At 45.2% G+C, this 72,089-nt stretch overlaps 1 protein-coding gene across 1 annotated transcript; it reads left to right on the forward strand.

The window, feature by feature from the left end:
- The first annotated feature begins 17,997 nt into the window (after window positions 1-17,997).
- On the forward strand, window positions 17,998-46,865 carry LOC109753348 (uncharacterized). Its single transcript, XM_073498731.1, has 12 exons — window positions 17,998-18,046; window positions 18,148-18,219; window positions 18,703-18,873; window positions 18,959-19,102; window positions 43,730-43,869; window positions 44,442-44,525; window positions 44,678-44,803; window positions 45,136-45,288; window positions 45,755-45,856; window positions 46,350-46,520; window positions 46,636-46,715; window positions 46,844-46,865. The coding sequence occupies exons 1-12, from the start codon at window positions 17,998-18,000 to the stop codon at window positions 46,863-46,865; spliced, it is 1,314 nt and encodes a 437-aa protein (XP_073354832.1).
- Window positions 46,866-72,089: the final 25,224 nt, after the last annotated feature.

The following is a 72,089-nucleotide window of genomic DNA, read 5'->3' on the forward strand; positions in this document are numbered from 1 at the left end:
ACTCTGTTTATTTGAATAATACCTTCAATGGTCTTGCACCTAAAATGAATGGTTTATTGAATCTCGATCATAGTGATACACATGTTCATGCCAAAAGATATAAAATAGTAATGATAGTACCACATACTTGTGGCACTGCCATTTGAGTCATATTGGTATAAAACGCATGAAGAAGCTCCATGTTGATGGATCTTTGGACTCACTCGTTTTTGAAAAGATTGAGACATGCGAACCATGTCTATTGGTAGATATGCATGAAGAAACTCCATACAGATGGATCGTTTGGACTCACTTGATTTTGAATCACTTGAGACATGCAAATCATAACACATGGGCAAGATGACTGAAAGGCCTCGTTTTCAGTAAGATGGAACAAGAAAGCAACTTGTTGGAAGTAATATATTTTGATGTGCGCAGTCCAATGAGTGCTGAGACATGTAGTGGATATCGTTATGTTCTTACTTCACAGATGATTTGAGTAGATGCTGAGTGTATTTACTTGATGAAACACAAGTCTGAATTATTGAAAGGTTCAAGTAATTTCAGAGTGAAGTTGAAGATCGTCGTGACAAGAGGATAAAATGTCTGTGATATGATCATAGAGATGAATATCTGAGTTACGAGTTTGGCACACAATTAAGACATCATGGAAATTGTTTCACAACTAATACCGCCTGGAACACCATAGTGTGATGGTGTGTCCGAACATCATAACTGCACCCCATTGGATATGGTGCATACCATGATGTCTCTTATCAAATTACCACTATCATTTATGGGCTAGGCATTAGAGACAACCGCATTCACTTTAAATAGGGCACCACGCAATTCCGTTGAGACGACACCGTATGAACTATGGTTTAGAGAAACCTAAGCTGTCGTTTCTTAAAAGTTTGAGGATGCGACGCTTATGTGAAAAAGTTTCAGGCTGATAAGCTCGAACCCAAAGTGGATAAATGCATCTTCATAGAATACCCAAAACAGTTGGGTATACCTCCTATTTCAGACCCAGAAGCAAAGTGATTGTTTCTAGAAACAGGTCCTTTCTCGAGGAAAAGTTTCTCTTGAAAGAATTGAGTGGGAGGATGGTGGAGACTTGATGAGGTTATTGAACCATCACTTCAACTAGTGTGTAGCAGGGCACAGGAAGTTGTTCATGTGGCACCTACACCAATTGAAGTGGAAGCTTATGATAGTGATCATGAAACTTCGGATCAAGTCACTACCAAACCTCGTAGGTCGACAAGGATGTGTACTACTTCAGAGTTGTACGTAATCCTGTCTTGGAAGTCATGTTGCTAGACAACAATGAACGTACGAGCTATGGAGAAGCGATGGTAGGCCCAGATTCCGACGAATGGCTCGAGGCCATAAAATCCGAGAGAGGATCCATGTATAAAAACAAAGTATAGACTTTGGAAGAACTACTTGATGGTCGTAAGGCTGTTGGGTGCAGATGGATTTTAAAAGGAAGACGGACAATGATGGTAAGTGTCACCATTAAGAAAGCTCGACTTGTCGTTAAGAAGTTTTCCGACAAGTTCAAGGAGTTGACTCCGATGAGACTTTCTCACTCGTAGCGATGCTAAGAGTATGTTGGAATTATATTAGCAGTTACTGCATTATTTATGAAATCTTGCAGATAGGATGTCAAAACGTTGTTTCCTCGACGATTTTCTTGAGGAAAGGTTGTATGTGATACAACCAGAATGTTTTGTCAATCCTGAAAGATGCTAACAAGTATGCAAAGCTCCAGCAATCCTTCTAAGGACTGGAGTAAGCATCTCGGAGTTGGAATTTACGCTTTGATGAGATGATCAAAGATTTTGGGTTTTTACAAAGTTTATGAGAAACTTGTATTTCCAAAGAAGTGAGTGGGAGCACTATAGAATTTTTGATGAGTATATGTTGTTGACATATTGTTGATCAGAAATGATGTAGAATTTCTGAAAAGCATACAGGGTTATTTGAAAAGTGTTTTTCAATGGAAAACCTGGATTAAGCTACTTGAACATTGAGCATCAAGATCTATAAGGATAGATGAAAAACGCTTAATAATACTTTCAAATGAATACATACCGTGACAAGATTTTGAAGGAGTTCAAAATAGATCAGCAAAGAAGGACTTCTTGGCTGTGTTACAAGGTGTGAGTATTGAGTAAGACTCAAGACCTGACCACGGCAGAAGAGATAGAAAGGACGAAGGTTGTCCCCTATGCTTTAGACGTAGGCTCTATAGTATGCTATGCTGTGTACCGCACCTGAAGTGTGCCTTGCCATGAGTTAGTCAAGGGGTACAAGAGTGATCCAGGAATGGATCACATGACAGCGGTCGAACTTATCCTTAGTAACTAGTGGACTAAGGAATTTTCTCGATTATGGAGGTGGTAAAAGAGTTCGTCGTAAAGGGTTACGTCGATACAAACTTTTACACTAATCCGGATGACTCTGAGTAGTAAACCGGATTTGTATAGTAGAGCAGTTATTTGGAATAGCTCCAGTAGCGCGTGGTAGCTGCATCTACAAGATGACATAGAGATTTGTAAAGCACACATGGATCTGAAAGGTTCAGACCCATTGACTAATAACCTCTCTCACAAGCGAGATATGAACAAACCCCATGGGTGTTGGATTCATTACGATCACATAGTGATGTGAACTAGATTATTGACTCTAGTGCAAGTGGGAGACTGTTGGAGCTTTGCCCTAGAGGCAATAATAAAATGGTTATTATTGTATTTCCTTGTTCATGATAATTGTCTATTGTTCATGCTATAATTGTATTAACTGGAAACCGTAATACATGTGTGAATACATAGACCACAACATGTCCCTAGTAAGCCTCTAGTTGACTAGCTCGTTGATCAATAGATGGTTATGGTTTCCTAACCATGGACATTGGATGTCATTGATAACGGGATCACATCATTAGGAGAATGATGTGATGGACAAGACCCAATCCTAAGCATAGCACAAGATCGTGTAGTTCGTTTGCTAAGAGCTTTTCTAATGTCAAGTATTGTTTCCTTAGACCATGAGATTGTGCAACTCCCGGATACTGTATGAATGCTTTGGGTGTACCAAACATCACAACGTAACTGGGTGGCTATAAAGGTGCATTACAGGTATCTCCGAAAGTGTCTGTTGGGTTGGCACGAATCGAGACTGGGATTTGTCACTCCGTATGACGGAGAGGTATCTCTGGGCCCACTCGGTAATGCATCATCATAATGAGCTCAATGTGACTATGGAGTTAGCCACGGGATCATGCGTTACGGAACGAGTAAAGAGACTTGCCAGTAACGAGATTGAATAAGGTATAGGGATACCGACGATCGAATCTCAGGCAAGTAACATACCGATAGACAAAGGGAATTGTATACGGGATTGATTGAATCCCCGGCATCGTGGTTCATCCGATGAGATCATCGTGGAACATGTGGGAGCCAACATGGGTATCCAGATCCCGCTGTTGGTTATTGGCCGGAGAACGTCTCGGTCATGTCTGCATGGTTCCCGAACCCGTAGGGTCTACACACTTAAGGTTCGGTCACGCTAGAGTTGTTATGGGAAATAGTATGTGGTTACTGAAGGTTGTTCGGAGTCCAGGATGAGATCCCGGACATGACGAGGAGCTCTGGAATGGTCCGGAGGTGAAGATCGGTATATTGCACAAAGGGTATTGGAGTCCGGAATTGTTCCGGGGGTACCAGGCTATGGCCAGCATGTCCGAAAGGGGTTTCGGAGGCCCCGGCAAGCGTTGGGGGGCCTTATGGGCCAAGGGGAAGGGGAAAACCAGCCCACTAAGGGGCTGTGCGCCCCTCCCAACCCCTCTCACGTAACTAGGAGAGGTAGGGGCGCCACCCCTAGGGTAGCCGCCCCTCCCGGCTTGGGGGGCAAGTTTCCTAGGGGGTGGGGGCGCCCAAACCCATCGAGGGTTTCCCCTGGCCGCCGCCTCCTTCTCTAGATCCATCTAGAGGGGCCGGCCCCCTTTCCCCTTTCCCCTATATATAGTGAGGGGGTGGGAGGGCAGCCACACCCTTCCCTTGGCGCAGCCCCCTTCCTCCTCATACATCTCATCCTCCTCCGTAGTGCTTGGCGAAGCCCTGCCGGAGAACCACGAGCTCCATTGCCACCATGCCGTCGTGCTGCTGGATTCTCCCTCAACCTCTCCTCTCCCCTTGCTGGATCAAGAAGGAGGAGACGTCCCCGGGCTGTACGTGTGTTGAACGCGGAGGCGCCGTCCGTTCGGAGCTAGATCGGATCTTCCGCGATTTGAATCGCCGCGAGTACGACTCCATCAACCGCGTTCTTGTAACGCTTCCGCTTAGCGATCTTCAAGGGTATGAAGATGCACTCCCTCTCTCTCGTTGCTTGCATCTCCTAGATTGATCTTGGTGACACGTAGGAAAATTTTGAATTATTGCTACGTTACCCAACACTCTCAAGGTCCACCACCTCAAACCAGACTGGCTCTCGGCGGAAGTGATCCTTGTCTCCAAAGAGGACGTCTATCTGGGTCTTGCTGATTGGTGAGCAGAAAAGGCCAGGAAATATGCCATGGAATACAGTCCGACTGGGCTGAAGCTGCCTCTGTTTGATTCCCAACTTCTCCATAGTGTCTCGGTACAGGATGTTGATGCTGCTGCCGCCATCTATCAGAACTCGGGAGAAGCGAGCAGCCCGCCTCTCCGTGGTGAAGGTGGCATCCAAGACCAGAGCATAAGAACCGGGAGACGGCATCACCTCCGGGTGGTCAGCTCTGCTCCAGCTGATGGGCCTCTCAGACCTATGCATGAACTCGAGGGTCTCTGATGCTACTGCATTTACTTCTTGTTGCTGCTGCCGTCTGCTGTGCCTATCGTCGGCCACGCTGGTGAACACGATGTAAGCTCCGTGTTCTTCAGGATAGTCATCTTGTATTGTGCCGACTGGCTGGACCGTCGGCTGCGGGGGAGGAGGAGGCGGTGGGCCAGCAGGCGGGGGAGGCTGGAGTCCATCGCCCTTGGCGATTCTGGTGAGCCAATGGCACTTCCGAGTGGTGTGATTGGACGGCTTTACTCTGCTGTGAAACTTGCAGGGTCCATCGAGAGTCTGCTCGTATGAGAAGGCGGGCAACCAGTTGGGCTTGCCACCCTTCTGACGCTTGGGAGGAGGCTGCCCCTTCGGCTACTGGTCTTCGACTGTCGCCACCTGCCGGCTTGTAGAGGCCGACAGTGGTGCCTTGCGCTTGTTGTCGTTGTGCTGCTGCCGCCGACTGGTGTCACCAGCCGGGGTCCGTGGACCTTGGGGAGCCACTTTGCCGTGGCGTATTTGTCCGCTATGATCAGCAACTCGTCGAGGGTGGCCGGCTCGTCGCAGAGAAGTTTGTGCTTGAGCAGAGTGCCCTCTCTGCACCCGGCTGTGAAGTACTCAATGGACTGCACCTCGTGCACGCCCTCGCAGGAGTTGCACAGCTCGGCCCAGCGCGTGAGGTAGTCGCGAGTCGACTCGTTGGGGCCTTGGACGCACAAGGAGAGTTGGCGAAGCTTGGGTAGCCGCTTGTACGTGCTGGTGAAGTTGCGGATGAAGGCTTCGGTGAAATCAACCCAGCTGTTGATGCTGCGGGGCTTCAGGCTATTCAGCCATGTCCGGGCGGTGCCTTGGAGCATGAGCGGAACATACTTCACGGCAACGCGCTTGTTGCCGTTTGCGATGCTGACGGCTGTGGAGTAGTCGATCAGCCAGTCCTGCGGCTTCACGGAGCCGGTGTACTTGGGCGTATCTCTTGGGAGCGTGAACCCTTTGGGGAAAGGCTCATCACGGATGCGGGGGCCGAAATAGGGTGGGCCCAACGCGTCTTCTTCATCTATCGCCAGGGATCGGTTAAGGCGATCGATCCGTTGGCGGGCGTCATTTTCTCCAACTCCTTCTCGGGGGCCAAGGCGGTCGCCGAGTGTCGGGTGATCGACAGGCGGCGGAGATACGCGCCTGTCTCTGCGCTGGGGAGGCGGGTAGTCGCCTGGCCGTTCCACCGCTCGGGGGCGGCCGTCTCGGTCGCGCTCGATGGCGAGGTACGTCCGGCTGCGGCTGTTGGGGAACGTAGTAATTTCAAAAAAATTCCTACGCACACGCAAGATCATGGTGATGCATAGCAACGAGAGGGGAGAGTGTTGTCCACGTACCCTCGTAGACCGACAGCGGAAGCGTTATCACAACGCGGTTGATGTAGTCGTACGTCTTCACGATCCGACCGATCAAGTACCGAACGCACGGCACCTCCGAAGTTCTACACACGTTCAGCTCGATGACGTTCCTCAAACTCCGATCCAGCCGAGTGTTGAGGGAGAGTTTCGTCAGCACGACGGTGTGGTGATGATGATGATGTTCCACCGACGCAGGGCTTCGCCTAAGCTCCGCGACGGTATTATCGAGGTGTAATCTGGTGGAGGGGGGCACCGCACACGGCTAAAATATCGTATATCAAAGTGTGTCCATGGGGTGCCCCCTGCCCCCGTATATAAAGGAGCAAGGGAGGAGGAGGCCGGCCCTAGGAGGGGGCGCACCAAGTGTGGAGTCCTACTAGGACTCCCTAGTCCTAGTAGGATTCCACCTCCCATATGGAATAGGAAAAGAGGAAGAGAAAAAGAGAAGGAAGGAAGGGGGCGCCCCCCTTCCCTAGTCCAATTCGGACCAGACCAAGGGGAGGGGTGCGGCCACCCTTGAGGCCCTTTTCCTTCTTTCCCGTATGGCCCAATAAGGCCCAATACGTATTCGCGTAACTCTACGGTACTCCAAAAAATACCCGAATCACTCGGAACCTTTCCGAAGTCCGAATATAGTCGTCCAATATATCGAACTTTACGTCTCGACCATTTCGAGACTCCTCGTCATGTCCCCGATCTCATCCGGGACTCCGAACTCCTTCGGTACATCAACATACATAAACTCATAATAAAACTGTCATCGTAACTTTAAGCGTGCGGACCCTACGGGTTCGAGAACTATGTAGACATGACCGAGACACGTCTCCGGTCAATAACCAATAGCGGGACCTGGATGCCCATATTGGCTCCCACATATTCTACGAAGATCTTTATCGGTCAGACCGCATAATAACATACGTTGTTCCATTTGCCATCGGTATGTTACTTGCCCGAGATTCGATCGTCGGTATCTCGATACCTAGTTCAATCTCGTTACCGGCAAGTCTCTTTACTCGTTCCATAATACATCATCCCGCAACTAACTCATTAGTCACAATGCTTGCAAGGCTTATAGTGATGTGCATTACCGAGTGGGCCAGAGATACCTCTCCGACAATTGGAGTGACAAATCCTAATCTCGAAATACGCCAACCCAACAAGTACCTTTGGAGACACCTGTAGAGCACCTTTATAATCACCCATTTACGTTGTGACGTTTGGTAGCACACAAAGTGTTCCTCCGGTAAACGGGAGTTGCATAATCTCATAGTCATAGGAACATGTATAAGTCATGAAGAAAGCAATAGCAACATACTAAACGATCGAGTGCTAAGCTAACGGAATGGGTCAAGTCAATCACGTCATTCTCCTAATGAGGTGATCTCGTTAATCAAATGACAACTTATGTTTATGGCTAGGAAACATAACCATCTTTGATTAACGAGCTAGTCAAGTAGAGGCATACTAGTGACACACTGTTTGTCTATGTATTCACACATGTATTATGTTTCCGGTTAATACAATTCTAGCATGAATAATAAACATTTATCATGATATAAGGCAATATATAATACTTTATTATTGCCTCTAGGGCATATTTCCTTCAGTCTCCCACTTGGACTAGAGTCAATAATCTTGTTCACGTCGCCATGTGATTTAACATCAATAATTCACATCACCATGTGATTAACACCCATAGTTCACATCTCTATGTGACCAACACCCAAAGGGTTTACTAGAGTCAATAATCTAGTTCACATCGCTATGTGATTAACACCCAAAGAGTACTAAGTGTGATCATGTTTTGATTGTGAGATAATTTTAGTCAACGGGTCTGTCACATTCAGATCCGTAAGTATTTTGCAAATTTCTATGTCTACAATGCTCTGCACGGAGCTACTCTAGATAATTGCTCCCACTTTCAATATGTATCTAGACCGAGACTTAGAGTCATCTAGTTTTAGTGTCAAAACTTGTATCGACGTAACCCTTTACGACGAACCTTTTGTCACTTCCATAATCGAGAAACATATCCTTATTCCACTAAGGATAATTTTGACCGCTGTCCAGTGATCTACTCCTAGATCACTATTGCACTCCCTTGCCAAAATCAGTGTAGGGTATACAATAGATCTGGTACACAGCATGGCATACTTTATATAACCTATGGCCAAGGCATAGGGAATGACTTTTATTCTTTTTCTATCTTCTGCCGTGGTCGGGCTTTGAGTCTTACTCAATTTCACACCTTGTAACACAGGCAAGGACTCTTTCTTTGACTGTTCTATTTTGAACTACTTCAAAATCTTGTTAAGGTATGTACTCATTGAAAAAACTTATCAAGCGTCTTGATCTATCTCTATAGATCTTGATGCTCAATATGTAAGCAGCTTCACCGAGGTCTTTCTTTGAAAAACTCATTTCAAAACACTCCTTTATGCTTTACAGAATAATTCTACATTATTTCCGATCAACAATATGTCATTCACATATACTTATCAGAAATGCTGTAGTGCTCCCACTCACTTTCTTGTAAATACAGGCTTCACCGCAAGTCTGTATAAAACTATATCCTTTGATCAACTTATCAAAGTGTATATTCCAACTCCGAGATGCTTGCACCAGTCCATAGATGGATCGCTGGAGCTTGCATATTTTGTTAGCACCTTTAGGATTGACAAAACCTCCTGGTTGCATCATATACAACTCTTCTTTAATAAATCCATTAAGGAATGCAGTTTTGTTTATCCATTTGCCATATTTCATAAAATGCGGCAATTGCTAACATGATTCAGACAGACTTAAGCATAGATACGAGTGAGAAACTCTCATCGTAGTCAACATCTTGAAATTGTCGAAAACCTTTTTGCGACAATTCTAGCTTTGTAGATAGTGATACTACTATCAGCGTCCGTCTTCCTCTTGACGATCCATTTATTCTCAATTGCTTGCCGATCATCGGGCAAGTCAACCAAAGTCCACACTTTGTTCTCATACATGGATCTCATCTCAGATTTCATGGCCTCAAGCCATTTTGCGGAATCTGGGCTCACCATCGCTTCTTCATAGTTCGTAGGTTTTGTCATGGTCTAGTAACATAACCTCCAGAACAGGATTACCGTACCACTCTGGTGCGGATCTTACTCTGGTTGACCTACAAGGTTTAGTAACAACTTGATCTGAAGTTTCATGATCATCATCATTAACTTCCTCACTCATTGGTATAGACGTCACAGGAACCGTTTCTTGTGATGAACTACTTTCCAATAAGGGAGCAGGTACAGTTACCTCATCAAGTTCTACTTTCCTCCCACTCACTTCTTTCGAGAGAAACTCCTTCTCTAGAAAGGATCCATACTAAGCAACGAATGTCTTGCCTTCGGATCTGTGATAGAAGGTGTACCCAACTGTCTCCTTTGGGTATCCTATGAAGACACATTTCTCCGATTTGGGTTTGAGCTTATCAGGATGAAACTTTTTCACATAAGCATCGCAACCCCAAACTTTAAGAAACGACAACTTTGGTTTCTTGCCAAACCACAGTTCATAAGGCGTCGTATCAGTGGATTTTGATGGTGCCCTTTTTAACGTGAATGTAGCTGTCTCTAATGCATAACCCCAAAATGATAGTGGTAAATTGGTAAGAGACATCATAGATTGCACTATATCCAATAAAGTACGGTTATGACGTTCGGACACACCATTATGCTGTGGTGTTCCAGGTGGCGTGAGTAGTGAAACTATTTCACATTGTTTAACTGAAGGCCAAACTCGTAACTCAAATACTCTTCTCTACGATCAGATCATAGAAACTTTATTTTCTTGTCACGATGATTTTCCACTTCACTCTGAAATTCTTTGAACTTTTCAAATGTTTCAGACTTATGTTTCATCAAGTAGATATACCCATATCTGCTCAAATCATCTGTGAAGCTCAGAAAATAATGATACCTACTACGAGCCTCAATATTCATCGGACCACATACATCTGTATGTATTATTTCCAACAAATCTGTTGCTCTCTCCATAGTTCCGAAGAACGGCGTTTCAGTCATCTTGCCCATGAGGCACGGTTCGCAAGCATCAAGTGATTCATAATCAGGTGATTCCAAAATCCCATCAGTATGGAGTTTCTTCATGCGCTTTACACCAATATGACCTAAACGGCAGTGCCACAAATAAGTTGCACTATCATTATTAACTTTGCATCTTTTGGCTTCAATATTATGAATATGTGTATCACTACGATCGAGATCCAACGAACCATTTTCGTTGGTGTGTGTGACCATAAAAGGTTTTTATTCATGTAAACAGAACAACAATTGTTCTCTAACTTAAAATGAATAACCGTATTGCAATAAACATGATCAAATCATATTCATGCTCAACGCAAACACCAAATAACACTTATTTAGTTTCAACACTAATCCCAAAAGTATAGGGAGTGTGCGATGATGATCATATCAATCTTGGAACTACTTCCAACACACATCGTCACCTCGCCTTTTACTAGTCTCTGTTTATTCTGCTACTCCCGTTTTCGAGTTACTACTCTTTAGCAACTGAACCAGTATCAAATACTGAGGGGTTGCTATAAACACTTGTAAGTACACATCAATAACATGTATATCCAATATACCTTTGTTCACTTTGCCATCTTTCTTATCCACCAAATAGTTGGGGTAGTTCCGCTTCCAGTTGACCAGTCCCTTTGCAGTAGAAGCACTTAGTCTCAGGCTTAGGTACAGACTTGGGCTTCTTCACTTGAGTAGCAACTTGCTTGCCGTTCTTTTGAAGTTCCCCTTCTTCCTTTTGCCCTTTTCTTGAAAATAGTGGTCTCATCAACCATCAACACTTGAAGTGGTCTCGTCAACCATCAACACTTGATGTTTTTCTTGATTTCTACCTTCGTCGATTTCAGCATCACGAAGAGCTCGGGAATTACATTCGTCATCCCTTGCATACCATAGTTCATCACGAAGTTCTACTAACTTGGTGATGGTGACTAGAGAATTCTGTCAATCACTATTTTATCTGGAAGATAAACTCCCACTTGATTCAAGCGATTGTAGTACCCAAACAATCTGAGCACATGCTCACTAGTTGAGCGATTCTCCTCCATCCTTTTGCTATAGAACTTGTTGGAGATTTCATATCTCTCAACTCGGGTATTTGCTTGAAATATTAAATTCAACTCCTGGAACATCTCATATGGTCCATGACGTTCAAAACGTCTTTGAAGTCCCGATTCTAAGCCGTTAAGCATGGTGCACTAAACTATCAAGTAGTCATCATATTGAGCTAGCCAAACGTTCATAACGTCTGCATCTGCTCCTGCAATAGGTCTGTCACCTAGCGGTGCATCAAGGACATAATTTTTCTGTGCAGCAATGAGGATAATCCTCAGATCACGGATCCAATCCGCATCTTTGCTACTAACATCTTTCCACATAATTTTTCTCTAGGAACATATCAAAAATAAACACAGGGAAGCAACAACGCGAGCTATTGATCTACAACATAATTTGCAAAATACTATTAGGACTAAGTTCATGATAAATTTAAGTTCAATTAATCATATTACTTAAGAACTCCCACTTAGATAGACATCCCTCTAATCCTCTAAGTGATCACGTGATCCATATCAACTAAACCATGTCTGATCATCACGTGAGATGGAGTAGTTTCAATGGTGAACATCACTATGTTGATCATATCTACTATATGATTCACGCTCGACCTTTCGGTCTCCGTGTTCCGAGGCCATATCTGTTATATGCTAGGCTCGTCAAGTTTAACCTGAGTATTCCGCGTGTGCAACTGTTTTGCACCCGTTGTATTTGAACGTAGAGCCTATCACACCCGATCATCACGTGGTGTCTCAGCACGAAGAACTTTTGCAATGGTGCATACTCAGGGAGAACACTTATACTTTGATAATTTAGTGAAGGATCATCTTATAATGCTACCGTCAAACAAAGCAAGATAAGATGCATAAAGGATTAACATCACATGCAATCAATATAAGTGATATGATATGGCCATCATCATCTTGTGCTTGTGATCTCCATCTCCGAAGCACCGTGCTTGTGATCTCCATCTCCGAAGCACCGTCATGATCACCATCGTCACCGGCGCGACACCTTGATCTCCATCGTAGCATCGCTGTTGTCTCGCCAACTTATTGCTTTTACGACTATCGCTACCGCTTAGTGATAAAGTAAAACTATTACATGGCGATTGCATCTCATACAATAAAGCGACAACCATATGGCTCCTGCCAGTTGCCGATAACTCGGTTACAAAACATGATCATCTCATACAACACATTATATCACATCATGTCTTGACCATATCACATCACAACATGCCCTGCAAAAACAAGTTAGACGTCCTCTACTTTGTTGTTGCATATTTTACGTGGCTGCTACGGGCTTAGCAAGAACCGTTCTTACCTATGCATCAAAACCACAACGATAGTTTGTCAAGTTGGTGTTGTTTTAACCTTCGCAAGGACCGGGCGTAGCCACACTCGGTTCAACTAAAGTGAGAGAGACAGACACCCGCCAGTCACCTTTAAGCAACGAGTGCTCCGAACGGTGAAACCAGTCTCGCGTAAGCGTACGCGTAATGTCGGTCCGGGCCGCTTCATCTCACAATACCGCGGAACCAAAGTATGACATGCTGGTAAGCAGTATGACTTATATCGCCCACAACTCACTTGTGTTCTACTCGTGCAAAGCATCAACGCATAAAACCAGGCTCGGATGCCACTGTTGGGAACGTAGTAATTTCAAAAAATTTCCTACGCACACGCAAGATCATGGTGATGCATAGCAACGAGAGGGGAGAGTGTTGTCCACGTACCCTCGTAGACCGACAGCGGAAGCGTTATCACAACGCGGTTGATGTAGTCGTACGTCTTCACGATCCGACCGATCAAGTACCGAACGCACGGCACCTCCGAAGTTCTACACACGTTCAGCTCGATGACGTTCCTCAAACTCCGATCCAGCCGAGTGTTGAGGGAGAGTTTCGTCAGCACGACGGTGTGGTGATGATGATGATGTTCCACCGACGCAGGGCTTCGCCTAAGCTCCGCGACGGTATTATCGAGGTGTAATCTGGTGGAGGGGGGCACCGCACACGGCTAAAATATCGTATATCAAAGTGTGTCCATGGGGTGCCCCCTGCCCCCGTATATAAAGGAGCAAGGGAGGAGGAGGCCGGCCCTAGGAGGGGGCGCACCAAGTGTGGAGTCCTACTAGGACTCCCTAGTCCTAGTAGGATTCCACCTCCCATATGGAATAGGAAAAGAGGAAGGGAAAAAGAGAAGGAAGGAAGGGGGCGCCCCCCTTCCCTAGTCCAATTCGGACCAGACCAAGGGGAGGGGTGCGGCCACCCTTGAGGCCCTTTTCCTTCTTTCCCGTATGGCCCAATAAGGCCCAATACGTATTCGCGTAACTCTCCGGTACTCCGAAAAATACCCGAATCACTCGGAACCTTTCCGAAGTCCGAATATAGTCGTCCAATATATCGATCTTTACGTCTCGACCATTTCGAGACTCCTCGTCATGTCCCCGATCTCAACTGGGACTCCGAACTCCTTCGGTACATCAACATACATAAACTCATAATAAAACTGTCATCGTAACTTTAAGCGTGCGGACCCTACGGGTTCGAGAACTATGTAAACATGACCGAGACACGTCTCCGGTCAATAACCAATAGCGGGACCTGGATGCCCATATTGGCTCCCACATATTCTACGAAGATCTTTATCAGTCAGACCGCATAACAACATACATTGTTCCCTTTGTCATCGGTATGTTACTTGCCCGAGATTCGATCGTCGGTATCTCGATACCTAGTTCAATCTCGTTACCGGCAAGTCTCTTTACTCGTTTCGTAATACATCATCCCGCAACTAACTCATTAGTCACAATGCTTGCAAGGCTTATAGTGATGTGCATTACCGAGTGGGCCCAGAGATACCTCTCCGACAATTGGAGTGACAAATCCTAATCTCGAAATACGCCAACCCAACAAGTACCTTTGGAGACACCTGTAGAGCACCTTTATAATCACCCATTTACGTTGTGACGTTTGGTAGCACACAAAGTGTTCCTCCGGCAAACGGGAGTTGCATAATCTCATAGTCATAGGAACATGTATAAGTCATGAAGAAAGCAATAGCAACATGCTAAACTATCGAGTGCTAAGCTAACGGAATGGGTCAGGTCAATCACGTCATTCTCCTAATGAGGTGATCTCGTTAATCAAATGACAACTTATGTCTATGGCTAGGAAACATAACCATCTTTGATTAACGAGCTAGTCAAGTAGAGGCATACTAGTGACACACTGTTTGTCTATGTATTCACACATGTATTATGTTTCCGGTTAATACAATTCTAGCATGAATAATAAACATTTATCATGATATAAGAAAATATTTAATACTTTATTATTGCCTCTAGGGCATATTTCCTTCAGCGGCTTGCAGCTGGCTCCTTGTCTCGCCGTCCGCGGGTGCCGCCAGTCGGTGTCCGGAAGGTCGCGCCATGCTCTCGGCGGGGGGGGGGGGGGGGGGGGGGGGCTGATTGTCAGCTTGCAGTCCGGGCTCCGCCACTCGGCGGCCGGCCTCTTGTTGTGTGGCGGCCGCGTCAAGGAGCTGTTGCACGCGGGCCATCATGCAGCGACGCTCATCGCCCTCCAAATGCACCAACTCTTCTGTCGCCGCCTGGGCGGCTCGTATGTTCTCCGGAGGCGTGGCGTAAGTCGGGCGATCGGCCCCAGCATACTGGCGATAGCGGCCCCGCTTTGCCGAACGGCACCTACGCGACTGGGCTCGCCAGCATCCGGCGTGCCACCAATGGCGCGATCGACCTCGCGCTGATGGGCCTCAGAAAGGCGCCTCATCGAGGCCAGCTTCTGGGCGTTGTCGTAGAGCGCCTTGCGATGCGCCTCCAATGCCTCGCCGTCAGCGTCCTCGGGTAGGGGTGCGGCCAGGTCTCGCAATGCCGTCTGCAGCGGATCCTGGCCACCTTCGCCAGAGTGCTCGCCATGGCTGAAGACAAGCACCTTCGTGACGGTGCTTCCGCCACTGTCCGCACGAGGAAGCGGTTCGTTGTAGACCACCAGGTTGGTGGGGAATGCGTCGAGCGACGCCGTGTCGGAATCGACCAGCATCGGGTCAGTAGAACCAACCAACTCCAAGTCCACAGCAGGCTCGCTGACAACATGGAGCTGGTCGAGGAGGCTGACGAGGCGGCTCTCGGGGCCATCTGTGCCCGCGTCGGATATGGGCTCGTCGGAGAGGCGGATCTCGCCAACAAGATTGGCGAGGCAGCTCGCCGCGCAAACGACCTCCGCGCCGTGCAGCGCATCGGCGCAGACGCCATCTGGCGTGCCGGGCTGGCTGCGCTCGCCAGGAAGGAACAAGGTTCCCGTCCAGAACAGGTCTCCGGACGACGGTGCACCTCGCCCAACGGTTGGCGCCAAATGTCGGGGGTTCGGTGCGACATATGCCAAAGGATGGCTTATCATGGTGGGAGCAAGTAGAACGTCGCCGGTGCCCGGAAGCGGGATGAGGCGTAGACACGAACGCCGGCGTACTTTACCCAGGTTCGGGGCTCTCCTAGGAGATAACACCCCTAGTCCTGCTCTGCGGGGTCTCCGCATGATCACTAAGGCACTAGTGGGTATAATGGTGCTCCTCGAGCTGTATGCTAGAGGTAGAAGAAAGCAGGCTAGCTCTCTCCTTTCTCTATGTATGAGTCTAGGTCTAACGGGTTGGGAACCCTTTACATGGGTGCCCTGGGGGGTTTATATAGGCCTACCCCCCAGGGGTACAATGGTAATCTGGCCGGGTGTAGGACCCGGCTGTCAGCGTCTCTGGCCTCCGGCTTCTCCGTCGGCTACTGGGGCCTGCCGCCTAGTGGGCCCCGCCGACTGGTCTGGTACGGGGCCGACAGGCCGCTCCCGCCGCTCGCGGGTCTTGCCGGCTGCTTGCTACTGTAGCCGTAATGCTAATGACGCATACTTGGTCAGGGAAGCGTGGCTACAGTCCCGCCGCCTGGTGGGAGATCACTGTAGCCACACCGTGTCTCATCTGGTTAATGGTGCATGGACCCCGAGGGAGGAGTGGGCCGCCTGCTAGAGGCCGGCCTCCCTCGGGTCCGACTGGTCAGGCTTCCGCCGCCTTCCGGGCTCTCGCTGCCTGGTATGGCCCGCCGCCTGCAGGCCGTACCGGCAGGCCGTCGTGGGAGCAGGGCTCCGCCTGACAGGAATGACGTCAAGGGTGGAGTGGCAACAGTGTCGCGTCGTGCGGAGATCTCCGCCGATACGGGGCACTGTGGCCGCGCCGTGCCCTGGATAGGAGCCGGCCTCTCTGGAGGCCGCCTGCTAGGAGTTGACCCGTCTTGGTGCCGTCTTCTGGTGGCCGGCCGCTTGAGCCAGCCGGCCACTAGAAGGTGGCGCTTTATTCTGGACGTTCGAGGGGCGCAGCCAGCCCAATGTCTTGAAAGGCTCAGGGACTCGGGTTAGGCTACCCGTGGCCCATTAATCCGACAAGGCTGGTAGTGTTGTCGTCCATGGCCGCCAGTAGCTGCCGGGTCTGGACGGATGGCTTGGATGGGGCCGTCGCGCACGCCTGCTAGATCGAACCCCGCCGGGGATTTCGTGTGAGCTCGCCGGAGTAAGTCACACCCGTGGTGGTGGATGTTGTCGATCTGAATCAGGAAGCAGCGGAGAAATTTTTTGGCCAGGAATAGAGGCTCTGATTACCAGTTGTAACGCCCCGATCTAGATTACAGGCGACCAGAGTAGGCTGGAGGGGGATTTGGAGAATGGGATGAGGGAAACTTGGAGAAGGGGATGAGCAAGGGGAAAGGTTAGGTGAGATTTCAGAATTCAGTTCTTACAACTCTGAACCCACACACACCTCGCGAGGCTTTAGTACACGCCCCAGCCTCCGCCAGCTGGCTACTCACACACGCAGACCCACACTTGGGCCCTACTTATCAGTCACACGGTGGTGTTGACACTGCCGGTGTGACACAGCCTCCATCAACTAGGTCAGGAGTCCCCTGACTGATTTCTACCTCATCTGGCTTGGTGAAACCATTGCAGTACAAGAACAAGAGAGCCGCATGGTTAATTTGATTGAGGAAAACTCACATAATTGACTGCGATAGCCATGAGGGCAAAAGCACCCCCAAGAAGAAACTTAACGTGTGCCACTAGACGCCATTGTCATCGACTATCATGCCTGCGCCGTGAATAAGCAAACCGCCAAAGAGCGGCACCGATATCATGTGACCCAAGCCACCATAGTTGGGCATCACCACACAACCAAGGCAACTCCGGTTTTTGCAAAGCCACTGTTGTTGTTATTGCCACACAAGTCGCCCACCATTGGTCTCCTGCTCCTGGGCCCTTGGGTCTCCCTCGAAGCCTTGAGCGGAGGACCGAAGGTGGCGAATGTCACCCACCGAGCATTTCTATACCACACCAACGGTTGTGGCCAACGCCACCTTCGTCACTGTCGGAGGAGGTCAATAAAGCAAGTTCAAATGCACAACGAAAAAAAAAGTTCAAATACAAATTTCGAAACTAGGAATGGAGAAGCAAAGAATGGCAGGAGTGTCACCCCATGGTCTCATCCACCGTAGGGCACGTGTCCACCTCCTATAGGATCTCCCGCCTGCGGGCCCACCCACTCCCTTCCCGCCATTTTTTCTTCCCCCACCCACTCCAGAACCTTCCTTCCTTCATCGGCTTGCTCCGCCACCCACCACCACCGCCAGTGATGAGGACGCGGTCGCTGCCTCGCTGCTACGAATTCCTCCTCGGCAAAGGTGACCGCCACGGCGCCCTAATCGGTCGACGGTTGATCTACCTAGCCCTCCCCTCTCCCTCCGCCGGCCGTCTGAACGCTCGATTCGCTTGATGTGTGCAGACCGCGCCCGGTGGCCGCCGGAGGCCAGGCTCATGGAAGCCGCCCACGACGGCGACGTCCTCGAGATCAAGAGTAAGGGCCGCACTGACCCCCCCCCCCCCCCCCCCTCTCCTCTCTCCGGCGTCCATCTGCTCGCTAGATCTGGCGGCGGCCTTAGGGTTTTGTTTGCTACCGTGTGCGCCTCGCCTCCGATCGGTAGATACTGGGGCTTAATATTAATTCGTTCCTCGGGTTCCTTGGGGATTAGGGTTTCGCTTGTGATTTAGGTTGGAATTAATGCGATGCTGGGCCTTAATTGGTTCCTCGGGTTCAATTCGGAGATGTCTTTTTTTTTTGCGGGGTAATTCGGAGAAGTCAATTTTGCTTGTGATTTACGTTGGATGTGATGCTTGAGATTCTCTCGTTGCAGCGAACTTGGGGATTTCTGAACCCCTTTCTTAAGGATCAGTGCCGATTTCTTCTTGATTTGAGCCGGACTTGTACAATCTTGACATGACTGACTATGATTCATGTTCCTAACTAACAGTGCTCCTCTTTTTGCTGTGTGGAATGAAGAGATTGCAAAGGAGCTGGACGTGCACGGGCATGGGATCCCCGCGACAGTGGCCAACACGACCTTCCACGGCGTAAACGCGCTGCACGCCGCCTGTGGCCTCGGCAGGCTGCCGGTCTACCAGTATCTCATCGAGGAGGTCAATATGGTGGAGATCGACAAGCCTGATGCCCGGGGTAATTCGTTCGCCCGTTTCCGGTCTTAATGTATATACAGTTTTTATTTATGGCTCGATCATCAACTTCACCTTGATCATAATGCTAGGCTATACACCTGTGGAGCATGCCCTCACCGAAGGCCACCTCCCTGCCGTCAGGTACCTTCTTGATCGTGGAGCTGATCTGCATCAGCGCCATAAAGATGGAACCATGTCTACTCTTCTTCATTCAGCTGCAGCTCTTGGTATCAAGTGGATCTTAATTTGGTTTTAAATTTCCTTTACTGTATGCTCATAGTCTTGACTACTCCCCTGCTCCCTTGTTTTGTGCTGGACGTTTTTCTCTATGAGAATTGTTTTCTGCTCGGCCTTGTTTTGCCAAGAGCTCAGCTAACCTATAAGCAATTTTCCTGTTGCCATAAATTAAAACAAACCTCATCTTATTTGCTTCTAACGCCCGTCAGCGTCTGAACAGGGGTCAATCATTGTAAGTTTAAAGATAGTCGTCACATTAATTTGAATTCCCTGCTCGATGATATGTAAAATATCCATGTGTCATGTATTGCTACAAATCTTGTTAGGCATTATATTTATACAAGTTTTACAGTAGTTGGCATTTTTTGGAGCCGTTCGTTTGTCTCGATCTAACGGCGCATACATACGTAGTACTCGAAAGTACGCGGATGAAAGTACTCGAAAGTACTATTAGTCTAGGGGCATTTTAGTCCTAGGAAATATATGACAAGGTGGGGCCCTCTCGTCCAATGCAAAACCGCCGCCCCTCTCCTCCAATGCAAAACCGACGCCCCTCTCGTCCAATGCAAAGCCGCCGCCGTGCTCCTTCCCCTCTTCCATCACCATTGCAACCGCGGCCATCTCCTAGCCTTCTCCTCCTTCTCGCGGCCGCAACTTTGCTCTTCTCATCTTCCACATCCACCCCCCCCCCTCTTCCATCCACGCAAGATCCTCGATGGAGCAGCAGATCGAGCACATCGGCGGCGGCGAGAACACCGACTTCGTGGAGATCGCCGGCGGCGACCAGGTCAAGATGGCCAGGTTAACGGAGATCCGTTCTTGGTTTCACAACATATTGCAGATGAACTGGACGACAATGGCCACTTTGAAGCAAATGACGAGGAGGGAGAGGGCAAAGCTTCCCCCCCCCCCACCCGCACAACCGATGCACAAGGTCGAGATCCTCCTCTGGGCGATGGAGCAGGCCGATTCGTCTAGCCCGTGGAACATGCGTAGGTGGTGGGCGTTCAGATCCAGGGTAGAGCATCCACTGGATCAGGAACCCACGGTGCACGAGGTGCCGTTGCAGATTGTGGAGCCTCCAACCGAGTCGGAGATGACTCCGAAGCGCAAGAGTAGGAGGACAGTGGTCGCGACATCGCTTCCCCGCCGTTCTCCACGCTTCCCTCGCCGCTCTCCTCGTCTGAACGGCAGCCGTAGCTATGTTTAGGGTATGATTGCCGAATTTCATTCATCATTACTTGCCACTTGCTTAATTTGATTCTCTGCAATATGTTCTTGCTACCTGTGTACTTGAATCCGTAGCCTCTGGATGGCAGCTTAGTTTGATCGACGAGGCTGTAATGAGTCTAGGCATATAGCATTGCTATGTTTACTTGCTACGTTTTGATGTGCTGGAGTTGTATCCATGTTAGGAAATTTTGTCTGTCACCTCAAGAGTTGTGTTCAAATTACGTGATGCAATCTGTGTAAATTGAACTTGCAATATTTTGGCTGCAAGCAGTGCCTCCAGAAAAGTTCAGTACACAATTTAGAGTGATAGACTCTGGGTTGACACTGAAATATTTTAATACTGCAAGTTTAGTAGATAGTTGTAGGCATTGAAATATTTCAGTACTGACAGGTTCATACTGAAATATTTGAGTAGTGCAATTGTAGTACACACGGGTACACACTGAAAAATTTCAGTAGTGCAATGCAATTTGAGTACACACGGGTAGACACTGAATATTTCAGTACTGTAGTTTCAGTACACCCACGCAACCCCAGAAATATTTCGGTGTAGCAGTTTTAGTACACGCGCGTAGCCACTGAAATATTTTGGTGGTGCTGTTTCAGTACAAGCATGTAGCCTCTGAAATATTTCGGTGGTGCACTTTGAGTACATGCACGTACCCACTGAAATAATTCAGTGGTTCACTTTCAGTACACGCATGTACGAAATGAAATATTTCAGTGGTGCTGTTTCAGTACACGCATGTAGCAACTGAAATATTTCAGTGGTGCTGTTTCAGTACACACAACCGTAGCCACTGAAATATTTCAGTAATGCACTTTCAGTACAGAGATGTAGACACTGAAATATTTCAGTAGTGCCATGTCGGTGATCTTGCATCCAAATATTTAGGGCTTCCTAATGATTCAGCAAAAAAATAGACATAAGGAGTGAAATAATTTTTGTAGGGATGTTGGCTTACTCATGTTTTAGAGTGGTTGGGCTTTTTTTAGAACCGTTCGTTGATGTCGATCTAACGGCAGACAAATACGAAGTACTGGGTAGTACTCCGATGCCATATCAATGTTGCTGATATGAATATGCATGTTTTCACCAAGTGTTTGCAGCATGCCTGATCAGTGAAGCAACACTGATGCGGCATGTCTGATCATTGCAGCAGCTAAATTCAAGCAAATCATACATCTAAGGAACCATAATGGCAAATTTAAGGGACAGAAATATAGATAGCAATATATATTACTACCATAGATAGCAGCATCCACACAGCACACTTGCTGATGCAGACACCTCAAAGTTCAGACCACTAGCATATTAGATATGTTTACACATGACAGTACTACACTTAGATAAAGTTCATACTACATTAGCACTAAAAGTTTCCACCATCAGAATACCACATAAAGTTCACCAAAAGAACTGAGGCTTCCTCCATCATACGACAACCAGGGTCTAGGGCAACTACATGTTAGGGTTTTTCAGGACCTTGTGGAGGGCAGAATGCTGAGCACTGATCTTGTAGTCATGACTGCTGATGGATGTAGCCCGACAATGCTCCATCAGATGCTCCTGCAACCCAGACCTGGGCTTGGGCTTGCTGCAGTAGGGGCACCTGTACTTGTCCTTCCTCCAATTGTAGTACATGGCAGATCCTTGGGCCCTGATCTTCTGCACCTCCTTCTCTTCAAAGGACTCGACGTTCCCCTCGTCCACATCATCGCCAGATTCATACTGCACACATTAATGACTGACATTAATACATTATGCATTCAAAAAACTATAAACACGTAATACTAACTCAATGCACAAATAACATTTCAACTAGGCCTTACCTCGTACGGCTCATCTTCATCAGAGTCATATGGGTAGAACCCAGTCTTTTCCCACTTCCTCTTGTTGCCCACAAGATCCTCCTCCTCCTGCTATATTGTCAAACAAGCACATCAATTACAATGAATTGAATTGCAGTTAACAGAATGTCATTACAAACAAAATTGTGAATGTGAACCACATTGGTATGTTGCAAGTGACCAAATGCTTTCCTTATAAATAAAGAATCTAAGCAATCAATCAAAAGACAAATGATTTCCTTCATAAATGCTAATGAAAATGCAAGCTGGATTCTTGACATTCCCTGAATTTACCCAACACTTTTCTTTTGAGGGAATCCCCCCCCCCCCACACTACTTAATGGAAACATATAGTATATTTTGTTGCTAGGATCCTGCCTTGGAATGTTTACTTCACACTTTACATATAGTATATACTAATTACAGAAGCCAACTACAAATTTCAATATGCACAGATTACTGTTTTTGGGATAATGCAGCAAAGCTCCTACACATATTAACATAATGCAGTAGTTAATTAGGTACAACTTCAACTATAAATGCATACATCTCCAACAAACATCTAAAATTTCATTACTTACCAAAACAACAACAAATTATACTATAGATGAATCTTGTATCATCTAAATCAATTCATTGGCACATCAAAATTAATGCATTCCAAATCAAATATGTTTCCATCCAGTATCATTGAACCACAGATCAAATCAAATAATCATAAATGTCAGCAGCATTGAACTACAGATCTAATAATCATATGACATCTATCTGACCTTAAATTCCCCCTTAAATAAGGTATTCAACCTCATACTAATTAAAATCTAACAAGCAAAAATTCAACTACTAATCTAATAAGCATCTGAAAAAACCCCAAGATGCTTTTATCTCTAAAGCAACGGCATTGCAGAGGATGTTCAATGCTGTCAATATGTCTGAAGCAACAACAAAATTAAACAACTAACCCAAACTAAATAAGCATAGACTGCCCCTTCCCCTCGACCACGCTTCCCCTCTCCTTCAGAAGCCCCAATCCAGCACACAAAAATCCAGCCCTTGAGAAGCTCTTTTGGATTAACATGACAACACCCAGTACATGAGCACATCCTTCACTATATTTACAACCAAACTAATGCACCATCTAATCACCTCAGGTAGACAATTTCCAAATCACAAGGCCATGCACAAATCTAACCAAACAAAGTTCTGGCCACAAACACTACAATCTAAAAACTACCAACTAAAAGTGATAAGCAGATACCTTCTGCTCCGCCTCCTCCTCGCCGGAGCCGGCCTCCACCTTCTCCACCTCGTGCGCCTCGCCACAGCCCGCCCCCACCTTCTGCGCCTCGACAGAGCCCGCCTCCACCTTCTGCGCCTCGCCGGAGATCGCCAGAGCGGGCGCATCTGGCTGGACCGCGCTGCTGCGGCCCGGCCCTGCCTTCTCCAGATCTCCAACGGAGGGAGCACCGCGCTGGATGCCGGCACGCCCCCTCACAAAGGTTCCCGCAGCGACCTACCGCGCCTGCTCCACCAGATCTGCGCCCCAATCGGGGCGCTCGCCTCCTGCGTCCGCCATGGCGATGGAGAGGATGCGGTGAGGGAGACGAGGAGGTTGGAGAGGAGAGGGTTTTGGGGAGTGGGGAGTGGAGAGAGGGAGACGATGCGGCGGGGGGAAATGGTGGGCGATGCGGCCGGAGGTGGTTGCCGTCCACATTTATATGATGGGACAGTTTTGGCAACTACCCGTGACACGTGCTGCCCCACGCGCGGGCGGCTTCACGCGTGCACGAAAGGCCGCCGTATACAAACAAATACGTATACGGCCGGGCATACGATCCTATATGACGACCAACACGCCCGAAACCAAGGAAGCGTGCACCCGCCGTCCCTCGTGCGCCCTTAAGGCCAGCCCATGTGAGGGGCGGGAAGCCCCTTTCGTTTTTCCTTTTTATTTTTTTCTGTTTTCTATTTTTCCTTTTGAAAGTAATTCAGGATTTCTACAAAGTTGCAAATTGCGAAAAAATGTTCGCATTCCAAAGTTCTTCATGGCTTGAAAAAATGTTCAGGACATGGTAAATCTCACAGATTCAAAAAATGTTCGTGATTTCAGAAAGTGTTCATATGTTAAAAAAATGTTCATGAATTTTTAGTAAATGTTCAAAATATTTTGAAAAATGTATGAATTTTTCAAAAATGTTCATGAATTCGTAAAAGATATTAGGAAATTTTAAAAATGTTCACAATTTCAAAAATATATTTCTGAATTTGGAAAATTTTCCTGATTTCAAGAACAGTTCATCGTTTAAAAAATTGTGCCTGAATTCAAAATATGTTTATGTTTTTCTTAAGAAAGCGTGAATTTTAAATTTTTTCGCAATTTCTTAATAATACGAATATTTTTTGAAGTTGATGAAAAAATATAATTCATGAACATTTTTTAAACGATGTATGTAAAATTCTTCGGAAGCTTCAGCAAACATATATAACAGTTACCATGTAACACAGTGGAATAATCATAGGTAGTAGAGCATTAGTTACCAGTTAATAATAGTTGCAATCCATCACAAGCAATAGTACCTAGATATGAGTAGATATAGGTACGGTAATACACGACAAGTACTTGCAAACAAGAGCTAACATAATAAGTTCATTTCACATTGATACATGGCCCACCCCAGTTCTAAATGAGGTGGATGGTGATCATCATCCTCAAGTCATGGCGACGGGTGTTCGCAACACTGAGTAGGATGGCCTGTCCTACCCGAAGATTCTTGGCACGAAGGAACTTCTTCCACCCTGCCCTGCTCAAGACAGTGCGACCGTCCGTGTCCACTGCATAGGCACAGCAGGTGATGGAGCCCGTTCTGGTAAGGCGTAGTCCAGCAGTCATGCCTTCTTCGTCCGGGTTGATGCCACAGCTATCAAGTAACCTCTTAGGTAATTTCTGAAAACAGTTGACATGATATATGATCATGTCACGTGCAATTATCAACAAAGCATACACTTCAAGACACATATATCATTGGATTCAACACTGAGCATATATATCATCACATCACTACACTATACGCCAAGCATCAAATTACTACAGTAATTAGGCATATCATTAGATTACTGCGTACACTAAGCATATCATCGCATATTACTACACTACATGCATGTCATAAAATTCTTCACTAAATGAATTCTAAACTAGGCCTCTCATCACAGTACTACAACATGCATATCATATGAACTACTACACTAACTAAGCATGCATATCATGTAATTACCAAACTAAGTAACATACCATGATATGCCGTTTAACATTCGTCCTTGTGAGGCGGGTCACGAATGGCTTCCCTAGGTAGTCTTCACGTAGCGGAAGCATGTCCCAGAGGTTGCCGATTTCCTCGTCGCCCAGTCTGAGTCCTTGGGCATACAGGTATTCAACAAGTGGGTTCTCATCATCATCTGAATCGTCATCATCTGAATCAGCACCATCTTCCTCCTCATGAACTTCATCCTCACTATCCGGAATCAAATTTAGATAGATAACAGAAATCCTGGGCCTATCTCTTCTCAAGGAGAAGCTGATCAATCACCCCCACTAAGACGTATGCGGGCGATGAAACGATCCCAATCATCTCCTCCTATCTGGGTTATCTTTCGCCCCTTCTCGACCTGCATAGTGTATGGGCCCCCAAGAGCGTCGAAGGTCACGGTGTCTCCGATGAGCTCATTGAATGCCAATCTCACATTGCATGGTACGATCTGTGTAAGATAAAAACAAATAACAGACACAATACATTAGTGGAAATAGCAAAAAAAAGAATGTACTGTCAGAAGGTTCATATAAATTGTTACCGCTGCAACAACAAAAGAAGGCTGGAAGTAGATGCCGAACAGTGTGGCAGTAGAAAGGCTGGTCCGGCACCGTGAGTTGCAGCGTCCACATGGTGCTTCCTCCATTCTACACAGAACATGTTGAACTCTAAGTTGAATTGTACATAGTACAATACAAAGATCATACATATAATAAATCATAGTAATAACCTATACTGGCTATGGCCAATCAATCTATTTACTATCATCTACGTAATAAAGCAATGCCAATGACAATGGCAATGCCCGTCTCATCTAAACCTGGGAATAGTTCGTCATCCAAACTAAAACCAGTCCAATCCACGGCACACATCAAAACCAAACCAATCCAGATATTTTCATTCAGAATCTAGACCAAACCGAACTATACATGCTCGTCATCCAACCCAGTCCAAACCGTTTTCAACTTTTGGATTGGATCCAAAGGTTCAAACCATAGAAACCAAATCAAGATCCAATCCAAAAACTAAGTTTCAGTCCAAACCAATCGGCTCAGATCCGCCTCCGTAGGGAGAAGCGGTTGGGGAAGGGAAGAAGAGGGGAGATCTCACGTACTTGCCGGAGTTGGCGGCGGCCGCGCACCGGCAGCGAAGAGAGGGGTCGTCGGGAGATGGCGGCGGCGGCGGCGCTGGTCGGGAAGGGGAGAAAGAAAGATGTGGAGTGGTCGAGACAGGGAGAAAGAAAAATGTGGTACATGTGGTGGTGCGGTTGTGTGGATGACAAGGGGACCCACTTGTGAGACCGATAGCAATTGATGGCAAACCGCAGGAGGTGCACGACCGCGTGCACTTGTGAGACCGATAGTACTCTGTTTTTTGCTCTCTTTTTTTCATGTCAGAAGTGTTTTAAGCATTTTATCGTTGCAGGCCCGTGGGTGGTTACAGAATGGAACACGAACAGCACGAGCCCCACGACCCCCACGATCACGATAACGACGAGCGCCTCCCTCACGCGACGAACCGCCTCCCCCAGAACTCAAAAAGGCACCTTCTCCTCCATTCCTCCCTCATTATGCGAACCACGTCCATCTACTCCACAAACTGCAACCACCGTCTCTGTCTCAAAACCGCCGTCGCTGGAGAAGGGCAATGGCGGAGGAGCCGTCTACCAAGCGTCACTGTGGCGAGACGTCCGACCAGAGCATCAAGGAAGAGCAGAGCATCAAGGAAGACGACGTTCAGGTCCCCGGTGAGAAGCGCGACTACACCACCAAACTTGACAAGGTGGAACTCCACGGCAAAGAGACGCTGGAGGTCGTCTGCACCAGCAATCCAGACACTGCCGACGAAATGCTCACCGGGCTCTTCATGAAAGCCGTCGGCAGGTATCCTAGATTCGTCGGCGTTCATGTGGAGTATACCAGGGATGACGAACCTCCGCAGTACGCAGCAGTTCTGCAGTTATGCGTGGATGAACTCTGCCTGGTCTACCACATCGCTGCGGCCACAAAATGGTGAGCCATCCTACTCATATACCCTAGTTTCTCAACTACATCTACTAGTATAGATTGTGAAGTGCACGCACTAGTGTGGTTTCTCAAGTACATGCACTGGCATAGATTTTTACCCTGATGCACTGGATTAGTATCTTAAAATCTTGCACCAGATTAATCACCAAACTTGATATACTAGTGTAGTTTCTGATCTTGATGCATTAGTGTTGTGTCTACCGCCTGTGGATGCATTAGTGTTATTTTCTGAAGTTGATGCACTGGACTAGATGTATTAGTGTTGTGTCTACTAGTGTAGTTTCTGATATTGATGCATTAGTGTCGTGTCTACCGGTGTGGATGCACTGGACTAGATGTATTAAAAGTTGTTTCTGAAGTTGATGTAGTGAAGTAGTTTGCTGTAGTGTTATTTTCAACTGTATGATCCAAAAAGAGAAATAACATCATGTACTTCATGCATTCATCTTCAAAATTACTACTAATCTTCAATATGTCTCTCCCCTTGAAGGCCCAAGCGCCTCAAGAGCTTCCTCCAGGAGAAGAAGTTGTTCACCTTTGCCGGTTTCAGCATTCATAATGACAAAGAGATGCTGAAGATGTCTGGTTTGGAGATCAATCCCGAAAAGTACATCGACATTCAGAAAAACTATAGAGTTCCATATGCCGGCAGAAAGAAGTAGTACGACTCCTTGGCTGATGTTGCAGCCAGCGTCATCCACCCATTTTACCAAAACATGAAGAAGAAGATCAACAGGACCGAAGACCATAAACTGTGGGGGATCAGCCCGCTGCCAGACTACCTCATCGAGTACGCAGCGAAGGATGCGTACGCCACCTACAAGGCTTGGAAGATAATAGACAACATCAAATCAGGTGTGGAAATTTCAGAAGCACAGGAGGCTGACCCCTACTACCACTGCCACTACGCGGCATGAAGAGAGATCAAAGTCTGCCTTCAAGTTGCTAGCGCAGTGTCCTTTTATGATATCTATGTTTCTTTGTTGTTCGATGTGTCTGAACTTATGTCCTATGGTGTGTCTGAACTTATGCTGTGCGGTGGTTGATCTGCCGTTTATCTTAAGAGTTTGCTGCTACTCTGGTTTAGTGTTCCAAGTTGTTAATACTATTTTGGTGATGCATGATAAGCCTTGTACAATGCTTGATGCGTACGGTGGTGCTTAGAAAAATAAACAGGGTTTTTCTAAAGCACTGGTGCCTATTTCTACAGGAGAGACGCCTAGTTATGCGTCTACCCTGTACAAATAAGCACCTGTGCTTAAGAAAAGCCTGGTTTATGACTATGGTAGTTATAGCTTGGCATGATTATGTTTAGTGTATAACTCAGCATGATTATAGCTTCACAAAATTAAACCATGCAAATGATTGCCGATTCCACCTATTGCCAAATCAAGCTTTGTACTGATGATGCATTAGATATTGCTATAAGTAGAGGATGCTCATGATTGCCAAAAGTACCTATTTCCACTTTGTGATAAGAACTAAACGTGTATGAAATGATGCTAAAAGTAGAGCATGAGCATGAGCATTTATCAATTGATGCAACCTATTTGTGTTTGAATGGGCTCAATAAAGCTGGTGCTGGTTTATGCTCTCTGCGTGACCGTGATGGAAACGAAGACACTTGGTTGGCTATGGTCTTGCTGTCAAATTTAAGTTTTAGTTCTTTAAGACTCTTTGTTTTTGCTGCTTCCTCGGGATTGACTAGCTTTCTCGGGCGTCCACGTGCTCTCTTCCTTTTTGGGGAGTTGGGTGCACCACTATTGGGGGAGTTGGGTGCACCGGTATCCTTCTGGGAGTTGGATGTGTCGGGTTCGTTGGAACCATCAGGATTGTTTACTAATTGCATGTCGTCTTCTGAACCATCAGGTAGAACTGCTTGCTGGGCATCGTACACCTCCTTCTGTATAAGAGAGAGTGCTGCGTTAGTTCTAATCATGAGACTTATGAAATAAATGATATATTCTTGATGTAGCACTAACCATTATGGGGAATTTATATGATTCGAGACGAAGCGCGTTGCAATTTGAATGCAGTAAGGCTGTACATATTTTCCACCTGAAAATATCTATCCTTGCCTATATTTGATAACCGACACTTATGTCAGCATAGCTTTCAAGCTAAACAAAGTACAAATGTTAATTAGGCATTCAATTACCTGGTTGAAAATATCGGTCATTTCATCCCCGTTCCATGACAACATGTACTGCAGTGTCCAAACCGCACAGGAAGTCATGCGATGTTTAGTTAAAGATCAGTAATCTTATTCGTGTAGGCAAATAATAATTTATGAGGCCATGCCTACCCATCGGTCTGTTGTGGTATGTTCTCATAGCGTTTTTTGGTCCATTCGGCAAAATTGATGTTCTTAGCTGGTGATATCAACCCATTCTTGACAGCTTCGTCGATGCAGAACTGAATCGAGTCCACCTAGGGTACGACGAGTTATACATAGGGTTACGGTACTTTGGGAGCTCATGTGCCATGCGGATCAAAAGAGGCAGCAAGAGAACACTTACAAGAGAATCTTCCTTGGTCTTGTCGCAATGATAATTCATGGAGTTCAGAGTCTGAATTTCTTTTTTGTCAAAATTAAACATCATTAGCATCCAATGGTTTTGGTGTACATTCAGTGGGACATGCACCTGCAGTAAAATTTGGGTTGGGTTGAGAACTGAAATTTGTCGTGTACAGTGTGTACATAAACTATGAAACTGAGGAAAACATGTACCTTTCGGCGCCCTACAAATTTTTCTGCTACACGAGCTAACCATGAGGCTGCACGTCCAACAGGAACCACCCCCTTCATTTGTAACAGCTTTTCGGTTTCTTCAGGGGATATGATTGAGGTAGTATCATTCTCAATTTGGCTAATGCGAGCATATGCCATAATAACCTGCCAAATTTTCAATCATACAATAATAAGAAAGTTGTTGCAGTAATGATGTAGACTAGAGTATAATGGGCTTACATCACCATAAATGTATTCCTCGTCCAAATTTCGCTTCAGTTTTTCTGCTGTGAGGGTAATGTCTCCGATTCTAGCTATTTCAACAGGGTCGTATGTTCCGCGGATGTAAACGGCTGTCTCTATGTCCTCATCCATGAACTTGTAATCATTACCAAAGACAGGCTTCATCGGAGTTAATTCTGGATTCTCATTGTTTTCCGTCACATGTCTTGCACTTGGTGTAGTCGAAGTCCCTGCTGTGAATTGGATAGCCCTAGGAGTTCCTGTCAGTGATGAATTGCACACATTGACTTGATCCTACAAAGAACAAAGGTAGTTCATCATTAGTTTGTTACTTTTAGATATTAACGTGTTGGGCCATAAAGATCACCTGCACGCCTCCTTTCTGTGACACTAATTGTCGGTTGCTTCTAAATTCGTATTTTAATTCCTGTAACAATGCAAACAATAATGAACATGAAGGAACATATTCATACAAAATACAAAATGCACAGTATGACATACATGTAGTTCCCTCCTTAAGTCTTTAATTTCGTCCTCGGCCTTCGACAACCTAGGATTAGTGCCAGTTTTAGTCTTCATGTCGATCAAGTCTTCAGCTAGCGTCTGGTATTTGACATCAAATCTGTGCTCAATTTCCATTAACTTCCTGCCTACCTTCTTTTCATGATCAGCTAAGCGTGCATTCATGGCTTCAACTACCATGTCAATCTGTGTAAACCAAATAAAACCCCGTTGATAACAATAGCTAAATGAATGAGGTTCCATGACACCTATTTGTGATATTGCAAAAACAAATAGTCTTTGGAGTACATACTTGCTGGCTACTAAATTGTTGTCCTTGTGATGGTGCTCGATACGAATCATGTTGATGCACATGTTCATCATTTTTTCTTGGAAAATTATTAGAATTCTCAGACGGTCGTTGAGGAGCACAAATTTCCATGACAGCCTTTTTTATAAAATATAATGAACCATTAGTACCAAATAAAAAATCGGATATAGAAAGTTCAATTGTAGATAGGTACCAGCCCGTTATGAAGACCTCCTTTGTCGTAAGCATCGCTTCTTAAAGTAGCCGTCGTTTCATCCCATCGTGCGATCAATGGTGGGGGTCTAGAAGCATACATCAATCGGCCACTACGCACGTGCTCCCAGTACCAATACTACACAATAAATTAGTTCATCACCATACAGATATGCAACAGAACAATAATTAAAGGACATTAAGTAGTGATCTAGCACTAACCTGGAGCAGAATTAGATTTCCTTGTAGATTTACGTGATCTCGAGTTCTAAAATTGTGAACGGACTTGAAGAAGTGATTAAGTGTGAAACATCCCCAGTTAAATTTCCGAAGGTTTTGAAGATCTGTAACAAGGTTGAGATATTTCGAGTCCACATACAGTTGTACTGTTGGTGCTAGTACATTACCAATTGCGTACAGAATGAACCGTCTCAGGAAATCGCCGTCTGGGGCTTTGGAAGCTCGGATCGCCGTTTCAAGGTCAGAAATCAAAATTTGCCCATTGTTTGCATAGGCGGTAAACAATTCTGTGTCGGTTTGCATTTCCAGATGTGGCTCTATATCCTCCCCTTCTATCGGAATGCCAAATATACACTGCACGTCCTCTTTTGTTATAGGAATTGGCGTTTTTCCGATGGTAATGGATTGGGTGTCCATATCTATGCTCTTGGCTAGTCTAACCAACATTATGCGCCGTAGAGTCACTTCATGCATCTGGGTTAGACCGCCAAGACTGGTTTCTGATATGATGTACTTTTTGTGGTCTGGTGACAACAGTTTCATGGTTTTTCCGAACCTTGTCTGTGAGCATACTAACTTCATATGACCATGCTTTTCGCCGAGTTCCTGTTACATGCCATTAAATTATACTGAGTACACATGAATTATGTGTACGAAATGATTGTACACAAACAGTCAATTACTTACCGCATCGGTAATTTCGGAGATGGGCTTTTCTCCATTATGAAGGTTCGTATCTGAAACTGACATTGCTGGCTCCTATGCAATGATAAAATCCGGCTCAACTAATCTGAACAAAATTGGAAAATGTATAACAAAATTAGCAGCGAATTAATTTTAACAAAATTAACTGGGTCATTTAACATATCATCCACTTATGGGTTTAAGCAGAGAACCTATTTGGGTGCAAAACCTATGAGGGTTCAACTACTAAAGGAGCGGCCGACAACGATTATAAAGAGTTACGATCAGGTAATACCTTCTCTCGGAGACGGTGCCGCCAAGTACATGGCGGCGGTTAGTGCGTCACAAACTATAAGTGCCGGTATAGCGCGGTCGACGGCGCAAAGGAAAAACGGCGCGTTCACGCAAGGAGGAGGCGGCGAGAAGAACACTGACATCCGACCCCTCAGATCACGTTGGCGGTGGGCGGCGAGTGGTGGCCGCCGACTCCTGTATTCCGTGGGCGACCGGCGTCTCCGATCTGATCTTGCAGCGGTCGTGGGAGGTGCGGACGGCCCGGGTGGTTACAATGCGGAGCTGTAATCGCGGTATTTAGGGAGGGGTGGGCCGCGTGAGTTATGTGAGATTTGGATAAATGATATAAAAAAATTAAGAAAATCTTGTCAACTCGTTTAGGGGTTTAGGGGTTTAGGGTTATTAGGGTTTAGGGGTTTAGGGTTTAGGGTTTAGTGGGGGGGGGTTAGGGTTATCAGGGTTCAGGGTTTAGGGTTTAGTGGGGGGGTAGGGTTATCAGGGTTTAGGGTTTAGTGTTGACATGCAAGCCCGGAAATGCGTGTGTCAGAGATCGTACTTGCGTGTACATGTACTAATGATCCCAAATTTTCTTAATGGCATCCCATGACCACATAGAGAATGCATGCATAATGGTTTCCATGTGCGGCAAAATTTTGAATGTTGTTACGGTTTAGTGGGGGGGGTTAGGGTTATCAGGGTTTAGGGTTTTAGGGTTTTAGGGTCGACGGAACTATGTTTGTCTTACAGTGGACGTAGCACACACACCGGACATTGGTGGAGCGTTCGTCTACAATGGATTCCCTCCGGTAGCATCGATCCGGTCCGTTGACTGGCTCGGCCGACAAACTTCGTCCCACATAGAGCATGCATCCATCCATTGGACCGGATCGATGTTGGGTTGTTTCATACAGGTGAGGAACCCAGCTAGTGCTTTCGGGGTGTTGACATGCTAGGCCGGAAATGCGCGTGTCAGAGATCGTACTTGCGTGTATAATCCCAAACTTTCTTCATGGCATCCCATGACCCCATAGAGAATGCATGCATAATGGTTTCCATGTGGGGCAAAATTTTGAATGTTTTTACGGTTTAGTGGGGGGGTTAGGGTTATCAGTGTTTACGATTTTAGGGTTGACGGAACTATGTTTGTCTTACAGTGGACCTATCACACACACCGGACATAGGTCGAGCGTTGGTCTACAATGGAATCCCTCCGGTAGCATCGATCTGGCCCGTCAACTGGCTCGACCGACATACTTCGTGCCACATAGAGCATGCATCCATCCACTAAACCGGATCGATGTTGGGTTGGTTTACATGTACATGTACAGGGACCGGAAATGCACGTGTCAGAGATCGTACTTGCGTGTACATGTACTAATGATCCCAAACTTTCATCATGGCATCCCATGACCCCATAGAGAATTCATGCATAATGGTTTCCATGTGGAGCAAAATTTTGAATGTTTTTACGGTTTTGTGTGTCTGTGTGGTGGGGGGGTGGTTAGGGTTCAGGGTACATGCCACATTGTTCACATTGTCCAATTAACACTTTGTATAGATTTTTTGGGTAAAAAATGAACGAAATGATGCAACTAATCTGAACGTAATGTTTGGCATGTATCAAACCAAGTAGCCACTATTCCTAAAAAAACCAGTTAGCTACTAATTGCGCCAAACATATCACGTAATAAATGGGTTGACAATTATTTCTTGAAATTCATGGAAGGAATTTATTGCTCTTCCTTTTTTAGAGAACAATAAGTTACAAATTTTATTTTGGAAACAAGAAATCAGTTTTCAATTTTATTTGTCCTTTCCAATAGATTTCAAATGAGCTTTTCCTTGGTCTGGTCATACAAGGCATTAAGCACGCATGACATTGCTTATACAGAAGCTGACTGAAATAATTTGTTAACAACTACTAATGACTGATGATCAACAAGTAAACAAATCCCACAACAATTATTGAAAAATAAAATCCCGCGGCCATCTGATTTGCGTGCTTCTTCAGATCGATCAACTGCCTTAAGTTCTTGTTGATCTTCTTCAATTCCACCTTGAGTTCCGCATCCGCCACCATCGGAGGAACATTGGCATAGCCCTTATTATCCACCGCCGATGGCAGATGTACCTCTAGGGTTGCCCCGTGCCTCAAATCAATGAGGCCATCCGTTTGAAGCCTCTCAACGTATTCATCCAGCCACTCAAAATGCTTGCATGTTTTCAGGTTCTGAAAAAGGGAAGGGAAACCCTAAATACCAATTCTGAGGAAATATAAATAAATCTGGGGTCAGAATTCATAGCAAAAAGACACAACAGAACATAGATTTAACCTTCCCCGCTTCTGGTTTGCTCTCGCATTTCACAAATTCCCGCCCATGGTTTCCATTCTTCTCCGATATGGTTGTCAAACGCTTCAGTGGCGCGATGCGTGGGCAGTCGGGGCATCTGGTCATCGGTAGTGAACCATACCGCGGCCATGATGACGGAGAGGCCGAACTGGACATGGACATCTCTCGTCTCTCACCGTCCGGTGGCGATGGCAGGCTTCGTCGCCGGAGAAGAATAACAATTTGGTGGGGCAAGGGAAAGGGAGGCAATGGTGGGCCGCGGGTTGGCACGGGCACGGCGATGGCTCGGGCTTGTGTGATATGTGGTTGGACCCGCGGTCAGTGCACATGTTTTGGAAGCCCCCAAAAGATCATGCTCCTTAAAAAAATTGCATCAAAGCGCATTACTTCAAAATAACTAATTATCCCTACAATCACGGATATATACCTTCCCATTCTACCGCATATCAACCCTATCCTAACCACCCCCATCTACCTTGTTTCTCCTCACATAGCCATCGCCGGGATCGCGCCATCGCTTCTGAAGCGACCACGCCGACGCCGGATTAAAAAGGTCTCCTCCACGGCTCCTCCCATCTTCAATTGCAGTGCTGATTATTTTTTCCATTGATTCGACCAAGAAGTCATTTTCGAAGAGATTAGAAAATACAGCCTTTGCCATAGTTGAGTAGTTCTGGTGTAATTGGAGTACAGGATGTCATGCAAGAGCTTTTTGATTGATAGTTTGTAGTAGTTGTTCGTACGAACTGGTTATGAATATATTTTCTCGGTGGTATTGTTAGGAATTAGTTGGATGAGGTTGTGGATACAGTTTTCATACTATGGGTATATGTGTTGTTGTAGGGACCATGGTCTCAGAGGCGCATAACAACCATGCGGAGTACGACAAGTCTTTGCATGAAGCGCGCCGGGAGATCGACTTGAAGGTGCAAAAGGATCGCGCTGAGGTAGATAAGAAACTCAAAAAAGAACGTTCATACGTGGACAGGATGATAAAGGAGGAGCGTGAGGAGTTTTCCCGTAAGATGGCGAAGATGCGTCTTGAGATTGAAGAAAAGTATAAGCGGGACTGTGAGGACATGGAAAAAAAGTTTTTCCTTGGCTACAAGGAAATGCATCAAACGTTGCAGAAGGACCGGAAGCTTGTGGACAGTATTATACAGACAGAGCGAGTCAGGATGGATGCCTATGTGTTGCAGGCACGTTCGGATATGGACAACAAGCTGCTACAGGAGCGGTCGGACATGGATTATAAGGCCATGCTGGAGAAGGTCCGTTTGGAAGGACATATGTTAGAAGCCCGTGCGATCTCACGGCCACCCCGACAACATGTCTTCAATTTTTCTCCCCCTGTAGGTATTTCGCACCGATTGTATATATTAAGGACCTTAGTATTCTATGATACAAACATCTTCAATTTGTGGCAACCTTATGTCGGCGATTGTATGTAGGCTAAGCATCATGAGACGGCACAGTCGCCATCCACTCGAGAAAGTGCGATAGAGTCACCTGTTCAATGCCACATCACTCCACCCCAACAACATATCTTCAATTCTCCCCTTGTAAGTACCTCCCAACGATGCCATACCCAAGATATGGTATGACCTTTTAAAATTTGTGTGTAAACCCGCTGTCGACGTTTCATACGCAGGATAAGAAACGTGGGATGGCAGAGTCCCCAGTCACACCACATGAAGGATACATTCCACATAACAAGGTGAGAAGGTTTGAGATGGCACAATCCCCAGTCACTCGACATGAAGGATACATTCCACAAAAGCAGGTAACAACACCGCAATTTTTCTATGCACATAAAAAATTATGTTTGCCCCTTTACTCATTTAATGTATTAACTCTGATGTGAGATACTAGGTGCTGGTCATGGAATTTATTGTTAGTAGGGATGATGAGATGTCACATGTCCCGAGGCATACTTTGATGAACACCCGGCAGAGGTCAGAATTTTTGAACCCCTCAAAGTGACCTACGATCTCATTATGAGTGAAATGAGAGATACTTTTGGTTGCAAAATGGGAGCAGAACTGTACTACTTCTTACCCGGGTCTGCGTGGAAGCTGCCAGAAGGAATGTTCTTGATTGCAGGACCAGATGATGTAGAAAAAATGCTTTCTGATCTGAATGGCAGCAAGAAATGTCACCTGTACATTGTGTACAATAGAACTACGGGTCCTCATCCCGAGCCTGACTTTGATCCAGAGGTTCAAATTTTACATGTTACATGCATCTAGTTTATGGCTACGTCATTTTTAAGTTCTTCCTAATACAATTCCTATGGTTTTCTACAGGAAGTGAGAATCCAAGAAATGGAGGGTCTTGCTAGAGAGTTGGCGGAGAAAGATCAAGAACAACTTCAGTTGTATGGTTACATTGATGTTAAAGAGAAAAAGATTGAAGCACATGGGTCGTCGCCAAGCCCGACGCAATCTCCAACGTCGCAACGCAAGAGGTCACTGGATTTTGGCAGTGCAGAAGACCATATGGAGTAGGCTCAATTGTTTTTCAACCAGTTTAAGCTTCAAACCAGGATTATTTGTTGCAAACAAACATTTTTTTTTCTGTTTCACAGTATGTTCGCAATTATGGTACAATTTATTCATGAGACAGTTCTTTGAACAACAATGCATGTGTTTTATGATCAATCATACAGTTGTTTCTGAGTTGTTTGTGAGATGGCATTGCATCTAAAGAAGTTTCCATCTATAAAACTTGTAAAAAATCATTTATGTTGTCTTTGTTGAAACTATTTTTTCGTGCCTTTCATCTACACGTGTAATCATTATTGCCTACAAAACCATACAACGTCGCAAAACAATTTCCAGTTTGCATGGATGCTTGTCATGTTGGTACAAGGGTTTCAAAAAAAATTTGGGTCCATTTCAAGCATGCCGAAACAATCCGTCTTCCCAGACGGAACACCAATTTTTTCCATCAAGCGCGCAAGCACACCCCCGTGGGCCGCGTGAAATCTGAGCTAACCCCAAAACTTGCTGGTTTTGACGTCCATTAAGATAGAAATATCAAGGGAAGAAGATAGAAATATCAAGGGAACAAGATAGAAATAGCAAGCAAAACACAGATAACCAACGTCGGCCACCCGCGCTTGCATGCATGCACGTCCGCCACCCGCGCATGCAAACCCACGTCGCCGCCCTTCCCATGCATGCAGGCCTCAGGCGCAGACAATGAGATGGCCCAACGGTCCATCCAGCGACCCAGCGGGTGAGGCTGGCGTGGGACGGCCCACCCGAATTAGGCCCAAGCGAGCTTCGCGCCGGGCACATCCCAGGGGTGCAGGGAGTTTAGTCCCACCTCGCCGAGCGAGGGGAGCTAGCACCGGTTTATATAGCGCGCTGAGCTTTCCCTCTCAAGTTCCTTTCTAAAGCAGGCAGAACATTGCCTAACCGTCTCCGTCCCTGCCCTGTGGGGCCTACTTGCTACCTGTTTTCACAATCTGACGGGCCTCTGCATCCTGGCCTAATAAATGATGGGGTTACTAGTCGTATGCAGGCCGTTGAATTGTGAAAGCGGGCAAGTAGGCGGGCTTTTTTTGCACCGGCCCGATTACTTTTGTACACTGGGGGTATACATGTATACATGTACAGGAAAATTGGGGTGATTTGGAGGTGGTGGAAAAATTCATCTTTTTTCAAAAACTGGCTTAAGTTAGACCAAATGGTCCCTCCGGAATGCGGGCATTTTTTCGACCACCTCCAAATCACCTCAATTTTGGCACACATGATCTCTTGCACAAACAATGCTAGGTTTCCAAGGTTTTGTATTTTTTTGAATTTTTTTGAATTTATAATGCCCTCTAGACTGACTGCTGAAAACATCGGTCTATGCCTCAAGGGGGCATTGTAAAATAATTTTTTCCAAAAATTTCTTTCATAGACATGTTTGGCACATGTGTGTCACCATGTACAGGAAAATTGGGGTGATTTGGAGGTGGTGGAAAAATTCACCTTTTTTCAAAAACTGGCTTAAGTTAGACCAAATGGTCCCTCCGGAATGCGGTCATTTTTTCGACCACCTCCAAATCACCTCAATTTTGGCACACATGATCTCTTGCACAAACAATGCTAGGTTTCCAAGGTTTTGTATTTTTTTGAATTTTTTTGAATTTATAATGCCCTCTAGACTGACTGCTGAAAACATCGGTCTATGCCTCAAGGGGGCATTGTAAAATACTTTTTTCCAAAAACATTCTTTCATAGACATGTTTGGCACATGTGTGTCACCATGTACAGGAAAATTGGGGTGATTTGGAGGTGGTGGAAAAATTCATCTTTTTTCAAAAACTGGCTTAAGTTTAGACCAAATGGTCCCTCCGGAATGCGGGCATTTTTTCGACCACCTCCAAATCACCTCAATTTTGGCACACATGATCTCTTGCACAAACAATGCTAGGTTTCCAAGGTTTTGTATTTTTTTGAATTTATAATGCCCTCTAGACTGACTGCTGAAAACATCGGTCTATGCCTCAAGGGGGCATTATAAAATAATTTTTTCCAAAAAAAAATTTCATAGACATGTTTGGCACATGTGTGTCACCATGTACAAGAAAATTTGGGTGATTTGGAGGAGGTGATTTGGGTGATTTGGAGGAGGTGGTGGGCAATGTCAGTTCGAAAACTCTAGAGATACTTCCTCAACCAATGATGCAACCCAGGGACCTTCATGCAAAAACTAGGCACCTGCATGCAAGAGTCGGGGACCTGCATGTGAATAGTGATTCATCAAGGCCTTGACAGCTGCTGGCACAGCGGCTGCCGCCCGATTTGCATGCAGCAAAGATGAACGTGCATGGAGGTTTCTCAAATATTTCCAAGCACACCCTACTGGGCCCCGCTTATTTAAAAAATACTTCAGTCATTAATGATCTATAAATGAATAATATGCATGATGATTATGAATATGCGTGCAGAAATACATCACAAAAATTATTCTACTCGAAAATAACAAGTGCTCCATGCTAGCCCTTATTCCTGTTCGAAATACATCATCATTCTTAAAGTTGGACATCAAATGATACACACAGAAAATGAAAACGAAAGATGTCGAACTAATACAGTAACATGGCAGTACAACCGCACTTCACTAAATTACTGTCACGATGAAATAGAATGTAAAGACCACGTCACACAAAGCTGAATGGCACACGACTTTCTCTGGCTCATCGTCAGTTCATGATGTATGTAGACATCACAGTTCGGCCTCGAGATCCTACACAGAAGAATAGAATAAATCACATGGACATCAATTATGAGTAAAACACATGCAAAAAATAAATATGAACATATTTCGTACCTCTAGCAATTTAGCGCATTTACGTCGATTGTGACCAGGATTCTTGCAATAGCCACACATATTCTGTGATCTTGACTTCTTTGTCTTTGCCTGCAGCCTTTTCTTTGGTGCACCTCGGCCTGGCACATGCACGGGATCCAGAACCTTATCAACTTTCTCCGAGTGCGGCATCAACGGGCCAAACCTAATGCTGTTATGCTGAGCATTAGTTGACTCCTTGCTGTCAGCTTGTTCAAAACTTGATTGCTTGCCATGATGTTGTGCTTCCAAAAGCATCTTTAGACGGTGATAGTCCTCATCAGAGTGGCATGCCTTGAAACTTGCGGCGTGACTACAATTCCGCAACTCGCGGTACCTCTGCAGGCTTACCGAATAGTCATACATCTGGTTTTTTCTGGTAGGTGCATATGCACATTTTGCATTCATAGTCCACCTAGTGGGAACGCAACAACTGGGCAGAATTGTTTGTTTTAAAATCCCCAATATGTAAAAAATGTGGGAACATGGTGTGCCTGCGCATTCCAGCTTACGGCAAGAACAACTCACCCTGTGCAAAAGACCTCCTTGCTCTTCAATGCGCACTCCAAACTTTTTATCCATTCTTTCCTGCTTGGACACAACATAAGTGGAATCTTCTGATCCATCTAGTATCTCTCTCATCTGACATTTGCTGACAGCATCTATGCTCCATAAGACCATCTTAAAGACACTAGGTGTGAAAACTGTTGCGGCGTGTTTCTCAAGCGGCGAAGCATTTTCCTCTGTAAATGGAACGGACTGCAAGGCTTCAACGTCTTGGAGAGCTTCGTTAATCCGTCGCGACGCAAGGCAACGCTCATAGTGCTCTAGCATTTCAAACAACGACATCTTACCCTCAAGATGCGTATGTAGCACAGAGTTCAAGCTCTCACTCCTCTGATTGCTGCTCAATCCTAGGAAACAACGCCCCTCAAGATATGGAGCACACCACAACTTTCTCATCTGATACATCTGATGCAACCAAGACTCCTCACTGGTTACTTTATTCCGTTGTAAGAATTGTATCCATTTTATCTCATGCTCTTCAATGAAAGAAGTATCATAAATGAAAGATCTGAATTCCTCCTTTACGTCGTCATCATGCAGATGGCATACAATGTTCTGCTGAATGTGCCATATACATAGTCTATGGTTTGAGTCTGGCCAGACCACCCTGATTGCTCTCTGCATTGCAAGGTCCCCATCTGTGATCACAGATATCGGATGCTTCTGTGCCATGCAATCAGAAAAGGTCCGCAACATCCACTCGTATGCCTGGCTTGTTTCATGAGAAATTATACCACAGCCAAAAATAACAGTGCTGCGGTGGTGATTCAACCCCACAAACGGCATGAATGGCAGATTGTATTTGTTGGTTCTGTATGTGCTATCGAAAACAATGACGTCTCCGAAAGCCTCGTAGTCAAGTCGCGATTGACTATCAGCCCAGAACAGTCCCTTCAGATGGCCATGCTCGTCTTCCAAGTACTTGAAGAAAAAATCCACATCTCGCTCTCGCCTCGCCATCATGTGCATGATCACCGTATTAGCATCACCAGCACTGATTGTCTCCTGCTTATTAGCATGGCAGAAATTATAAATGTCCCTCTTTATGCATCCAACCTTATCAAATCCACCGTATTGAAAGCACAAAATATCCATAATACGGTATTTGCGGATCCCACATTTTTCCATGTCCGCAATGTCCGCTTTCTGCTCATCGCTAATTCGTCTGTGCGAACGCAGCAGACAAGAAAGATCCCGTGGGGCTAGAGGATGGCTGTGCTCATCGATGAAATCCTTGACAAACCACCGACCGGTTTCCTCTTGTCTCGTAATGACCAATTTAGCATTACACCCAACACGAGTTAAACTTCGTGGCCTCCTCTTTCAATCTTCCATCTTTCTTTTCATGTGCTTCTCTTCGTGAAACCCTTCATGACTACACACAATTTTCCTTAAAATTATGTATTTGTTGGATCCATCCCACTCAACGTAGCTTTTCCTCACACTAAAATCTTTTTCAAGAGCATATTTGTTGTAGAATTCATAGCCTTCAGCCTCACTATCAAACATCTTGCTGACAACATTTAGATACTCGAACATACTCTCATCACTTGCATACGCCATGTCTTCCTGCATATGACATGTGAGGGAAACCAATCATCAACATCTTTCTGTTTATCAATGTTGCAGGTGTAAAATAGCTCATAGGCAAAGACAAGTGCATGGAAAAGACTTTGCTCGTTTGACATGTGAGGGAAACCAATCATCAACGCCCAAGTTTAATTCCCCGCAAGATCGGACGGCTAATAAAAATCAGACGTGATCAGAGATGTAAGTACTGCTAAATTGAATTGCATGCACTAGGGAAACCTAAATCGATGATGACTAAACAAATCTAAGTAGGAAGTGCAGGCTACGAATCAAAGTAAGTTGAGATTCAGGCGATTCATACCTTAAGATGCAAGTCCGGAAGCGATGGGATCAGTGGGGGGCTTTCTCCTATACCGCCGCCGCCGTCGCCACCGACACTGCCGCCGCAGATTCACGCCTTATTCTTCTTCCTGCCGCCGACCACGTCTTTTATAGTGAAGGGGACCAGGAGGAGGACGAGAACGACGCCGACGACAGTGAATTGGTTCCTCTCGCCGGGCTCGTCGGACAGAAGGAAGAGGACGAGAAGGAGGACTTGACCGAGCTACTAGATCTAGACGTGGTTCTGGTCGAGAAGGAGGACTTGACCGAGCTACTAGATCTAGACGTGGTTCTGGTCGTGGACGTGATCGGTTGAAATTTTTTTTTTACCCTGGACCATTATGCCCTTCTCTGATTAAACTAATTAAGTTAATTCATTTTTAATCCCCCACCAGATCGGACGGCTAATAAAAATCGAAGGGGTAAGTACTTGAAAGTACTCCCAGTACCGCCCCAATCACCGTAAAAGGGCTCTTATATTTATCCTTATAGTATGTGGATCTTCTCTTAGGATATATATGTTTGAGATGTTGTTTTTGTCTTGGCCATCTAATCTAGTTTCCCAAGATATGTTTGCTTACTTCATATGATATGCAAGTTTCTCTGGACTCTGGGTATCTATTTCGTACACTATTTTGTGTATGATTACCATCTTATGGTAGCTGTTTATGGTAATTTGTTCTGTATGCCTGTTCAGGGAAATATGAACGAACAATTGCTTTCCATCAATAGTTATTGAAACGATTTTGCCCAAAACTGTTCTGTTCATATACTGTTATGACCTTAAATTAGTTTTTTTTTGTTCTTCAGGGCACTCTGAAATAGTAAAGTTTCTTCTTTCTAGAGGGGCTGATATTGATGCGCTATCATTTTCTGGGACACCACTGTCTCTTGCTGCTCTTAGAGGACATGCTAGCACGGTTAAGATCCTTTTGCAGCACAATGCAGATGTAATATTCAAAATCTTCATTGATCTATTGGCTTTTTACTCCAATTCTTTCTCTTGCTGGCTTTTTGTTACGTTCTCCAATTCTTCCAACATGTATTTGGTGAGATTATTGGTTGGTGACTTACCATGCAAGTGTGACTTAGTTACCCGTTTGGTTTGCAACCGCACTTCTGGCAAGATTCCTTTCCTACTACTTGGTCGGCATACATCACTCATTTTCTATCATTAATTAGTCATGCTCAGCTAAAAGTGTGTCAAATATTGTCAACCTTTGTAACCAAACCAAACAGGCCCTGCTTGTAGATGTTAATGTCTGAGTTAGACCAGGCATGATGGGACCAGTGACCCACACAAAAACTCTAAAAGTTCAGTGGGAGCAAAGGGAGATATAACTGTATAAGGCTATACCTTTAAAAGAAGTACTCCCAACGATCCATATTAATTGTTGCGATTCTACTAAATCAGCGACAATTTAATATGGATTGGAAGGAGTATCAGATCAGCTCTTTTTGCCTTAGAAGCTCCATCTTCACATTTTGGCATGAAAATAAAATGTTTATTTATGTTTTCCAGCCTAACAAGGGCACTCGTCGGTTTGGACCTTTAGGGATGGCAATAGATATATCATCTGTGTCCTGTGTGAAGCTATTGATTCAGGTATAGTATCCTATGCTTATACTGCAGTAGAAATGTACATACAGTATCCTCTGCTTATTTGTTTCTATAGACTGACGTTTGATTCAATCATGTCTGTATCAACGACTTGAAAACCATATAATTGGCTTTTCTTTTATTCCTGCATCTCATAGGGTGGAGCTAATGTGAGCGGTGGTAGTCCTTGTGATATTCCTTTGGTTGCGGCTGCAGAGAAGGGCTTAACTGAAGTTATTAAGTGCCTGTTGGAAGCTGGTGCAAATCCAAATGTCCCTGACACGGTGAGAATGCACTCTTTGTCACATTTCTGTGTCTTGCTTGGCTTTGCAGTTTCAGTAGACTCGTCTATACTTACATGCATTAAATGTGCGAGTTATGCAGCAAGTACATCTACATGATGCTATCTGTGTAATGTAAAAATAAAGGGCTTTTGCAAAGTTACCCTTTTTTGTGTGCATAAGCTTGTTAATGTTTTGTATTTCGGCCGTTGTGGTGTCTCTTTGTTAATTTAGTCAGGTAGTGAATCAATATGGTTTGCCTGGATCGCCTCGAGACCATTCCTTATTTTCTGATGTTGAATAGCTTTTGTAAAGCTTTCCCTGTTCCTCCACAGTTTGGTAGATTGCCAATAGAGTTGGCTGCTGAATATGGCACACAGGAAGATTTTGAGATTCTCTTTCCTTTCACCTCTCCCATTCCAACTGTGACAAATTGGAGCGTTGATGGAATCATTAGTCATGTGGAGATGGAAATCAAACAGCTTGAGGTATGGCACTGTAGCATATTTTGTTGCACACCTACGCCAATTTTGGTCCATGTTAATTCTCTGAGGAATGTCGGCTTTGATGTTTAACTGAAACTTCCAAGTATAGTTTCCGATTCCATACTCGTCAAATGCGCATGTGTTTCCTTACACCTTCTTTGCTGCCTAAGCTCTGTTCCTGAAAACTCATTTTATTTAAATGATGTCTTATTGGTTAACTTAATTTTCTAAAGTGGTAATTCATCAAGACCGATTTTGTTGAAAAATAACAGGTGTACCAATTTTCTTAAAGAGCTCCTGTCTGTGTAGCAAGTGAGAGCCGGATTTTCAAATCTTTGCATTGATGAAAACTGTTTCCTGTATCCATCCACTTCATCTTAACATCTTTGCTATATTAGTGTTTCTCCCTCACACGCATCAGACATCTTTATGTGTGTACACCTGATTCAAGTTATTATGAGTTGCCCAGGATGACAATTTTGTGCAAAAGGGTGTGTCTGACCTGAAACAACAAGCAGATGAAGCATTTAGGAAGCAGGATTATCTGAATGCATCAGTGTTCTACACGCAGGTACATTCTCAAAGTTTTTTCCCTGTGTTGACTAAAGGTACATCCATGAAACATGTTCCTCCATTACAATTTGGTCGGTTTATCATTAGCATTAATTGACCTTGGCAATGTGTACAACTTAACCAGTTACCTAGTAATGCTATCACATCAACCTGTTGAAAGACTATTGACTAGTGCGCACAGCTGGTCGCATATATGCAGTGTTTGGTGAACTGTGTAGATTGGACAGGTTTCACGCATAGAGCTGGTAATAACAAAAAATGGCGATAGCTGTGCTATAAAAAATAAAATAATCATAAGCTCCTCTTTTAGCCCTTAATTCATTGCGTGGAATTTCAGCTGGGAGTTTCTCTTTTATCACAGTTCAACTTTCCAGTCCATGTGTCCTTGTACCTGTGGGGCAAATGAAAAATTATTGGTGTATAATACACAGCATTCCTGGAAATGAAATGTGGCAACAACAATGTTTTTTTGACTGCTTTGTCTGCTGCAGGCACTGAGGATGGATAACTTCGACGCTAAATTGTTGTCAAACCGGAGTCTTTGCTGGGCTCGCATGGGTCATGGAGAATGGGCTTATGATGATGCAGATAAATGTCGGGAGCTTCGCCCAAAGTGGGCCAAGTCACACTATCGGCTTGGAGTAGCTCTGATGTGTATGAAGGTCCGTGCCATAGAAGAGTTGACTCTGAAAATTCCCTTTGTTCCTTTGATATCTGTTACTACTTTATTCCTAAGAGTACTTGTATTTGATCCCGCAATGTGCTTGCCTTCCTTAGGAATATGCCGGTGCTCATCACTCCCTCTCGCGCGCTTTACAGTTGGATCCGGAAAGCCAAGAGATTATGAAACTACTCTTGTATAATATTCACCTTTCATCTTGTTTTTTCTCTAGTAATACTAGATCAACGCTGTCAGCTTGGTGTGAGCATAATCAGTAGAATTCGATTGTTTCTTTAACATGTTCTAATCGAATGATTCTTGCAGGGAGGTGATTGAGCTGAAGTGAGCAAGCCCTGCATGCCGACCACATCACGCAGAATGGGAAGCTCTTTTGTTTTGTGTGTTCTCAGACAAAAAAAAACCCTGCAGGACTTTAAATCATGCGACGCAATTCATGGGCTGTAGCGGGAGCTTAGAGCATCACAGTTTACTGGCTACCTATTTTTAGCTTTCTGGAACTTATTAACTTAATGACCTGTTTGTATAGAGGTGTCATAGAGGACGATGAATTGGCTAATTATGCTAGAGTGCAACGTTTGATGGTAGATCGATATATTTTGCATTGCCAGTTCCCATTATGTCTGCAAGGAACATACTACAGGAGTACAGATCCTCTCTTTGCTACAAGATGGAAGTGTCATAGCTTATTGTGCAGGGTAAATCAGTACAAAAATGCACGACCAGTTATCATTTACCAATGTGTACTACTATTACTACTACGCAATCAAAGGAAATGCTGTCACAAAATCATGCCGAAGATGTGGTTGCTTGAACCGTTGTCGTTGATCAGTCTGGTACTAAATTGGTAGTCCGAAGATGTGACGCTGACACTGAGAGGAGCGGCGGAATTGTGGGTTTGAATCCAATAGAAGAGGCAGGCAATGGTAGCAAGATGGTTTGTTTACCGGGCTGTAAGTTCAAGCATCAGTACACTTTGCACTCCAGGCGGAGTTTGTGAACCCGAGCACACAGGCGCTCGTTATCTCAGCTGTTGCGTGTAGCATCGGGATGTGGTGCATTGAATTCCTGTGCGAGCCGTAAACCCTGTACGATCATCAGAAAAAGTGAAAAGTGGTTGGTTACTTCAGAAATAGAAATTAGTAGAATCATCAGAAAAAAGTAGTAGCTCCTCAGCTTAAAAATTATAGCAATATTAGTGTTGGTCGGTGGAAAGTTGTAAAGTTGAGTCCCCCAGCCCTGAATCATAAACCTGATTAGAGTTTGTCATATTTAGAATAGCTCGGAAAAGTGAAAAGTGGTTGGTTAGTTCAGAAATATGAACTAGTAGTAGAATCATAAAAAAAAGGTAGTTCTTCAATTTAAAAATTGTTGCAATATTGGTGTTTGTCAGGTAAAAAAATTCTGAAGTTCAGTACCCAGCCGTGAATCGTAAACCAGATTAATAATTGAAGAGACACTTGGGAGCAGACATATATGAAAAGAAAAGGTTGTGCACTTTCATTGAAAAAATTGCTCAGTGGTCGTTTCAGTTGGTTAGGAGTAGAATGTGAAAATGGAGTAAGTAAACTCAAAGTGGTGTCATGTTTTTGCGTGCAGAGTGAGGATTGGCGCCGTTGCACAAGGCAGGATGCCATGTCCATATCGGACTACTTATCTAGAGAAGGCGATTCATGGTCTTGTAGAAAACAAATGGAGGCAATGTCATTCCTTTAGGTGAAACCTATGATTTTTACAACCTTTATTCCTGGGAGAAAGGATTCGGCATTAGATACAGCAAAAGCCGGCTAAATGTGGAGAGGACAAAATGGATTCAAGAAATAGTGTGCGGTTGCGTGGTACGTAAACATCAATTCCTTTATGCTTACATGATTCTTGAATAAGTTTTGCGTGATCTGAGTTGTGCTTACTAAATGTGTTCCAGAGAAACCTATTGTCCAGAACACTCGATCTTGCTGATGTGAGTGCCGCTCTGATAAGGCTGTTGCGTTCAAAACATAGTGGGTGTTACATAGCAGAGCATTGTGAGCAGCAAAACCATTCATTGTCTCCCACTTACGGGCAAACACTACACTGTCTGCCTGCTGATGTGGGCAAATGGGAGCAGTAGATTGCAATACACCTTTTTTGGTGATGTTGTGGCATTATCTACCGGACAAATCTATGTGACATGCCCTTTGAGATGCTTGTTGGGGTGAACAATCATTTTCCTAGCATAATCTTGGCAGGGGTATTGGTCCGTGATAAGAAGGCTGAAAGCTTTGAGTGGGTTCTTGCCAAGTTTATTAGGATGATGGTCGGTATACCACCAAAAACAATTCTAACAGGTTCGTATGTTTCTGTACTAAAACACTTGATCTAATTTGTATGGATGCTTGGGAATGTGATGAAACTGTTTTCTTTTGTTTCAAATGATTTGTGTAGACCAGAATCTTGCAATGGAGGTTGCCATAAAGAAGATGGCCGCTGAAACAACTGCAACAAAGCAGTAGAGCTACGACTGAATAACAACTGATTGATACATGGTTGATGTAATCTGTAGCTCATGGTGAAAGAGGACATTTTCAGTTATGTTGGAGTATTGAATTTTTCTAGCAGGTATGTGAACTGTGAGCTAGTGGATGTTTAGATTGGTAGCCCAGACTATATTATTGCAAACTTGATTGAATGCAGTTTACTGAATAAACCTAGTCCGTTCTGCAGTGTAATATGAAACTGTTTTTCCATGCGTGTGTGTGATCGATGATTCATTTAGCTGCTCTGAATTTTGTTCGTGTGATGCGTGCTCTGAATCTTGCTTGTGTGATGCGTGCTCAGAATCTGTCTGGAAAATAGAATGTGAGGATTCTGCTTGCTGGATGGTCCAGAATATTAATGGTACTTTCATTAACACCACTAAGACTCTCCACAAGAAAAAAATTAACACCACTAAGACAGGTGTACGCGCATGTATCTGGTAATGTTCAGATAGTACTAGTTCAAACCCTTTTTTCTTTGGGAAACGTTTCTATGCGGCGCGCCGGCGCAACGCTTGGGCCGGTCGCTCGTGCATTGTATGATAGAAACGTCTTTGGCCACTCGTTTTGTGGGTCCTAGCACCGCCCAGCCCTCCCATCCTTATCTCCTCCTCCCGCATCTCTCTTCCTTCATTTCTTTTTCCATCACCAGTCATGGGAGCGGCAGCCCCAATCTTGCTCATCTCCTTCCTCTCTCTACTCCTCCCTCCCCTACCCCCTGAGCTATAGAGGGCTATTGAGAGCGCCCGCACCACACCCTTCAGGGCTGCTGCAAAGGGGGGAGTTGCGCAGCCAGGATTCACTCGTCACTATGGGTCGCCTAGGTGAGCTCGTCGCCATGGTGCGCACGCCGTCGTTCTCGACTGCTGCGCCCGCACCTCCTGCCGATGCCCTCTTTTTTGGGTAGGGGACCGCGAGCGGGGGGTGCTGCAAGCAGCGGAGGACGGGGCTACAAGCGGGGCGGCCACCACCAACCACCGATGTGATTCGCGGCAGAGATGCTGCTACCCCGGCGCGGCGGAGCTACAACCGTAGGCCGGTGGAGTTGCAACCAGCAAAACAAATGCTGGAACTGGCGATAGCCGTGTTGCGACGGCCACGGCGGCGATCCATCATTGAGCTACAACCGTAGGCAGGTGGAGTTGCAACCAGCAAAACAAATGCTCTGGAACCGGCGATAGCCGTCTTGCGACGGCCACGGCAGCGATCCATCATTGCTGGAACCAGCAGTTTTTTGGCCGGAAACAACGATTTTTTTGCTACGACCCCAACGAAGATGATTCATAGTTTTGCTGGAACGACAGGTACTTTTGCTGGAACCATTTTCTTTTTTTGTTGCAAGCATAATTTCTTTTTGTTATGACTGCTTTGATTTTTGCTGGAACAAACATCCATTATTTTTGTTACCATCGTCTTGGTTTTTTTTGCTGGAACCAGTGTATTTTTGTGCTACAACTGTTCTTCAATTTTGCTGGAACCAATTCACCTTGTTTGTTTGCGATTTTGACGATGGCGAGCGTGCCGACGGTGAGCGTCGACGGCGAGCGACGGGCCCGTCGCCACCGGAGCTGCAACCGTCACTATCGGGGCTGCAATTGCAGGCCACAGTCGTTGCATGCGTGGAGTCAGAGACAAGTGCAGGCGGCGACCAGCGGCGAGATGCGGCGCTCGGCGGCGAGTGCGGCGACCGACGACGAGGACATCCGGCGAGGGTGGCGAGGACGGCCGATGAGGTGCGGCAATCAGAGAGCGTGTGACCCGGCGAGACAAAGGGAGCGATGAGAGGCAGGGGGTCTTTTTCCATACGTGCTCGTGCGGCAGACAACTGCAGACAACTTAATCAGACGGCTGAAAGTGGACCGCCGAACGATTAGGCCGGTGCGCCGGCGCTTATTAATCGCCTTTTTCTTTTGAGAGAACTTAGGTGGACGGATACATAAGTTGTAGCTGACGGAGGTGACCCCTGCATTGTATATACGTCTTTTTTTTTCTTTCGAGGGAAAACTCTTGCTGTGGTTAAAAAAAACTCTTGCTGTGGTTTTTCTTTTCTTGAGGGGATCTTGCTGTGCTGTTGGGCGGTGTGTGTGTGTGTGTTTTTTTTTTTTGAGGAAGGAGACAAGGTGCGGCACAATTAAGGGGCGTATCGTGGATGACGACGTTAGTTCAGAATCTCGTGGATGATGGCTCATACCGTTTCCTCCCGTCCGAGCCACACGGAACCTGACTGACGGCGTAATGTTTCTTGGCTGACAGTTGTGGGCCATGGGCCCTGGATTTTACAACAGTACATTAGTTATACCTGGCCCATACGTGATGCGATTGGCATCTCGGAGCGAGACAACGGCAACGATACCGAGTTTACAGGTGCTCGGGATCACAATAGCACTTTCCCTCCAGGCGCCCCTATGTCTCGCTTATAGCGGGATCTAGGGAACCCTCCTGTGAAGGGGAGCCCCAGATGGGCCGGCCCAGGTGCACGGGAGGCCACAGCCTCATTTTGTTTCTTTTTTTTTCACGTTTTCTGTTTTTGTTTTTGTTTTTTGCTATTAGTTTTTTACTTTTCTTTATACTTTCAAATATTCTAAATATTTATATTAAAACAAACAGACTACATTAAAAATTAAATGTGTATAAAGAAAATGTTTATCACGTATACAAAAAAATTCAATGTGTATGAACAAATTTGATCATGTATTTAAAAACTGTTTAATCAAGCATTTGAAAAAATGTTAATCATACATTTGATTTTTTAAATATGTATAAAAACTATTGACCATGTATTAAAAATGATGAAACAATTTGATCATGTTTTTAGAAAATGTTAATCAAGCATTTTAAAAAATGTCGAACAAGTATTTGAAAAATGTAAATGCTGATGACATGTTGCTCCTAAGCTCATCGAGATGGTTTTATTTTCTTGCTTTTATTAAGCCTATTACTACCTCCTCGATAGCCTCAGACCTAGGGAGGGGAAGGATCTGATGCTTGGTTTTTAAGTCCTGCAGATCGTCATCATCAGCCCACACAGCAGAATTGTGACCGTCGCTACACCAGCATCACGCCGGCCCTTCTCGCTGATGAAGTTGCAAGTCATAAGTACATGAAAGGCAGAACATAGTCATTAGCGGGTAGAGAGGGAATTGTTGGATCAACCAAACAGTCTACAAACAAATGCATAGCTCGGTCACAACTGGGTTTAGGTGAAACAATTGCTAGTATATGCATGTAAATTCTGATAAATCAACCCGATGAAAACAAAACATTCTCAACTGTGGAGAATCCATAAATTCGATGGACATGTATCCATGTTGTCTCAAAACGAAGAAAGTTTGTTCTCTTTATTCTTATGTATCCTTTTCCCACCATTAATCTTCCTTTGTTGTGCAAATATTCCTTTGGAATGTTATCATGTAGCCACGAAATTCATTCTAAACTTTTTTTATATCAATGGACTCGAGTAATCTTGATAACACTTGCTGCAATATCTACAGTTATGAACTCATACTCGAGGTCAGAGGTTTATATCTTCCTGTTATTTGTTACAAGATCAAACCATAAGTAAAAAAAATACGGAGTACATGGTATTGAAGGATATCATCTTTACATCTATGTGCTTAGACTAAAATTACCTCTCGAGAATTATGTCAGCCTCTACACTATGCTAGTATGCTTCCAAGCGAAACCCATACATGGCTAGTCGCCACAAGATACTCGTATAAGCAAGAGTTTGACCATCACTATTCAGAATAACATGCTCAGCTGTATTGGCTGCAGAAAATTTTCGAACATGAGTAGTTGTCAGTGAATGAAATATGCCCTAGAGGCAATAATAAAGTTGTTATTTATATTTCCTTGTATCATGATAAATGTTTATTATTCATGCTAGAATTGTATTAACCGAAAACTTAGTACATGTGTGAATACATAGACAAATAGAGTGTCCCTAGCTACTATGCCTCTACTTGACTAGCTCGTTAATCAAAGATGGTTAAGTTTCCTAGCCATAGACACGTGTTGTCATTTGATGAATGGGATCACATCATTAGAGAATGATGTGATGGACAAGACCCATCCGTTAGCTTAGCACTATGATCGTTTAGTTTATTGCTATTGCTTTCTTTATGACTTATACATGTTCCTCAGACTATGAGATTATGCAACTCCCGAATACCGGAGGAACACCTTGTGTACTATCAAACGTCATAACGTAACTGGGTGATTATAAAGATGCTCTACAGGTGTCTCCGATGGTGTTTGTTGAGTTGGCATAGATCGAGATTAGGATTTGTCACTCCGTGTATCGGAGAGGTATCTCTGGGCCCTCTCGGTAATGCACATCACTATGAGCCTTGCAAGCAATGTGACTAATGAGTTAGTCACGGGATGATGCATTACGGAACGAGTAAAGAGACTTGCCGGTAACGAGATTGAACTAGGTATGATGATACCGACGATCGAATCTCGGGCAAGTAACATACCGATGACAAAGGGAACAACGTATGTTGTTATGCGGTTTGACCGATAAAAGATCTTCGTAGAATATGTAGGAACCAACATGAGCATCCAGGTTCCGCTATTGGTTATTGACCGGAGATGTGTCTCGGTCATGTCTACATAGTTCTTGAACCCGTAGGGTCCGCACGCTTAACGTTCGATGACGATTTGTGTTATGAATTATGTGATTTGATGACCGAAGTTTTTTCGGAGTCCCGGATGAGATCGCGGACATGACGAGGAGTCTCGAAATGGTCGATAGGTAAAGATTCATATATTGGAAGGCTATATTCGGACATCGGAAAGGTTCCGAGTGATTCGGATATTTTTCGGAGTACCGGGGAGTTACGGGAAATCACCGGGAGAAGTAATGGGCCTTATTAGGTTTTAGTGGAGAGAGGGGAGAAGGGCGAAGAGGCGGCGCGCGCCTCCCCCCTGCCCAATCCGAATTGGACAAGGGGTGGGGGCGCGGCCCCCTCCTTTCCTTCTCCCTCTCCCTCTCTTTCCTTCTCTCCTACTCCGAATAGGAAAGGGAATCCTACTAGGACTTGGGAGTCCTAGTAGGACTCCCTATGCTTGGTGCGCCCCCTAGGCCGGCCGCCTCCTCCCTCCCTCCTTTATATACGTGGGAGGGGAGCACCCCAAAGACACACAAGTTGAGTCTTAGCCGTGTGCAGTGCCCCCCTCCACAGTTACACACCTCGGTCATATCGTCGTAGTGCTTAGGCGAAGCCCTGCACCAGTAACTTCATCATCACCGTCACCACGCAGTCATGCTGACGAAACTCTCCCTCGGCCTCAACTGGATCAAGAGTTCGAGGGACGTCACCGAGCTGAACGTGTGCAGATCACGGAGGTGCCGTACGTTCCATACTTGGATCGGTTGGATCGTGAAGACGTTCGACTACATCAACCATGTTACTAAACGCTTCCGCTTTCGGTCTACGAGGGTACATGGACACACTCTCCCGTCTCGTTGCTATGCATCTCCTAGATAGATCTTGCGTGATCGTAGGAAATTTTTGAAATACTACGTTCCCCAACAGTGGCATCCGAGCCAGGTCTATACGTAGATGTTATATGCACGAGTAGAACACAAAGAGTTGTGGGCGATAATAGTCATACTGCTTACCAGCATGTCATACTTTGACTCGGCGGTATTGTTGGATGAAGCGGCCTAGACCGACATTACATGACCACGTTCATGAGACTGGTTCTACCGCCGTGCTTCGCACACAGGTGGCTAGTGGGTGTCTGTTTCTCCAACTTTAGTTGAATCGAGTGTGGCTACGCCCGGTCCTTGTTGAAGGTTAAAACAACACACTTGACAAAAAATCGTTGTGATTTTGATGCGTAGGTAAGAACGTTTCTTTCTAGAAGCCCGTAGCAGCCACGTAAAACTTGCAACAACAAAGTAGAGGACGCCTAACTTGTTTCTGCAGGGCATGTTGTGATGTGATATGGTCAAGATGTGATGATATATAAATTGTTGTATGAGATGATCATGTTTTGTATCAGTTATCGGCAACTGGCAGGAGCCTTATGGTTGTCGCTTTATTGTATGAAATGCAATCGCCATGTAATTGCTTTACTTTATCAGTAAGCAGTAGCGATAGTCGTAGAAGCAATAGTTGGCGAGACGACAACGATGCCACGATGGAGATCAAGGTGTCAAGCCGGTGACGATGGTGATCATGATGGTGCTTTGGAGATGGAGATCAAAGGCACAAGATGATGACGGCCATATCATATCACTTATATTGATTGCATGTGATGTTTATCCTTTATGCATCTTATTTTGCTTAGTACGGCGGTAGCATTATAAGATGATCTCTCACTAAAAATTTCAAGGTATAAGTGTTCTTCCTGAGTATGCACCGTTGCGAAAGTTCTTCGTGCTGGGACACCACGTGATGATCATGTGTGATAAGCTCTACGTTCACATACAACGGGTGCAAGCCAGTTTTGCACACGCAAAATACTCGGGTTAAACTTGACGAGCCTAGCATATGCAGATATGGCCTCGGAACACTGAGACCGAAAGGTCGAGCGTGAATCATATAGTAGATATGATCAACATAGTGATGTTCACCATTGAAAACTACTCCATCTCACGTGATGATCGGACATGGTTTAGTTGATATGGATCACGTGATCATTAAGATGACTCGGGGGATGTCTATCTAAGTGGGAGTTCTTAAGTAATATGATTAATTGAACTTAAATTTATCATGAACTTAGTCCTGATAGTATTTGCAAATTATGTTGTAGATTAATAGCTCGCGATGTAGTTCCCCGTTTATTTTTTGATATGTTGCTAGAGAAAAATAAGTTGAAAGATGATAGTAGCAATGATGCGGATGTGGTCCGTGATCTGAGGATTATCCTCATTGCTGCACAGAAGAATTATGTCCTTGATGCACCGCTAGGTGATAGACCTATTGTAGGAGCAGATGGATGTTATGAATGTTTGACAATCTCGGTATGATGACTACTTGATAGTTTAGTGCACCATATTTACGGCTTAGAACCGGGACTTCAAAAAAGGTTTTGAACGCCACGGAGCATATAAGATGTTCCAAGAACTGAAATTGGTATTTCAGACTCATGCCCGAGTCGAGAGGTATGAGACCCCTGACAAGTACTTTGCCTACAAGATGGAGGAGAATAGCTCAACCAGTGAGCATGTGCTCAGAATGTCCGAGTACTACAATCTCTTGAATCAAAGTGGGAGTTAATCTTCCATATAAGATAGTGATTGACAGAGTTCTCTAGTCACTATCACCAAGTTACCGGTACTTCGTGATGAACTATAATATGCAAGGGATGACGAAAACGATTCCCGTGCTCTTCGTGATGCTGAAATCAATGAAGGTAGAAATCAAGAAAAGCATCAAATGTTGATGGTTGACAAGAACACTAGTTTCAAGTAAAAGGGCAAGGGAAAGAAAGGGGACTTCAAGAAGAATGGCAAGCAACTTGTCACTCTCATGAAGAAGCCCAAAGATAGACCCAAGCCTGAAACTGAGTGCTTCTGCTGCAAAGGAAATGGTCACTGGAAGTGGAACTGCCCTAGATACTTGGCGGAAAGAAGGATGGCAAAGTGAACAAAGGTATATTTGATATACATGTTATTAATGTGTACTTTACTAGTGTTTATAGCAACCCCTCAGTTTTTGATACCGTTTCAGTTGCTAAGAGTAGTAACTCGAAACGGGAGTTGCAAAATAAACAGAGACTAGTTAAGGGCGAGTTGATGATGTGAGTTGGAAGTGATTCCAAGGTTGATAAGATCACCATCGCACACTCCCTTTACCTTCGGGATTAGTGTTGAACCTAAAATAAATGTTATTTGGTGTTTGCGTTGAGCATGAATATGATTGGATCATGTTTATTGCAGTACGATTATTCATTTAAGTCAAAGAATAATTGTTATTTTGTTTACTGAATAAAACCTTCTATGGTCATACACTCAATATAAATGGTTTATTGAATCTCGATCGTAGTGATACACATATTCATAATATTGAAGCCAAAAGATGCAAAGTTAATAATGATAGTGCAACTTATTTGTGGCACTGCCGTTTAGGTCATATTGGTGTAAAGTGCATGAAGAAACTCCATGCCGATGGGCTTTTGGAATAATTTGATTATGAATCACTTGATACTTGCGAACCATGCCTCATGGGCAAGATGACTAAAACTCCGTTCTTCGGAACAATGGGGTGAGCCACTGACTTATTGGAAATAATACATACTGATGTATGCGGTCAGATGAGTGTTGAGGCTCACGGCGGGTATCATTATTTTCTGACCTTCACATATGATTTGAGCAGATATGGGTGTATCTACTTAATGAAACATAAGTCTGAAACATTTGAAAAGTTCAAAGAATTTCAGCGTGAAGTGGAAAATCATCGTAACAAGAAAATAAAGTTTCTACGTTCTGATCGCGGAGGCGAATATTTGAGTTACGAGTTTAGTCCTCATTTGAAACAATGTGGAATAGTTTCGCAACTCAAGCCACCTAGAACACCACAGCGTAATGGTGTGTCCAAACGTCGTAACCGTACTTTATTAGATATAGTGCGATCTATGATGTCTCTTACCGATTTACCACTATCATTTTGGGGTTATGCATTAGAGACAACTGCATTCACGTTTAATAGGGCATCGTCTAAATCCGTTGAAACGACACCGTATGATCTATGGTTTGGCAAGAAACCAAAGCGATCGTTTCTTAAAGTTTGGGATTGTGATGCTTATGTGAAAAGTTTCAGCCTGATAAGCTCGAAACCAAATCGGAGAAGTGCGTATTCATAGGATACCCAAAAGAAACAGTTGGGTATACCTTCTATCACAGATCCGAAGGCAAGATCTTTGTTGAGAATGGATCCTTTCTAGACAAGGAGTTTCTCTTGAAATAAGTGAGTGGGAGGAAAGTATAACTTGACGAGGTAATTGTACCTGCTCCCTTATTGGAAAGTAGTTCATCACAGAAATCAGTTTCACTGATTCCGACACCAGTAAGTGAGGAAGCTAATGATGATGATCATGAAACTTCTGATCAAGTTACTACCGAACCTCGTAGGTCAACCAGAGTAAGATCCGCACCAGAGTGGTACGGTAATCCTGTTCTGGAGGTCATGTTACTTGACCATGACGAACCTACGAACTATGAGGAAGCGATGATGAGCCCAAATTCCGCAAAATGGCTTGAGGCCATGAAATCTGAGATGGGATCCATGTATGAGAACAAAGTGTGGACTTTGGTTGACTTGCCTGATGATCGGCAAGCCATAGAGAATAAATAGATCTTTAAGAAGAAGGCTGACGCTGACGGTAATGTTACTGTCTACAAAGCTCGACTTGTTGCAAAAGGTTTTCGACAAGTTCAAGGAGTTGACTACGATGAGACCTTCTCACCCGTAGCGATGCTTAAGTCCGTCTGAATCATGTTAGCAATTGCCACATTTTATGATTATGAAATTTGGCAAATGGATGTCAAAACTGCATTCCTTAATGTATATCTTAAAGAAGAGTTGTATATGTTGCAACCAGAAGGTTTTGTCGATCCTAAAGGTGCTAACAAAGTGTGCAAGATCCAGCGACCCATCTATGTACTGGTGCAAGCATCTCGAAGTTGGAATATACGCTTTGATAAGGTGATCAAAGCATATGGTTTTATACAGACTTTTTGTGAAGCCTGTATTTACAAGAAAGTGAGTGGGAGCACTACAGCCTTTCTGATAAGTATATGTGAATGACATATTGTTGATCGGAAATGATGTAGAATTTTCTGGAAAGCATAAAGGAGTGTTTGAAAGGAGATTTTCAAAGAAAGACCTCGGTGAAGTTGCTTACCTATTGAGCATCAAGATCTATAGATATAGATCAAGACGCTTGATATTTTTTTTTCAATGAGTACATACCTTGACAAGTTTTTTTGAAGTAGTTAAAAATGGGACAGTCAAAGAAGGAGTTCTTGCCTGTGTTGCAAGGTGTGAAGTTGAGTAAAGACTCAAAACCCGACCACGGAGAAAATAGAAAGAGAATGAAAAGTCATTCCCTATGCCTCAGTCATAGGTTCTATAAAGTATGCTATGTTGTGTACCAGACCTATTGTGTACCTCACCATGAGTTTGGCAAGAGGGTACAATAGTGATCCAAGAGTGGATCACTGAGCAATGGTCAAAATTATCCTTAGTGGAATAAGGAAATGTTTCTCGATTATGGAGGTGACAAAGAGTTCATCGTAAAGATTTACGTCAATGCAAGCTTTGATACCGATCTGGATAACTCTAATTCTTGATCTAGATACATATTGAAAGTGGGAGCGATTAGCTAGAGTAGCTCCGTGCAGAGCATTGTAGACATAGAAAATTTGCAAAATACATACGGCTCTGAATGTGGCAGACCCGTTGACTAAACTTCTCTCACAAGCAAAACATGATCACTCTTTGGGAATTAATCACATAGCAATGTGAACTAGATTATTGACTCTAGTAAACCCTTTGGGTATTAGTCACATGGATATGTGAGCTAATCACATAAAGATGTGAACTATTGGTGTGAAAGCACATGACGATGTGAATTAGATTATTGACTCTAGTGCAAGTGGGAGACTGAAGGAAATATGCCCTAGAGGCAATAATAAAGTTGTTATTTATATTTCCTTATATCATGATAAATGTTTATTATTCATGCTAGAATTGTATTAACCGGAAACTTAGTACATGTGTGAATACATAGACAAACAGAGTGTCCCTAGTATGCCTCTACTTGACTAGCTCGTTAATCAAAGATGGTTAAGTTTCCTAGCCATAGACATGTGTTGTCATTTGATGAAAGGGATCACATCATTAGAGAATGATGTGATGGACAAGACCCATCCGTTAGCTTAGCACTATGATCGTTTAGTTTATTGCTATTGCTTTCTTCATGACTTATACATGTTCCTCAGACTATGATATGCAACTCCCGAATACCGGAGGAACACCTTGTGTGCTATCAAACGTCATAACTTAACCGGGTGATTATAAAGATGCTCTACAGGTGTCTCCGATGGTGTTTGTTGAGTTGGCATAGACCGAGATTAGGATTTGTCACTCCGTGTGTCAGAGAGGTATCTCTGGGCCCTCTCGGTAATGCACATCACTTTGAGCCTTGCAAGCAATGTGACTAATGAGTTAGTCACGGGATGATGCATTACGGAACGAGTAAAGAGACTTTCTGGTAACGAGATTGAACTAGGTATGGTGATACCGACGATCGAATCTCGGGCAAGTAACATACCGATGACAAAGGGAACAGCGTATGTTGTTATGCGGTTTGACCGATAAAAGATCTTCGTAGAATATGTAGGAACCAATATGAGCATCCAGGTTCCGCTATTGGTTATTGACCGAAGATGTGTCTCGGTCATGTCTACATAGTTCTCGAACCCGTTGGGTCCGCATGCTTAGCGTTCGATGACGATTTGTATTATGAGTTATGTGATTTGATGACCAAAGTTTGTTCGGAGTCCCGAATGAGATCGCGGACATGACGAGGAGTCTCGAAATGGTTGAGAGGTAAAGATTCATATATTGGAAGGCTATATTCGGACATCGGAAAGGTTCCGAGTGATTCGGGTATTTTTCGGAGTACCGGGGAGTCACGGGAATTCACCGGGAGAATTAATGGGCCTTATTGGGCTTTAGTGGAGAGAGGGGAGAAGTGAAGGAAATATGCCCTAGAGGCAATAATAAAGTTGTTATTTATATTTCCTTATATCATGATAAATGTTTATTATTCATGCTAGAATTGTATTAACCAGAAACTTAGTACATGTGTGAATACATAGACAAACAAAGTGTCACTAGTATGCCTCTACTTGACTAGCTCGTTGAATCAAAGATGGTTAAGTTTCCTAGCCATTGACATGAGTTGTCATTTGATTAACGGGATCACATCATTAGAGAATGATGTGATTGACTTGACCCATTCCGTTAGCTTAGCATTTGATCATTTAGTATATTGCTATTGCTTTCTTCATGACTTATACATGTTCTTATGACTATGAGATTATGCAACTCCCGGATACCGGAGGAACACTTTGTGTGCTACCAAACGTCACAACGTAACTGGGTGATTATAAAGGTGCTCTACAGGTGTCTCCGATGGTACTTGTTGAGTTGGCATAGATCAAGATTAGGATTTGTCACTCCGATTGTCGGAGAGGTATCGCTGGGCCCTCTCGGTAATGCACATCACTATAAGCCTTGCAAGCAATGTGACTAATGAGTTAGTTACGGGATGATGCATTACGGAACGAGTAAAGAGACTTGCCGGTAACGAGATTGAACTAGATATTGAGATACAGACGATCGAATCTCGGGCAAGTAACATACCGATGACAAAGGGAACAACGTATGTTGTTATGCGGTTTGACCGGTAAAGATCTTCGTTGAATATGTAGGAGCCAATATGAGCATCCAGGTTCCGCTATTGGTTATTGACCGGAGACGTGTCTCAGTCATGTCTACATAGTTCTCGAACCCGTAGGGTCCGCACGCTTAACGTTCGGTATTATGAGTTTATGTGTTTTGATGTACCGAAGGTAGTTCGGAGTCCCGGATATGATCACGGACATGACGAGGAGTCTCGAAATGATTGAAACATAAAGATCGATATATTGGATGACTATGTTTGGACATCGGAAGGGTTCCGAGTGAGTTGGGGCATATACCGGAGTACCGGGGGGTTACTGGACCCCCCGGGGAGTTTAATGGGCCTTAGTGGAGAGAGAGAGGGGCTGCCAGGGCAGGCCGCGCGCCCCCTCCCCCTCTGGTCCGAATTGGACTAGGAAGGGGGGGCGGCGCCCCCCTTTCCTTCTCCCTCTCTCCTCCTTCCTTCTCTCCTACTCCTACTACATGGAAGGGGGGAATCCTACTCCCGGTGGGAGTAGGACTCTCCATGGGGCGCGCCATAGGAGGGCCGGCCCTCCCCCTCCTCCACTCCTTTATATACGGGGGAGGGGGCACCCCATAGACACACAAGTTGATCATTGATCTCTTAGCCATGTGCGGCGCCCCCTCCACCATAATCCGCCTCGGTCATATCCTCGTAGTGCTTAGGCGAAGCCCTGCGCCGGTAGCTTCATCATCACCGTCATCACGCCGTCGTGCTGACAAAGCTCTCCCTCGAAGCTCTACTGGATCGTTTGTTTGTGGGACGTCACCGAGCTGAACGTGTGCAGATCGTGGAGGTGCTGTACGTTTGGTACTAGGATCGGTCGATCGTGAAGACGTATGATTACATCAACCGCGTTGTCATAACGCTTCTGCTTTCGGTCTACGAGGGTACGTGGATAACACTCTCCCCTCTCGTTGCTGTGCATCACCATGATCTTGCGTGTGCGTAGGAATTTTTTTGAAATTACTACGTTCCCCAACAGTGGCATCCGAGCCAGCTTTATTCGTAGATGTTATATGCATGAGTAGAACACAAGTGAGTTGTGGGCGATACTAGTCATACTGCTTACCAGCATGTCATACTTTGATTCGGTGGTATTGTTGGATGAAGCGGCCCGGACCGACATTACGCGTACGCTTACGTGAGACTGGTTCTACCGACGTGCTTCGCACACAGGTGGCTGGCGGGTGTCAGTTTCTCCAACTTTAGTTGAATCGAGTATGGCTACGCCCGGTCCTTGTTGAAGGTTAAAGCAACACACTTGACGAAAAATCGTTGTGGTTTTGAGCGTAGGTAAGAATAGTTCTTGCTCAGCCCGTAGCAGCCACGTAAAACTTGCAACAACAAGGTAGAGGACGTCTAACTTGTTTTTGCAGGTCATGTTGTGATGTGATATGGTCAAGACATGATGCTAAATTTTATTGTATGAGATGATCATGTTTTGTAACAGAGTTTTCGGCAACTGGCAGGAGCCATATGGTTGTCGCTTTATTGTATGAAATGCAATCGCCATGTAATTGCTTTACTTTATCACTAAGCGGTAGCAATAGTCGTAGAAGCAATAGTTGGCGAGACGACGACGATGCTATGATGAAGATCAAGGTGTCGCGCCGGTGACGATGGTGATCATGACGGTGCTTTGGAGATGGAGATCAAAGGCACAAGATGATGATGGCCATATCATATCACTTATATTGATTGCATGTGATGTTTATCCTTTATGCATCTTATTTTGCTTAGTTCGACGGTAGCATTATAAGATGATCTCTCACTAAATTTCAAGGTACAAGTGTTCTCCCTGAGTATGCACCATTGCGAAAGTTCGTCGTGCCGAGACACCACGTGATGATCGGGTGTGATAAGCTCTACGTTCACATACAACGGGTGCAAGCCAGTTTTGCACATGCAGAATACTCGGGTTAAACTTGACGAGCCTAGCATATGTAGATATGGCCTCGGAACACTGAGACCGAAAGGTCGAGCGTGAATCATATAGTAGATATGATCAACATAGTGATGTTCACCATTGAAAACTACTCCATCTCACGTGATGATCGGACATGGTTTAGTTGATATGGATCATGTGATCACTTAGATGATTAGAGGGATGTCTATCTAAGTGGGACTTCTGAAGTAATTTGATTAATTGAACTTTAATTTATCATGAACTTAGTACCTGATAGTATTTTGCATGTCTATGTTGTTGTAGATAGATGGCCCGTGCTGTTGTTCCGTTGAATTTTAATGCGTTCCTAGAGAAAGCTAAGTTGAAAGATGATGGTAGCAACTACACGGACTGGGTCCGTGATCTGAGGATTATCCTCATTGCTGCACAGAAGAATTACGTCCTGGAAGCACCGCTAGGTGCCAAACCCGCTACAAGAGCAACGCCAGATGTTATGAACGTCTCACAGAGCAAAGCTGATGACTACTCCATAGTTCAGCGTGCCTTTCTTTACGGCTTAGAACCGGGACTTCAACAACGTTTTGAACGTCATGGAGCATATGAGATGTTCCAGGAGTTGAAGTTAATATTTCAAGAAAATGCCCGTATTTAGAGATATGAAGTCTCCAATAAGTTCTACAACTGCAAAATGGAGGAGAATAGTTCTGTCAGTGAGCATATACTCAAAATGTCTGGGTATAACAATCACTTGGTTCAACTGGGAGTTAATCTTCCGGATGATAGTGTCACTACTAGAAAAAAGGCTATAGATGGGATTGACACTAATGGCGCACCAGACAAGCGGTGCGCCATTAGTATATACTAATGGCGCACCACCTTCTGATACGCCATTAGAGTTGAAACTACTAATGGCGCACCTGGCCCAGGGTGCGCCATTAGTATCAAAAAAAAAAATTAACTAGTGCGCCTGTCCAAACATACTAATGGTGCATCCAGACGCAGTGCGCCATTACTAGTTGTAACTAGTAATGGCGCACCTGCCGGAAAGTGCGCCACTAATGTTGTTTTTTCTATTATATTTTTTATTCCCTTTTTTGCAAAACTACTAATGGCGCACTTTTCCACCGTGCGCCATTACTAGTTTAAACTAGTAATGGCGCACTGTGGAACAGTGCGCCATTAGTATGTTTTTTTTTTGCAAAACTACTAATGGCGCACCACCAGAAGGTGCGCCATTAGTAACCTGGATTACTAATGGCGCATTTAGTGTTGGTGCGCCATTAGTAAGTGGGCAGCAACAAGATATTTTGGACAGGCTCTCCTACCCACACTCACTTTCTCCCCACTTCATTCTCTCCACCTCCTCCTTGTCTCGGGTGCCTCCTCTTTTTCACCTCATTTCCACCATAGATTCATTCAATTTAAGTGGTTAAATTACCTTGTTTTGATAGGTAAGTAAGGGGGGAAGCTATATTTATGTTGTTCTCCCTACAACAATGTGCACATGCACTTTTTATGGCCTAGCTAGATCTATGTATGTTCGTGGTGTTGCATATGTTTGTGGTGTTGCATATGTGTTTGTGTTTGGAGGTGTACCGGTATTTGAAATGCGATAGTTGCCAATATTTTGCCGGAATGTTGATTCATTTCCGTTTCGGCGAGAATTTTGGCATTAAGCATTCTTTTTGGTCCTATTTTTAGGGAAAGTCATGCCAAATTTTTTCTTGGTTCTAAAATATCGTTTTGCTCTACCCCGCAGGCGACCATGGTCCGCATGATGACCGAAGGCATCGTGAATAGGTTTTTGAGGTCCGCGAAGGCCGAGATGCTTCAAAAGAACGAGACGGAGATAAGATGTCTGTGTCGAAGATGCAAGCTGAAGAGCCTTATTGCGGACCTTGAATCCGGGCAGGTGCGGGACCACCTGCTCTTGCGTGGTTTCATGGATGGCTATCGGTGGCAAGGTGATGAAGATGACTACGAAGTCGTCCATGGGGGCCGGGCAAGAAATGAGGAAGGGCAGCAAGACAACCGCCGCGGCTCGGGCGGGCGAGAAGACGAAGAATCCCCAGGAGATGATCACGACGGTGATGCTGTACACAGTCATCATGTAGAAGATGCAGGACATGATGATGAGGAAGATGCCGGAGCAGACGACGGGCATGATCCTGAAGATGATGATGCCGGCGGAGCAGACGACGCTGGACCATCGATGGGCTGGGTGCAGGACCCTCATATTCAAGAGCTGCTTCTCAAGCAGACGGATAACGCAAGAGCTGCCGCCCGAGAGAAAGCCAAGATGGATCAACTTGAGTTAGACGCGGTTACTCCATTGTATGAAGGATGCAGGACCGAGGATACCCGCCTGAAAGTAACGCTCATGGCTCTGGAGATGAAGGTAAAACACAAAATGACCGACGCATGCTTCGACGAGAACATGTCATTCTGGCACGAACGTCTTCCCAAGGGGAACAAGTGCCCGACCAGTTTGGAGGAGGCGAAGAAAATCGTGTGTCCTCTGGATTTACCGCACGTGAAATACCATGTGTGCATGAACAATTGCATCATTTATCGGGACGAGCACGCGGAGTCTACCATATGTCCGGTGTGCGGCGTCACTCGATACAAGAAGAGGAAGAAAGCTCCTCGAAAAGTGGTGTGGTACTTTCCGATCACTCCTCGTCTGCAGCGGTATTTCGCGGACCCTAAGGTAGCAAAGCTCCTGCGTTGGCACGCGGATAGGGAGGAGAAGAAGCGAGAAGATGACGCAAATGATCCGGAGATAGATAAAAAAGACAAGATGTTGAGTTACCCTAAGGATGCGAGCCAGTGGCAAGCGTTGAACTTCGAAGACCTAGAATTTGGGAACGATCCAAGGAACATCGTGCTGGGCGCGAGCACCGATGGAGTCAATCCGTTTGGCAGCCAGAGAAGCACACATAGCACCTGGCCTGTGTTTGTGTGGATGTACAACCTTCCCCCCTGGTTGTGCATGAAGAGGATGTACATTCACATGAGTATGCTAATTGAAGGACCGAAACAACCAGGGAACGACATCAATCTGTATCTGGGGCTGCAGAAAGAGGAGCTTGACACGCTGTGGAAAACGCCAGCCAATACGTGGGACGCCGCAGAGAAAGAATATTTCCCTATGAGAGTCGCGCTGCTCACGACGGTGCACGACTATCTCGGTTACGGATATGTCGCGGGGCAGGTGGTCCACGGATTTTCTGGATGCGTCAGGTGCATGGATGACACAACGTATCGCCAGCTAGATAGAGATCCCGGGTCTTCGAAAACCGTGTTCATGGGACATTGAAGGTGGCTTCGCGACGATGACCCGTGGAGAAAACGCAAGGATCTATTCGATGGTGAAACCGAACCCCGAGGACGCCCGCGTACGAGGAGCGGCAAGGAAATAGACGAGCTGTTGAAAAATTGGAAAGACTGCCCACTGCCGGGAAAGAAGCAAAAGGCGCCAGAGCCGGGAAAGAAGCGAAAGGCGCCAGAGCCGCTGCTGAAGGTATGGAAAACGAGGTCTGTTTTCTGGGACTTGCCGTACTGGAAGATCCACCGTGTGCCTCACAGCCTTGATGTCATGCATATCACGAAGAACGTGTGCGAGAGTCTGCTTGGTACCCTGCTCAACATGCCAGAGAGGACCAAAGATGGGCCGAAAGCAAGGGCAGACTTGAAATCAATGGGCATCAGGCAGGAGCTTCACGCTATATATGATGATGATGATGATGATGAGGCGAAGCAGGACACGGAAAGTCGTCGCAAAGGCAAAAAGGCCAAGAAGACCGGAAATGACTACCCTCCCGCGTGCTTCACTCTAAGTCAGGAGGAGATCGAGCAGTTTTTCAACTGCCTCGTAGGAGTAAAACTTCCTTACGGTTACGCGGGGAAGATAAGCAGATACCTAGACCTAGCGAAGCTGAAGTTCAGCGGGATGAAGTCTCACGACTATCACGTGCTGATGACGCAGATACTTCCAGTTGCAATCCGTGGGATCATGGACGCACACGTCCGTGAAACGCTATTTGGCCTATGCAACTTTTTCGACGTCATCACTCGGAAGTCTGTTGGCATGAGGCAACTCAGAAGGCTACAGGAAGAGATCGTGGTGATACTATGCGAGCTTGAGATGTACTTCCCGCCCGCATTCTTCGACGTTATGGTGCATCTGCTGGTCCATATCGTGGACGATATCATCCAACTCAGGCCGACGTTCCTGCACAGCATGATGCCGTTTGAAAGGATGAATGGTGTCATCAAAGGATACGTTCGCAACATGTCACGTCCAGAGGGAAGCATAGCCAGGGGCTTTCTGACCGAAGAGTGCATCTCCTACTGCACGAATTATCTAGGCATCGAGAACCCCGTTGGTCTGCCCGTCAACAGGCACCTCGGCAGGCTCGCTGGATGGGGTCACCGTGAGGGTCGCCGCGAAATGCATGTCGACTTCGAGGGTCGACTCGCCGACTTTGAAAGAGCAAACCTAGTCGCGCTACAACACATAGACGTGGTCGATCCTTGGGTGGTAGATCACAAAACCTTTATTAAGAAGACGTACAATGACCAAGGCCAACAGAGGACGGACGGAGATATACTCAAAGAGCACAACTCATGTTTCACGCGTTGGTTCAAGCAGAAGCTTCTGTCGTACCCTTTACATGAGGATTCTTCCACGGAAGAACAACTCATATTTGCCTTGTCACAGGGCGCCGAGCACAACCTGATGACCTATGAGGCGTACGATATCAACGGCTACACATTCTACACCGAGGCCAAGGACATGAAGAGCGATGGTTATCAGAACTCCGGGGTAACGATGGAATCCTACACCGGTAACGACAAGGACAGATACTACGGAAGGATCAAGGAGATCTGGGAGCTGAGCTACGCTGGAGAGAAGGTCCCGATGTTCCGTGTCAGATGGGCCAAGAGCGTCCTAAAAGAAGACCGGTATTTCACCATCATGGTTATACCCGAAGCCAAATCCAAGACCGCATGCGCAAACGTCACCGCGAAAAATGAGCCATGGGTACTGGCTTCCCAAGTGGACCAATGCTTCTTCATTACCGACCCATCAAAGCCCAGTCGTGTTGTCGTGAGGAGAGGCAAAAGGAAGATCATCGGAATGGATGGATTAGCCAATGAGCAAGACTTCGACAAGTACGGCGACCCGAGAATCGAACATGACGACGATGATGAAGTAGCAGCATACACCACAAGAAGAAGCAGGACCACCCTACCTAAAGTACATCCGTTCCACAGAAGAACTCCATTTGCGAAAAAGAAGGGCAAGAAGATTGTGAACAGATAGCTAGCTAAGATCGATTGTATTTAAATCGTAGCCTTCATTTCTCGATTGTATTTCATGGGCACTTTTTGAACTATCATGAATATTTTTAAATTTCATGGACACTCGATCTCGATCCCCCTCCATCTCGATCGCTATCCCACCTCGCCAGATCCGGTCCCCCTCGCCGCCGAGCACCCCCGGTCCACCGGCCCCCCGCACCCCGCGCACCCTCCCCCGCTCCACCGGCATTACTGTTTGATGATATTTTAAAAAAAATTATTACTGTCTTATAAAAAAATATTACTGTTATGATTTAAACAAGTTTGAACATATTTAAACACAAATAAATATCAAACAGCATTTTAAATGCATAAAAAAAATTGTGGAGCCTGGGAATCGAACCCAGGACCTCCAGGTGTGAGAACTGGCTGCTGACCAGTCGAGCTAGTAGAGGGAACTTGGTGTGGATCAGGTCAGGTGGAAGATAACCTGTTGGCTCGAGCAGAAATAAAAAAAACTAATGGCGCACCAGGGTGAGGTGCGCCATTAGTATTGTGCCCTCGCCCTCGATCCCCTTCCCCTCTCCTATCCCCGGCCCAAACCTATCCCCTCTCTCTCCCTCGCCCTCGCCCTCGATCCCCTTCCCCTCTCCTCTCCCGACGCCGCTGCCCCGCCGCCTCGACGCCGCCCCGTCGTCCTCGTCTCCGCCCCGACGCCCCGACGCCGCCCTCTCCTCTCCCGACGCCGCCGCCCCGTCGTCCTCGTCTCCGCCCCGACGCCCCGACGCCGTGACGCCGCCCTCTCCTCTCCCGACGCCGCTGCCCCGCCGCCTCGACGCCGCCCCGTCGTCCTCGTCTCCGCCCCGACGCCCCGACGCCGCGACGCCGCCCTCTCCTCTCCCGACGCCGCCGCCCCGCCGCCCCGCCGCCCCGTCGTCCTCGTCTCCTCGGCGCCGCGCCCGTGGCCAGCCCCGTCGACAAGTTCGCACTCCTCCCCGCCTTCCTCCAGGTACCCCGCCACCCGGCCTACTCTACAGCATTCTATACTCTGTGAAAATGCTACAAACCCCATTCTGTTTGTCAAGTACCAACTTATATGTGTCTTGTGTATTTTCTAGACTACACTTCCCCCCTATTTAGTTTCTGAGGTTCTGATGAGTTGTAATCCATTATACTTATAGACTTACTGTGATATCCTGCAGTTATCCCCTATATTTTTCCTGAAGTTCTGATGAGTTGCAATTCATTATCCTTATAGACTTCCTGTGATATCCTGCAGTTTTGAACAAACACCTTCACTTCCTTTCTATGCTGGCTGGATGGCTTGTCCATGCATATTATGAACGAAAAGTGTGAACCGGATATAATTTGAATTTACGGACTTTGTCCAGTCACTGGTGGACCCTTGCATCCCTTATCCCCAAACTTCAACTAAAAGCTGTAAATTATTATCAACCACCAATTGTAAATTATCAAACTGCAAATGTGAAACGAGAGGAGTGTAAGCATACCTTCCGCATTGGGAGTTTCAGGCCTGCTGTTGGCATATGAGGCTTTTAGGCATGCATCAGGTGAAAGGTTTTTATGCAGGCATCACAACTCGTTCATAGTTTGTCAAGATTAAAACTTGGTAAATGTTCAAAAAAGTGAAGTGGTCTAGTACTCTATGCTGATGCTACCAATCATTACTAACAAAATTGCAGTCGCATGTCCCCTAGGCCTGAAACAATAGTGCACTGCTTATGTATGAAGGAGAAATTAATGGCTCCTCATGAGGTATGAGTCACCTTATTCCAGACCGATCAGTCATAGCATTGGCATCAGTAGTGTCAAATGAATGTCCTTGTCACTCGATTGCCCTCCGCGTTGAGCTCAAGTGTGGGCAGGAAAGCGATGGCCAGGCCGTCAACGGCGACAGTGGCTTCATCATACACGAGATGCATCCTAGTAGTTTCCTTACTTTCGGTGGACACGAGCTGTAGTTTAATTTTGCTTCTAATTAATCCAGAAGGAGAAGGAGCCAAGTGATCTGCAGCAGTACTAGTTGAGATCATATCCAGCACATAGTATGGTGAGATCAACACTTAAAATTCCATTGTGCTGCAATAGTATGAATCATGTTACATAAGTGTTGGGTTCACAAAGCTCTGTTACTATGTGTTCTAGTCATGTACAGCAGTTTGACATTCCTCAAAATTTTAAGTGTTGATAGAATGACCGTGGGCGCCGTTTATTTTGCGTGTCCAGTGGCTGTGGCCACATTTGCTCTTGATTATTTGATTGGGCATTGCATAAACCGCATCGACCATGGCACCATGTTTTTTGAGTCTTCGGTTTAGTATTTAGGTAAACTTTTGCTCTTGATTGTTTGATTGAGGCATAAACCAAATAACGGCAATGCCGCACCCGGCCTGTCTTTGCATGAACAACACAATAACAAAAGTGAATCATAGCACAGTTAGTCGGGATTAGATATGTCAAATGCTAGTGTTAGTATAATAAGTCAAATGGATCATATGATCTGCAGACCTCATACACCCAAGAAAACCTGAAAATAATTGAAGTTCAACCCCTCACTTTTCCTATATGCATTGGCCTGTACAGTTGGATTTGTTTCTGATTTTAGTGTTTTCAGTCTATTTTTCTATTTCTGCTTTAACATAACGGAATAACTAATGGTGGCTGCCTAATGATGACAGACTAAGTTTCTGATTTATTTTGTTATAGAAGTGTAGATTCATTGGTAGCAATTGTTTTCAGTGTCTCATGTTGCTTGTAGTGTTTTGTCCAAAATGTTGAATGATACTGCTTGGAGATGCATATATTGTTTCACCTCTTCACATGCCAATGTATTTTCCATGTTGTGATGGAGGCCTTTTTTGCCTTGTCCACCCGAGAGGCCCTTGAGTTTGCCGGAGTGTCGATTAACTTCCGTTCCGGCAAATTCGGGTACTCCATATGTCCTATTTTCAGCAAAGGTCATGCTGAAATTTTCCGTGAATTTTAGCATGACTTTGCTAAAAATAGGACATATGGGGTACTTGTGACTAATGCATGGGCCGGGGTATCTTAGTAGTTAATTAAGTAGGATCAAGTGCCCCGGCGTACTTGTGACTAATGCATGGCTTTTAGGGTGCCTCGGTGTCGATAAAAACTGAAATGATGAAAGCTTAGGCTTTTAGGGTGCCTCGGCGTCGAAAAACCCTCAATTATAAAAGCTTAGCTTTTAGGATGCCTCGGTGTCGACAAACCCTAAATGATGAGACCATGATCTTGTTCCTTGACAATAACCAACTTTTTGACCAAACTTTGTTCCTATTTAGAGAGAAACATGGCTAACAACAATGAGGCCGGGGGTTCGGGCGTCAAGGCA

Source organism: Aegilops tauschii, chromosome 5, assembly GCF_002575655.3.
Source record: "Aegilops tauschii subsp. strangulata cultivar AL8/78 chromosome 5, Aet v6.0, whole genome shotgun sequence".
NCBI classification, from domain to species: domain Eukaryota; kingdom Viridiplantae; phylum Streptophyta; class Magnoliopsida; order Poales; family Poaceae; genus Aegilops; species Aegilops tauschii.

Bases quoted from the DNA above. Each gene is read 5' to 3' on its own strand.
- LOC109753348 (XM_073498731.1), top strand. From the start codon at position 17,998: ATGAGGACGCGGTCGCTGCCTCGCTGCTACGAATTCCTCCTCGGCAAA. The intron at 44,804-45,135 runs GTGAGAATGCAC...GTTCCTCCACAG, and splicing joins ATCCAAATGTCCCTGACACG to TTTGGTAGATTGCCAATAGA. The intron at 46,521-46,635 runs GTCCGTGCCATA...TGCCTTCCTTAG, and splicing joins TAGCTCTGATGTGTATGAAG to GAATATGCCGGTGCTCATCA.